We start from the raw sequence: 72,089 nt of genomic DNA, 5'->3' as shown, positions 1-72,089 counted from the left end.
GAACCAATGAGAATTTAAACACACTATAAATAATTAAATCCGTTCAAAACGTGAAGTTGACTGACATAAATCTTCAACTAATAAACAAAATAAACGTCCTTCTTACTGCGAAGGAGAGACAACTTATAATTTTATGAGGTCGTAGGTGTTGCTTGCATTATAGACGGTGAATAACTTGTTTATTCGTTTCCCTAAAAAAAACAAAAAAACTTGTTTATTTGTAGCCGGCAAATACATTATAGACCTAGCGAAAGTTCTTGGAATGTCAATTATTGTATGAAAGCAATAAATACAGATAAAGATGTGTGATGCACACTGTTTTTGGATCAATTTGCGTTTAATACCATTTGGATGGGAGTTCATTTTCCTTTGTTTCCGTTGGAGTGTGTGTGTATATATATATATATATATATATATATAAAATTTCCGTTGGAGTATATGAATACATATAAGGTCTCCAGCGGTCTTTTTCTAGGACTTTTTATGTAGAAGGAAGGGGAGAAAATCAACGAAGAGAAACTCATCCGGTACCCTCCTTTAGTTTTTTACTATATAAAAAGTCTTATAAAATCTAAGATAAATTAACAAAAATGTTTAAGGCATTAACACACTAAGATGAAAATAGTAAACAATGTAGATTTAAGGAGTTGGTAGAACGGAGTCTTGGATCTAATATAAGAGTGTTAGTATTAATGTATGATGTAATACACTTTTTTAACATACATTTTATTATTAGTTAAATTTATTAAAAATTATAAGTAAAACTCATTAAACAAGAAGCAAGTCTTACAAAATTGTATAATTTTTAATAAATTTTAATTAATAATAGAGAATGTATTGTATTTCACTTTAATATTTTGCATATTTGAGTCTTTACTATCCTTTTAATAAGAAGCAAATATAGGTACGATTTTTTTAAATCAAGAGTCATTTTCTACATTATATATATTAGAATATATACCATTCCTTTAGATACTAAAGGTGGTCTTGAATAACATAAAAGATTTGCAAAGATCTTTTTAGTAATTTGGGAGGAGATGACTCTTAAAATTGTGTGGATTATTTGGGGAAAAAAATGTTAGTCAAAATATTGTTGTGGTTTAGGAGTAAATGGGGATGGTGATTACTTGTAGATTCTAAAGTTGTTTGGTTCTCGCTTTTATCTTATAAGTAGGGAAATATATGATGTATTTTCGTAAAGGCTACATATAGACAACCTCTTTTTATTTCAGTACGTTTGGTGGAGGGATTTGTACTTGATAGAGAATGTTAATTGTGTTCAATTGTTTTGGTTTACTCAACATGTATATAGAAATGTAAAAAATGGGGAATATGTTGGTCATGATTTCGAGGTTATGGACCCGAAGCATTATTTTCCTCACTTGATAGGAATAATTGTGTGGTTATAATGAGATAGTGGTATGATAGTGAATCGTGTTGGTCATGGAGGTGAAGGGGAGTCTTTTTTATTTGAAATCATAGTGAAAGGCCGGATTTGTTATCCCATGTATGTTTTTCAAAAATGGAGGATTTATTAAAACAAGAGGTTGGATTAATTATTCAATCAAATGACATTGAGCATATTGTCCATCTCTTTTGGAGAAATAAGTGGACTATTTCTTTGCAAAACATGGGAAGATTGGTTGTTGGTAAGTCTAGTTAATGGTTTAGGTTCTCTCTCTTTGTGTTAAGGACTTAAGGTTCCCCAGATCAGTGTGAGAAAAATATTTTTTTGGTGCTATAAGGAAATCTGACACTACACTCTAACTCAAAATCTTAAGACTTAAGTTTATGGGTTTTCTTTTCATCTTATATGCTATTCAATTTTTTCACTTCTATCTGATGTGAGACTTCACCTCACACTTGTAACTCAACAAGTGTTTCATTCTTATGAAATTTCTTATATTATATTGACAAGTCATTTTAGATAGATTACCAACTCGAGTCAAAGGTATAAGTTATATCTTATATGTTTTGTTTTTTTGTTGAAAAATTAAGATAATTAGAGTAATAAGTTTTTTCTTAGTGACAACTCAGATTTAGAACGCAATTTAAACATTTGGTAATTCTAAGATATTACCTAATGATATTTGTACTAATTATATCCATTTCAACTCTCTTTTAACAAGAAAAAAACAGTTAATTATGGGGGTGTGGGAACTGCTTCGGAAGGGATATAACTTGATATGAATGACAATCAACTAAACCGACTTAAAATAATTTAAAATTTGATTCAATAATCTATTAATTAAATTTGATTGATGAATGAAATGTGTTGAATTTGATATATATATATATATATATATATATATATATATATATATATATATATATAATTGATTTAATTTTCTATATTTTATATATTCAGGGTGTGATAGTTTTTATTTATGTAGACTTTGGTTGTAATTATATTTTTATCATATATCATGACCTACAAAACTAATAGAATAAGTTTAATTTTTCTTTTTAAAAAAAGTTAAATAATCATTTTATCTAAAATCTACTAATAAATTGAAAATTTGAAATGTATAAGATTTAAAAAATTTGATTCTTTGTGCATGTTATTGGAGCTAATGATTTGTTCATCATCTTAAACCCAGTCGAGTTCAAATTAAAAAAATGTTTATTTTGAATTAAATATTAATAAGTCCTGTAAAACTGATCAACTCTACTCATTTTCAATCCTATACCTTGCTATGATAAACATCTACGTGCTGGTTGGTAGTTGTAGAGTTTTGGTAGTTGGTCTTCAATACAATGTGGTATATGCAGGGATTTTCTAATTTGATAGTTCATTACTCTGTTAATATACATATTGCTCAGGAATCATACTGGGGTCTTGTAAGAGGTCATTTTTTGTAATCTGTTGGTAAATGTTACATATGCATATGATTTCATATTATATAACCCTCGCAGGGTATTTGTTTGAAGTATAGCTGAGGTCATTTAAACATTTTGTAAATGAGTTTAGGTACCCCTGGTAGCTAGTTTTATAATTATATTTTTATTTTCTGAAAAAAAAAAACAAGAAATTGTGTCACATTTTTTCCCCATGCTGTCATGTACTTGGAATATGTGTAATAATATGTTTCCAAGGTGTTCCTTTTAACATTATTGGTATCTTAAACTTGATAGAGGTGAGATTGTAAACACAGTTTAAAGGAAAGAGGGGGTAGAGTTCACTATTTTTTTTCGGTGTATGGATATTGTAATTTGTCTTTATTTATTCTTTTATTTAATCTTGTAAAACTATTATATTTGGGTTAGAGTATCCCTTATACTCTTAGACTCTAAAATAAAGTTTTGCTTATAAGTTATAACAAAATTGTTAATGCTTTTTTTTTTCTGAAACAATAATCTGAAAGTTATTTTAAGTTTGTTTAATTCTAACAAAAGAGCGATCGTTTTTTTTAATTGTTTTTTCTTTTATGTGCTTGTGTTAATTACTTTAAGATGTTATTTGTAGGCAACTGTACCCAAATGTGATAAAGACTTCATGAAGCAAGTTCCAGCGAATAGAATTGGCTACTCAAGTTTCATAATTACAAAATGTTTGTTAGTGGGGATTTTTGTGTGGTTGTGAATTGCCAATGCGAAATTATTTTAACTCATACTAGCTTTTTGTCACGTTTCTCATATTATTGTTGTTGTATGGAGAAGTATTTAACTATAGTGTCCAAGATTTAATTTCCCATTCTTAATAATGTCCAAGCCAGACTTGGGTTATATTATTAATATTAATTGTTTTCTATTAGCATTCTTATAAATAATTGATATACCGAAAGTCATGTTTGTTATAAAATAATAGATTGAAAAATCACGTGCCTTTTCATCATCACTTCTATAACGAGCTTTCTGTTATAAAACAGAGTATAATACAAGCTTCATGGAGATTTGAGTTATAATAATAAGTTCAGAGGGAAAAACTAGCTAGTGTGGTTGTATCTGGCTAAAATAGAACGAAGCTAACTAAGATAAGGCATATGGGTCTAAATTCATGATCCCCCATTTGACATGAATCTTTTTTTCTTTCAAAATTTTGTTTTCATTTTTAAATAAAATTAAACTTTTTAACCCTCAACTGGAATACAGATACAAGAGGAGTGTTACCTTGTAAGCTAAATTAATTAAGGTTTCCCCCTGTGCCTGGTTTGGTTTCTATTATACAGAATTGATGAAACCATAGGAATTTCTGTTTGGCCCCACAGATTACACAAGGAGAATTAAATTCATGGAAATGGAAATTGATTTCTTTGTCTTACAGAGTTATGATACAATAAATATATTATTCGTTAAATTGATTCATTGATTAAATAGATGCATTGATTCTTTACCCTCTTGCATCAGCTCGACTGCATGTAGTATGGGCCTTGGTTCTGCCAAGTATATTCTAAAATATATATTGAAAAAAAAACAATAAATGTGTTACTCTCTGCCTCCTTAATTATAAAATATTTTTAATTAATTTATCAGAATTGATCCATCAGGGAGTGAAGTATAAAACAAAAATTATAATCAACTTTTTTTACTTTAAAGAAAAGAATGATATGGGATCTTTTAGTTTATATGTGTGACTTTTTTATTTTAAAAAATTAATAGCAAATGTTAGTATACCTAAAACACAAACTTTAATTACTTTATTCTTGGCTCTGTCTTACCATTCATATTTCTTAATAAAAATAGTTAATTTAATTAATCATATTAAATATGTCAATTAATTATTTTATGATTCTAAAATTAATTATATTTCTTTATTTATTTAATTTTTTCGTTAATGTTTAAAGAAAGAATAATTAAATAATGATATGTAAGAAAAAAATTAATTAATATATCTAAAAATTAGAAGAAAAAAATTATACTTGATAAATAATTATTTTTTTTAAAATCTTATAATTAAATACGGAGAGGCAAGTATTCATCAAATACTGATTTTATAACAATGAAGAAGGAGTATATATTTTTATCTTTCTCATAATTATATACTTTTTTTGTAATTTTTATAGTAAGAAATAATGTCTAGAAAATGCGTTGGTATGTCTGAGCTAAAAAGCTTCGGTCGTTGTAACTTGTGAGTAGGGCCTTGTTATTATTTCCCAGACGTGTCGCTTGAAGGTGCTCTTCCCAATCACCCATTAAACAGTTATCTGAAAGCAGCCAAGATCATTCCCGAAACATCATGGGACTCTGGAAGAAATAAGGAGAGCTAATTATAATTTTATTATGATTAATCTTATCTATATTTTGTACACTTGCATTATAATTTTGTCTATTGCTTGATGACGTGAAACAAGCATTATCATGTTGAAAGGGCCTTTAGCTAATATATTTGGACAGGAAATCCTAATTTAATATTTTGTCATAAAATTTGATCCACTTTCAAATGAAAAATGTTAATTATATAAAGAATAAATAATACCGATAGAGTGATAGTGTAAACTTTTTTACTATTATTTAATTATAAATTATTATAAATAATAAATTTGTTAATTTTTATAGTAATAATTTTAAAATTTATGTCAATACTAATTCTGATTCATTATTAGTGTAAAAAAATTATAATAATAACATGTGTCTATTAAACTTTTATTTTTGCAATCATACTCTTAAGTTTGTTTTTATGACAAATTAAGATATAAATATATGAAAAATAAGATAAATATAAATGTAACTGATTGAATAGTATAAATTACTACTAGCTATATAACTATTTTAATGTGTATCTTTTTTACTGTTTCAAATCATGGAAGCTGATTCCTAGTTTTAAAATCTCACACTTTTGCCTTTTTGTCCCTTTGTGAGTTTGATTAACAGAGAGTAAAGAAAAGTTATCATTATCTACCTATTTTCTTTTTCCTCTCACATTCACCCCATTTTTTTCCTTATCTATCAAACTTAACTATACTTTCTTTTATGCACCCAAAAAAATTATACTTTCTTTCTATACCTTTTTATTCGTATAATCTATCCACCCAAAATAGAGTGAGGGTTAATCAACACTCAAAAGTAAAGCACTCCTGTATTGACTTTGACGACCATCAAACATTAACGACGAAATCCATGTCACAATGAAAATGGCGAGTGACGAGTGGGACGTCATTGACAAGCAAAAGCGTAGAATATACACCTTAGATTAGTACAAGTTTTTTAAGTAACATCAATAGCTGTCTAATTTCTCGAACGAAAAATTATCCAATAATTGTTTTATATATTATTTTCATCACAGTCTTTATATTACTTTTTAAATTAAAAAAAATACACGTTAAAACATTTTTTTTACTTTTACTTTTCTGAGTTGCAAGTGTGAGCGAAGATATATATTATGGTGTATCAATATCAAAATCTAAAATTATCTCTAGTAATAAGTATTAGTATATCTACTGTGATTGAAATTTGTGAAAAATGAGATAAAATACAAGGGAAGAAATATGGTCTATAATTGTTGTCATATGTCCGAATTATTTAATTTATCACCTTATTTTGTCGGAAACGATTTAGGATAGCAAGAAACAATTTTCTGGACATGAACTTTTCAAACGTTAATTTTCTCACCACATGAGAAGAACAGCCAAAACTAATAAAACTACATAGAGAGTAGATATTAAATCTACTTTTTGTTTTATATAAAAGTTACGTTCGTAAGTTTCCAATAATGAACTGTCATTAGCGACCTATGTCTACAAGCGGGTACTATATGTAAAGGCGTGACGCACAGTACAAATTAGATCCTCTCCACTCATCATAGTAAGAAACAAGCACTCGTGACCATATAGAGAAAATAACAAAACTAGTTGGTTTTTGGGTCACACCCACTTACATGGAGGACCAGTTTTATCAATTATTAATTTTTATCAAAAAAATTAATTAATTACTTTTCCAATCACATTTTTTTATCTATAAAACCTGAAGTAAAAACCTTATTTTGATTTGCATAAGTAGTGGGGCACACGTACGAAATGACCAAACTCATAGTTCCCAAATTCACACAGTTCTAATGAAACTAAACAAAAAAGTAATTTGCTGAAAATTCGTCCTCAACAACCAAAAGCAGCCTCCACCATTCAAATACCATCCCCAACTCTAAAAAACATAGCACGATCTTATCATCACATCCTCCGAATACAAAAGTTTACCTTGCAAATAAATCAACACCAAACGCGCCCACAACACACACACAGAGACATTTTTCTTTCTTAGAAGCGTCCACCACACGGAACCTCGCAATTCCTTCACACCCACCATAATAATAATATCTTCATTGTTCTTTTCTTCTTTGTTACCATTAAAAACACACACACACACACACAACAACACTCTGAAACTAACAACAACAATAAAAGACCATGTCGGTGAAGGAGTGCGAGCACCACAAGGGGAAGAAGAGGAAGATCTTCCGGCAAGTGTTCTGGTGCTTAGTGGTGTTCCTTTTCATCGTGCTGGTCACAATTCTTTTGATATGGGCAATCCTTAGACCCACCAAACCCACCTTCACGCTCCAAGACGTCACCGTCTACGCCTTCAACGCCACCGTGGCGAACTTCCTCACTTCGAATTTTCAGGTCACGCTCATCTCGCGTAACCCGAACGACCGCATCGGTGTTTACTATGATCGCCTCGAAACCTTCGTGACCTACCGGAGCCAGCAGGTCACGTACCGAACCGCCATCCCTCCGACATATCAAGGCCATAAAGAGATCAATGTTTGGTCTCCGTTTGTTTATGGCACCAACATCCCCGTCGCGCCGTTCAATTTCCTCGGCCTCAGCCAGGACCAGAGTAACGGTAACGTCCTCGTCACCATCCGAGCCGAGGGTAGGGTTCGTTGGAAGGTCGGCACCTTCATCTCCGGCCGCTACCACCTCTACGTCCGCTGCCCGGCGTTCATCAGCTTTGGACCCCGCAGCAATGGAATCGTCGTCGGAGAGAACGCCATCAAGTTCCAGATTATCCAACGGTGCTCCGTTAGTGTCTAAACTTAATCTCAGACAAGAAAAATGTTAATAACATATTTTCTAATACACTCTTTTAAATATGTTTATTAGTGACGGAATTTAGTGATGTATTGCCTTTTCGTCACTAATTCTAAAGTTACAAAAACTTTAGTGATGAATTTTTCAAAAGTTACATATGAAATATTTCGTCACTAAAATTTATTGAAAATTAAATCTGGAAAATTCATGGTTATTTTTTTTATGTGATTTTATAGTTTTTAATAAATTTAAACTAATCATAAAAAATGTGTTAAAATGAGTGTAATAAAGAATATGTTATTGACACTTGTGGTATGTATACTCTACTCGATCCGATCCAGTGTATTTTTATAGGTACCAATTTCTTCTTCCACTGTTGTTATTGTACGTGTACCTTGTGTACGAATTGGTCGTTAGATGTTTCTATTTTACGTTTTGCTATAGAAATGTGAAGCAGACAAAAGAGTCTCAGATATAGCAAAATTACAAGATGCAAGATGGAGACTAAATGTAATTGAGCTACGATGGCAATAAAATTTCTTGTTTCAATTTGGATAACAAATGAGATGAGAGTGTGATGAAACGTCCACACGGTGTCATTATCTTTCGTTTTCTCAATAATATTCTTGTGCTATTCGCGTTTTTTGTGGCTTTGTTTTCTTTTACTACACACCTTTTGGACATTTCTTTATTCCTTTGGTTGCTTATATTATTGTATTGGTATATGTGTGTATATTCACAACCCATATTCCATCTCGCTTAATTTATCTGCACGAATTGGACCACTTTTAGTATTATTTACAATTAATTTTTTTTTCTTGAGGTTGGAGATTGAATATTCATTCGGCTGGAGATATACCTGCACAGAGTTTCAGGTTCCATTTGGTGTATAGTATATGTTATTTACGATAGAAAAGATTATGTTGTGGGATATCTAGAAGAAAAGTGGTAGCAATACCATAGGGAAAAGCCTCTTGCAAAAGTTAATCAAATTTTTCTCTAATGAGAACGGATTTAGTGGTAAAGGGTGAATTATTGAAGTGGTTGTGGGTGTCTTTTGGAGGAATATTATTGTGGGTGTGTGTATGGATCGATCCACACACGGCATGGTGGTGGTGGTCCTTTTCACACTCCCTCACCTACTTTGGCTACTAATAATATCACGAAAGAAAGCTTTCCTTCCATTAAGTGTATAAATGAGCTGTCCTTATCTTCATCCATATACGTTAATTAAATCAAAGTTAAGATGACCCAACTCAAGGACTTTTTTACTTGACTAATGTGATTGTTTTTCACAATTTATTAAAATAGAGTAACGTTTTAAAAAAATTAGAACAATTATATAAATCGTGAATATAGAATATGCTGCTTATTAAACCAAAAATCATATTTATTAAATGACTTAATTTATACACGTAAAACAAGATTTATGCACTTTTCAATGTATTACGTAAGTTAAATATGATCTACTTGACTTTTTTGACAAAAATATAAATAAGTATGTTGTTATTCTTAATTGAGACTTACATTAAGGTTTTGTGGGCTATTTAAGTAATTTAGAAAAGGAAATTGAACCATTTAAGTCATTCCCAACTCATACTCAGCATCATGTGGATCACTAGGCACTATATTTTCAAAGCCTGACCGGAAAGCAAACTGTCAAAATTTTCAATATAGGTTTAACTGGTTACATACATGCATATATAATTTTAATGTACATTTTTATTGTTAAATTAATCTAAGCTTACATATATAACACTTTCATTGCAGGTCAAAAGTTAACACTACGTCAAGCTTTATAATTCATGATAACTTTTAATTAACCCCAGTTTAACCCGATCGTTGTAGTTTTAACTCGTTTAATCCAGTTCAACCTTGAAAACACAGTTATTACATTTAACCAAAAAGCTAATTGGGAGGTTAATTGCTTCATTAATCGACAGACCTACCAGTCCAATCCAGACAACAATGTTAAAGATTAAAGGAACCTTCTTTTGATTTGTCAAAAATCACAATCATGCAGCATCGTGTGAATGTGAAGACGACTCACGATGCTCCTCATTTGACAAACTGTATGATATTCGCCAAGCACATCCAATTAATTCAGCTAACCCAGAAACAGGACAAGCGTAATCAGTCATAATCTTTTGGCCTCTAGCTAGTATGCACCTTTTTCAACCTAATATTTACTATATCTTAGAAGTTAGAAGATGAGATTTTTCTCTTGGCCTTTGTGTTTTTTTTTTTTTTTTGTATGCTCTGGGCTTATATAAAAATTGATTGACAAAGCAAAGTACATCATATATAAAGTATCAAATGAACAAGGCTTGAGAAGATATATATGGTAACTGAATTATAATGTCAAGTAAATTTATTATGTTTTTTGATACCATTTATAAGTTACTTGTAGCATGAATGCTATTATCTACCACATATATACTAATTTAAAAAAGATTAACCTCCTCATTTTGTCACAGATTTATTCTTCTAAAAATAACATTATCATTTAATTAAACAATATAAATTTAAAAGTTTACATGAATATACACTACTTATTTTGTTATTCAACAATTTAACTTAGTAGTTTGGGCCAACACTTATCTCTTTAGGTCTAGTTAGTTATTTAAATTATTAGGCCCAAGCTCAATATTAAAACGTATGAGGATTTTTCTTTGTCCACCTAGCAAAATTGTTAGTATATCCAATATTTAAATGAAGTGGTGAAAATGTTTTTCACTTGAAATTTTAAAAAGCACTCCCTCTCCCTCACTCTTCCTTCACGCGTATTGTTCATCATTTTCCTCCTCCTCTATGTTGTTTCTACAATTTTTGACCATTGGCAATCCATATAACTCATGGATTGGTAATCCATATGAGTTATACAAATTGTTAATATGTATAATTTGTTTATTTTTTATACTAATATTTAATTAAATAATAATTGAATAAATTTTTATAATTAAAAATAAATTAATATTTTTGTTGTAAAAATATTTGTTTAATAAATAAATATTGTTATATATTTTATATGTGTTTATATTTAATTAATTATATTTGTTTTTGAAATTTGTTTTTAATAAATAATTTAAGAATTTTTTTTAAAATGAATGTATAAATATTATTGTTATTTATTTATAAAATATAAGTTTATTTGTATTTTCTATTCAAGTAATTTTTTTATTGATATAGTTGTATATATATTATTACACTTATAGTATTAAATATTTATGTAAATAGTGTTTGGAATTATAAAATTAAAATTTCTTCATTTGTTTAAAATTATTTAAAGTTATTGAGATAGTAATTTGTTAAAAATTGAAATAGTCATTTATTAGAAATAAAAACCAAAATTGAACTTAGATTTTGGTCATTAATTTAAGTTTACTACAATTAGTGATGTCAACTCCATAAATTTGAAAAAATAATTTCTATATTCATTTATGAATATATAAAAGTAATAAAAGAGTTTATTTAAAAAAAATAAATATTTTTATTTACGAATTATTAAATAGTAATTGATTGAAGTATTATTTGAATGACAACATTAATTGTTATGATTGCTTAAATGTGCAAATTATGGTTACAACCAGAGGTTTGGGTCGGGCTTTAGGCAGGGTTATAGGAAGAGCCTTAGGGAGAGAAGTTAGTGGTGATGCAGATGAAGCCCCTCAGCGGCGAAGGCCCACAACATCTGCACATAGGCAATGGGAAGCTGCACCTATTGATGAGGATGTTGAGCGTTTGGATTATGCAGTTGACGAGATCCAAGAACAGCCTGAAGGGGCAACTACTGATGATGCAGTTACTCATGCCGAAGGTTTTCTAGGTAGGCCCCATGATACATCATTTTTTATGGACTATGTTCATCATGTGGCAGTGACAGTTTGGAATGAAGAGGTATTTATATTTTTAAATAAATAATATTTTTATAACTATTTCTTATTATTGTTGAAATGATTTAAATTTTTATTTTCAGGAACATTCTGAGTTGAAGTTGTCCTCCCATGGAAGGAAAGTAGAGAAATTTGGTAGGCCTGCTCCAAAGATTGAAGACTTAGTTGCTACCATAGGATTAAGTCCTCTGATTGCATGTTCCTTGGACACTAATGATCGGAGACTTATATCTGCTTTTGCGGAGAGGTGACATAAGGAAACTAGTAGTTTCCATCTTCCGGTAGGAGATGTGACTATCACCTTGGATGATGTGGCATAATTGCTACATCTGCCCATTACATGCGCCTTCCATAGCTTTGAGACTCTTCATGTGGACGAAGTCGTCAACCTGTTAGTTGAATTGCTTGAAGTTAGTTTAGAAGAAGCAAGAGCCAATACATTACAATGTCAAGTGGCATATGTTCGGCTATCCTGGTTGTGAGACATTTATTGTAGCAAATGTGATGCAGCATAGTGAACTATAGAAGCTCAAGTATATCTTTTGCATTTGGTAGGTTGCACACTATTTGCTAACAAGAGTGCTACACACGTGCATGTGGTATTCTTGGATGCATTTCGTGACCTTATCCAGATTAGAAGCTACGCATGGGGAGTCGCTGCACTCGTCCATATGTATGAGAATTAGAATGATGCGTCAAAGAGAAGCACCAGACAACTTGCAAGATATATCACACTTTTATAGGTATTTATAATTTATTTTAAATTTTATTTTTAGTTTTGTAGTTTATATTGAGTATTGTTTTTAATTTTTTTTATTTTTTAAATATGTGTAGTGTTAAATCTATGAGCATTTTCCTACTATTGCTTCTTCTATTGCAGCTGAAGATTATCATGAGAGGAAATCACGTACTTGTCATTGGAAGTCTGGGAAGGCATTACTAATGTCGATGTATCGTAAGCGTTTGGATAAATTGACGTATGATTCCTTATGGTGACCACCGTGCATTCAGAGTGTTTGAGCTGATCTCTTTATTTTCCAGACATATAAGATGGGGTCCGTCTATTGTCATACACCGACCAAAGAGGGTTGTGCGATAGTTTGGGTATATGCAGACCATTCCTCCACACCCTTGTTGCTCCATCTCGATGTATAGAAGATATTGATGATAGATAGGTCTAGTTTTCTGAATACCTTGCATCGGTGGGTCAGATATGTGTTGCACTTGGACAGTGTGTAGCAGACTACATGGAGTGGTTCTACATGATATCTCATCCCTTCATGAGTTTGACACAGCCTGGGGATCCTCCTAGACATCCACCCATGGTGCACGATGAGACATTTATTGAACCAAATCTTCCTCAACAATCGATAGCCGCAGCGGCTATGGCAAAACCACCTGCAGATGCACCTATTGATGTAGAGCAGCCTCGACATGTGCTGGTATAATATATTTTTAATTGTCACTATTACTCATTGTATGTGTCATGCATTAAGTGTAAACTTTTTTCCTTGTTTTCAATGTCCTAGGAGGCTTGCCAAGCAATAACATAAAGGTTGGAACGGTTGATCAACTTGAGGATAGTCACTGAAGGAACAAAAGCATACACTATCACTGAAGACTACCTAAGGATCACAAGAGGTGTGACTGCACAACAAAATGTATATGTTCGATCGAGACGAAGGCGGCGTATGGAAGACGCATGAAGACTTTTAGGAGTTTTTTAGGTTTTATATCAATTATGTATGCAATATGACTGAACAATGTTTGTTATTTAATGTTAATTGATAAGATTTTTATTTATTTTCATTTATGTTGTATGTGAATTTTAAATAACCCCAATTAGTCAAACAACCCTAATTAGTCACGTAACACTATACCCTAAGTCATGAAGTAACCATAAACCTTAATTAGTCGTGTAACACTACGCCCTAAGTCGTAAAGTAACCATGAACCCTAATTAGTCACGTAATCCTAAACCCTAGGTGTGAAGTAACCCTAAACCCTCATTAGTCAAGTAACCTTAAACCCTTGGTAGTCAAATAACTTTGTCATAAAAACACTAAAACATAAATAATTATATACCACTTGAAACTTAAGTAAAATAGATAATTATATGAATGTCCAATGAAACACACGTATATTATCGTATTGCATGACAATGTTCAATCTTCCCTTAAATCAATAAAGTCTACTTTCAACCTCATCAAATTTGTATACTATTGCATTCTATTAATATATGGTGTAAGCCACTGCTTTGCTTGATGATGACAATGTGTAGACCATAACAAAGCTACTGGCGATAAGGGACAACTGTCTCTTAGAAATACCTGTTACATAGGGACATACACATTTAAATTATCATAACACATTTTATTACATAAATTACACAAACAGGATGATCATGCTTTTACCTGAACAAAATGATTGTCATGCACATGACCGATACATATAACGCGATGTACTAAACAATCTCTTGGTGGTTGACTTCTAAGAGGAAAAAAACGTCATGTTTTGTTGGAGAGAAAGAGAAACAAGGATGGCATTATACCTTGATGCAATCACATATCCCATGTTGGTTATATTCATCCACTTATCCATGGTAACCTGCATGTAACAATTATAATTACATTTATTTAAAGCAAATTTAATCCATCAAAACGTAACAAAAAACTTATATACCATGGATAATCCATCAACAAATAGAGATCGCTTTAATTCCTCAAATCTGTCTATGCCACCAAGTAGGTTGATATACTCATCAGACCATTTTGCAAGTTCTTTATGCAAATGGTTGCAAACCAAAGACCATGAATCTTCACCCATACCCAATAAGACAGCAATTGCACGATATCCATAGTTACCATCAGCTTTGACATCAGCAATGTTTTCAATGTAATCATGAATGCATGGATGAAATTGATCCAACATTGGCATGGTCATTCTTGGTTTTGCTTGCTCAGATGATGATGCACTACGTTTGATTGAAGAATTACTATTTTGCACAAAATGTAATGCATCAACATACTCCAAGTAAGATGAATCACACTTTGTTGATCTTTGATGTTTGGTCATTGGTTTCTTCTGAGCACCTTTTGTTTTGACCTTTTCTGGAGGAACACACATAGAGTTTAGATCAGGATAGGCAATTTCCTGAATTTTACTCTTTAGAGTAACTTTTCCATAAGCATCAAGCTCTTCAAACTGATTGGAAATGATTTCCATCTCTTCGATTATGCTGACTTCGGGCTCAGATAACCCTTGGTTTGAAAAACTTAGCCTCCGCTAAAACATATGGATTACGCTAAGAGGTATGCTACCGACAACATATCAAGCTAACTCGCATGCACAAGGAAGACCTTGAGTAGTTCTCATTACACATCCACAACGAGAACTGTCAATACCAACATAAGTTACACGCTCAAACTCAGCAGCAATCTGGTTTAAAGCATATCTTGATACCATGCCAAGTAGTTTCTTGTATAAGGTAACTTTAAAAACTTGTTCAACCACATGTGTACTTGTCTCAAAAGATGCCTTAATTTCGGTGTTTTGCAGTGTGATCATGTTGTTCATGGCTTCCCAAACACTACATAGATCTCCAAGGCTATTTTGTAGTAGTCTTTTTAAGGCTCAATGAGCATACTTAACCTTGCATATGAAATACACAAACAAGTAAACAAAGACAATTATTTTTATCCATTAAATCTTAAACCTTAACAACAACAAAAATTTACAATTTTTATACATGTTAGTTGTTATGTTTCCTAAATGCATCACTTTATTTGTTCAGGCTTTAATAAATCTTTCTTTATGGGGAATCAATCATGTTTCCTTGATATAGTCAACAAACATTGGCCATGGTGAGCAAGCAATTTCAAACTTCATAAGGCACTCATCGAACTCTTGCTCAGAAGGACAATCCACCAAACTACCCTAGGCTTCCATGACATAATCCCATGTATTTTTTTGACCAACTAGTATTTTACATTTTGCATTCATATTTTTATCAATGTGAAACCAACACAACAAATTGGTAGACTCAGGGAATACAGTTTTTTTTTTGCATTCATCGATGTTAGATCTCTGTCAGTAACAATAACTCTAGGGAAAAGTAACAGAGAATGTCATCCCTGTTGGTGTCACACCAACAATGTCAAGTAACGGCAGCCTGTACCCATTTGTTTTATAGTTACTATTTATCAAGAATACTAAATTACAGGCATTAGATAATTTGACTGCATCAGGATGACTCCAAAATATATCACGTACAACATCTTCATCCTTCAATCTATGTCAATGAATATATTGATCTCATTCAAGAAGCTTCATTAGTTGTTGCTTTTCAGTATTATTGCCTCTTATGGAAATACATTTCTTGCATTTAATACTTGCTTGATTGTTGTATAACTATTGACATTGTGGTCCTTCAACGTTAGAAGAATATTTCTTGGTTTCACCATTGACTTTGGCATATCAGTAATAATAATCTTCTCATCCTTAGTCAATCGACCAATATATGGATGTCCAACTAATGACTTAGTTAATTCATGATTGTGACTCTCACACATTAATTTCACCATCCATCCTTCGCCTCCCACCATTAGTTTCACATGTAGCTTAAAGGGATACCCGCATTTTCTACTGCCAATAACTATTCTTACTAAATCTTTCTTCGTGACCCTATATTGACCACTATTTTCACAACCAATTAAAACAAATGAGGCTCTTCCTCTAATACCATAATCTGTGTTTGACCTCATAATCACCGCCACAAAACCAATTTCATAAGCAACAGATCGAGTCCAATGCAAAACATCATCACGAGTAATAAACACCTATAATGCAATCCATACAAGTTTAGTCTTAAAGGGACATTCATTTACTTACTTTAATAACAATAAATTATATTAATACCTGAGAAGTATTGAAGGCATCACAACAATCAACGTGTTGATGCACACCATGTTCCTCTTCATTTTCTTCATTCATATCAACTCATTCATACATTATGTTGTCATGCATCCACTGATCTTCGTCCATCTCTAACAAAACATTGAAAAAATTCAATGACAAACAAATGACTGCTAAAAGGTACGAATGAATTATCAAACTATATGTATTTAAATATATTTTAAATAATAATACTAATTAGTTTTAAAAAAAATAAAAAAAATGTTTAAAAAAGATAAATAAAAATAGAACTTATGAAAGGACGATTCGTAAGAACTATATGGATTGGCAATCCGTAAGGTTCTTACGAATTGGTAATCCATAAGAACCTTACAGATTATCAATCCGTAAATTTTATATTACTTATGGATTATCAATCATAAAATATATACACAAAAAATAGTAGATCAAAGACCTTACCTCCGCCGTTAACAGCCAAACCAACCACCACCACAACCACCACTTGCCGACGAACCACCGTAACACTTGCATCTTGACCAAAGCGGACACAACAACAAATGACCTCTCCTCTCACAAAAAATAATAAGCATAAAGCAAAAGCAACTGAATGAATGAGTGAAGAAGGCAAAAGGAAGAAGAAATAACTAGGGTTATTTCTGGAATTTCAAAAATATGTTGGATGCACAAAGCAAAAATCAACATATGATGTCGTATATCAAGGTTTTGTAGAAAGATGCTTGGTTTTAGGAAATGAGGACATATCTTTGTCCTAAAGCATCACTTTAGTCATGTCTCTTTACTTGTCATAATTAAAATGCATTAGTTAGTGAGATGCGTGTTGTTTTTTTATTGGATATCAAATTTCAAGCCTTGTACTAGTTATAATACTAGTCACGGTGTTTCATATCATAATCATAGTAATTTAAATTTCTAAATGACATACTATTTTTAGTCCTAGTTTCAAGGTCATAATGTTGGTTACACCTTGGAAAAATGTCTATAAATAACTTATCTCATGACCATTTCTCCTATTCTTTGAATTTATTAAGGGTGACAAAACGATTTGGACTCATCAAGTCAACCCGTTTTGATCTTTTTTTTGGCGGATTGGGTTAAGTTTTTCAACCCATCACCCTGCTTTGACTTTTCCCCTTTTGATTCATAAAAACAAATTAAGGGGTAGGTAAACTCACCAACCCATATTTTATAAAACAAAAAATATAATTAATATTTACTAATTATATAAATATATTATTATTCAAAATTTAAGGTTGTATATTTAATTTTTTTTAATAATTATTTATTATTTATAAAAGAAAATTTATTAAATCAATTAAAATATATTGATTATTTATTTATTTTGTAGTTTTTTTTTGGGTACATCAATTACCCCTTGAACATAAACAGGTTAGGTTTAAATTTCCAGCTCACTTTTCTTGTGTAGGGTAGGGTAGGTCAACCCATTTTTGATGGATTAATGACAAGGTGGGACAGGTTGATCCTTTTGGCTACCCTTTTTTTTTAACTCTCTTGCCATGCTTTTTCCAACCCTTAGAGCCTCTATATGTCACTATTTTGGGTGTTTTTCTCTTGATTTTTCAGCCTTCTCCTAGTATGCCACCTTTTTCCGTCATTCCCTTCTTGATATTTTCTTTTTCATCATGGTTTCTCTAAAGTAGAAGACACACCATTAATTATCTTAAAAATGCCTTGGGCCATAGGCCTCTCTGTTCCAGATACTGAACAAAATGACTTTATTTTAAACAATAACAGTCACAAGTCTATGGGAAATAAGGGAGTTGATACTGTTACCAACACTATTGTTAATGGTCCTTACCAAGTGGTTGAATTATTTTTTTTCCAAAAATGTCATTCCCACGAAAACACATTTTCGTTGTATAAGTGTGTACAAAATTCACAACGGAAACATGTTTCCATTGTAGTACAGGGAGTGGGAACAAAGTCTACAACGATTTTCGTTGTTGATTTTGTATGCATCCCCTATACTATAACAGAAACATGTTTCCATTGTAGATCTTGTACGAAATTCATTTTCGTTGTTGTATACAAAGTGCATACAAACATACTGAATGATTTCGTTGAGTATTTTGTACATGGAGTCGTGATTCCATTGAATATTTTTTTGCTTAAAAAAATGCAATGGAATGACGATTCTGTGTGTTCCTAGCACAAAAAATAGTGATTTCGTTGTATCCGAAAACACGAGAGGGGAAGGAGGAGGGGGAAAAGGGAGGGATGGTGGAGTTTGAATTATGGGGTAAAAAAGTGTTTTTCACAGGTTTGTAAAATTTGTAGGGGTCAATAACAAAGGTTGTAGGGACCAATAGCAATTCCCAAAATAAATAATGAAAAATACGGTTATCCCTGGAATTGGGCCCATTTTCACACAACAAATTACATTACTATTAGGCTTTGACACTTATTGTGTTAAGCATGTCTACTTGCTATAATGGAAAATGCATGATACAACAATGGGAATGCAGTAAATAAATAGTTATATGCTAGAGGGCTGACTTGGAGGCCCAGTCAAATGCTATTTATGATACGCCCATTCAAATTGTAGTCCAAGCCTCATCGATCCAATAATATATTAGTATTTTTGTTTTATTTTTTTACTCACGTTGTTCGAACCAAACCGAATGATACTTTTAAAGATGATCAAGTTTTTTTTTTCTTTTTAAACCTTATATTCTCAAAATTCAAATTCAAAATCAAACTTAGTTGTCGAGTGTCTTTTATATTGGTCAAGAAAAATGAAAAAAAATAGTATTATATTACAAATATATTTTTTAAAATATTAATTTGTAAATAAATATAGTTGATATAATTCTCATCATTGCTTCAATACCTTCAATGTTAAGAGAGTACTAGACTACTGCTACATTTTTCTTTAATCTCAAATCAATAAAAAATAATAATAATCATTTATACGTTAGAATCCTATCATAAATGAACTATAGTTTAATTTTAATGGTATTTTAAATTTTATAATGGCAAAAAATTTCAATAAATTTATTTCATTTTTTCAAATGTTAAAGATGAAACTATACTATCTACTTTATATCAAAATGATCTAATTCAATTAATTGAAAACAGTGCATGAATGTTATAAATCTTTTAATCTTGTGTTTGATAGTTATGAATAAAAAAATATTATCTATTCTATATTACCTATAAAATGAAAAATTACAAGTAAATGTATTTATTATTTATTGATTTACTTAAAAAGGTACAGTAGTACCTGGTAAAATATGAAGGCACATAGTTTTGCCTTCCATTAAATAATCGTTACGTATAGCTTACCCAACTTACCCTACCTTCAAGTCACTTGCTTACTAGACTCCATAATAAAACCCCATGCCTTGTCTGATACCCACATACATTTACTCAACCCACTTGGATCCCGACCCTGTAAGACGCGTAATTGGTTAGATACTTAGATGCTTCATACCAAGTTAGAATGGAGGCCCCTATGGACAATGATGACATGGCCTAGTTGGCAACTAGGCATTAGATATGGTACTAGATTCTCCTTCCTTTCCTTTCAAAATAGTTATTTTTCTAACAAAAAAAAAAATATAAATAGATAAAAAAATAATTATTTTATAAAATTAATCTTATATGATCATTAATTAATTTATTATTACTTTTATAATTTATCGTTAGTATTATAAAAGATATAAATTAAAAAATAATTAATATTACATTAAAAAATTAAAATAATAATTTTAGAACAATTTTTTCCATATACGACAATTAAATTGAATAAGTAACAAGAGACGCTCCATAACCGAAAAAGAAAGTACATGATCAGTTTTGTGTCCTAACACGAGACGTTAATTTAGTTTGTAAAAGTAATAAAATAACAAAAGCAATCTCTTAAAGTTTTTATACTATGATCTTAATTCTTAAGCTTAACTGTTAGTATTATTTTAGTCCTCGAAATTAAATTAATATCGTGCATTTTGAATTAAAACGAGTGACAAATTATATTTTTTTAGAACGTTTTAATTATTTTATTATTTTTAAAGACTAAATTGATAATGTTTCGTATTTCAGGGACAAAATTCATAATTTTTAAAAAATCAATTATGATATTTGTGAATGCAAAAATTATTCAATGCCCCCACACTATGTCCCTATCACTACCGGTACACGTCTTAGTTGAATTTTCAACCACGTTATCGCTCTTTGCTACCACATACGTAGCACCCGTCAACTCTAGTTGCTATATAACTATGCACTAGTTTGTTGAAAGTTTAAATTTATTTGTTAAAAAAATATTTATTATAATAATTAATTTTTTATTTTTAGTAAGTGAATTTATTTAAATTTTAAAAAATAATTTTAAAATAATCATTTTTATATAAGTACTTATTTAAGAAGCCGATAAGATTTATTTCTTAAAATAAATGAAAAAATATTTTTTTAATCATAAATAATTTAGACAAATACACTACAAATAAAAAAAATGTTTATTTTTATTAAAATCAAAATTTATTTAAACAAATAAATTTAAATAAACTGATGTATTTTGAAAAAAAAAATTATATCTACTTATTAAATAAGTGTTTTTAAAATATTTATTTTTAAATTACTTATTTTAATTTTAAACAAACTGAACGCTATAATATAAGTCTATAAGTAAATTATCTTCAACGTCAAGGGAAAATTGAACTAAGATAAAAAAAAAAAAAAACAAGCATACCATTTATCCTATCCTATATATGCGTAATTAAGTACTCCTCCTTCCATCACAAAATCTCGCTTCATTCATTGGCTTCTTCCACTCCTCACAATAACATCAACATGGCTGATAAGCAATCCCAACTAAACGGTGCGTATTACGGCCCCGCAATCCCTCCATCGGAGCTGCCACGTCACCACCACCGTGGCCGACGCTGCTGCTGTTGCCTCTTCAGCTTCTTCTGGAAGCTTCTCCTTGCCATCGTCGTCTTCCTCGTTGTCGTATTCCTCGTCTTCTGGGCTGTGGTCCAGCCACGCACCTTCAAGCTCCATGTCACCGACGCCAAACTCACCCAATTCAACCTCACCACCAACAACAATAATAACATTAACATGCTCCGCTACAATCTCGTTCTCAATCTCACTGCACGAAACCCTAACAAAAAACTCAACATCTACTACGACCAAGTGGAGGGCCACGTGTCCTACGAGGGGATGAGGTTCGCCTCAGCGGACCTGATCACATGGCGAAACTCCTTCCGCCAATACACAAAGAGCACGAACAACATGAGCGGGGTTTTCACGGGGCAGCACGGGTTGGTGTTCGATGGCGATCACGTGAAGGATTTCGAAAAAGATGAGAGAGGTGGGGTTTTTGATATTGATGTGAAGCTTTACTTTAACATTAGGTTTAGGCTTGGTGACTTCATAGGAAGTAGCTCAAGGGTTAGGGCGAAGTGCGAGCTTCAGGTTCCTTTGGTTTCGAGGGGAGTGTTTCTTCCCACCAGGTGCCATGTCAAATTCTGATGAGGGTCCCCGTTTCACGTGCATTGCATTTAATTTTGTCACTCATGTTTATTAAATTCGTTGGTTGGATTTTCATTTTTAATTTCTCCCCTTATAGATTGTTTAAATTTACATAGTATGGCTTTTTCTTCTTTCTTTTTTTTTTCTTTGTTTTTTTACGTGGAAGGCATGGTTGATGTATAATAAAAATAATGTTTGTGTGTAACTTTTTATTATTTGTTAATGGACCTCTATTATTTATAGCTACGTACCCTACTCAACGAAAGTGTAATTACGTGAAGTTTAAGTTGTTAGTTAAATCTTAATTGACAATTAAACATTATAAATCGTAAAAATAAAATAATCACGAGACCGTAGGATCTCTAGGAGAAGTATATAACTCTGCTTTAACATATAGGACGGCTGCGTGCGACAAAATATCATTTTGACTAAATAAGATAAAAGTAAAAGTTAAAATAAACACACATGGCTAAATTAATATATAATTTTTATGAAGAAAAAATTTATGATTCATTCTAACTCTATTCTGTTTTACTACTTCCACCTTAATTTAGATAACTTCAACTGCTACAAACTATCATTAATGTTAGGTGCGTGTGCATGGTAGCAATGGGAGTTTGGTTGGGGGATTCAAACTCCTCACAAAATGCATTAACGTTGATAATAAGTTTCTCATTCTTCCATTTTTTTTTTCTTCCAAAAAAATAGCTGCAAAACCCATTTTTACCCTCAACTTTCAACAATAAAGGAACAACCATATCTAAAAATTATTTTTATTATATTTTAGTAGAAATCAAAACATTAAACGTTAGACCAAAGAAGTTAAAAATCACAGTTATAGAAGGTTCTTCAATTTTAGGCATGATTTTTTTTATTATTATAGAAAATGTTTAAGTTAAAATCTCAATTACGTCTTTTATGTGGGTTGAAAAAATGGTGCTAGAGAATTGCGGCTTACAGAGGGTGTTAACGTTGCTTTTGTGGCTGAGGCTGCATGAAAGTGGAAGAATATCAAAACGAAGTAAAATGATTCCTAAATTTCAATTTTTGTGCGTAATTGTCAACTTTGTCCTTTATGTTTACCTTAACTTACAATTTTATACTCTTAGCTCAAAACCTTATATATGTTATTTGACATCCAATGAAATTAGTAAATACCGCAGTAGAAAATTAAATATACTAATTTAATAGGTGATATAATGTGAAAAAAAAGACAGCAAAATATTAGATATTAATAGAATTTGTGTAAATAAAACTATAGGGTGTCTATATTTGTTCTAAATTAAACTCTAGACAATTGATACGCATAATAGACTGAAGCGGATATGTACAAGCTAGTGGTAGATGAATTTTCTTTATAGATTATTAGTCTACGTGATGGAATGGGACAAACTAATCATTCTGTCTCATCCTTAAGACTTCACAATTGACCAAGCCGCCACTCATCTTCGTTTGTTTTGAAGCCACAGAATTACGACGAAAAGTCAAACATAACATGACATATAACATGTGTAGTCAAGCACATACAAGTCAGAACCACGTTAGTATTGATAGATATATCACATACAAGTTCACACGCAGGTCCTAACTCAATTTATTAAATAAAATCAAGAATTATTATAAATTCTTAAATATATATCTTAAATTCATAGGAGAAAATAAAAGAATTCAATCATTCTTTATCCTACCATATAAAGACACTTTCAAAACAAATATCCTACATCTAAAGACATGTCACCCTCTTTTGCCCACAAAACACATAAAGCATTATCCTAATTCCTACATACATAGACTCATCACCCCTTTTCATTACAAAACACAAAAACCACTTAATCGTTGTAAGTCAGTGAACTACAACACACATCATGGTCAAAAAGTAACCTTAATTTATAAGAATCCTAAAACTATTTAAATACAAGGATCTATAACAAGGAGTATGACCAAATAGTCAGTGGATACCCTCCAACAAAGAGTATCAGACATATTTAACAAGACACAAGTGGAGAAGGATGAAGACCCAAAGACAAAGGTACTATCAAGAATTTTAATTGTTGCTGAAGATCGAGATTAATTTGAAGGCCCATGCCAAATATTTTTTTAATTTCTATTTTTTTCGTTGCCATTTTGGCCCAAACTAATTTGAAGGCCCATGCTATTTCTTTTTTAATTTTCATTTTTTAATTTTAAATTAAATTAAATTGGTGCCTTTCTAGCTGCACCTCAGATACACTATATGTATTGAACTCATTTTCAATAAAGAAAACTTTTGGCATTTTGCGAATATTTTGAGAGTTTCTCTCTGGGTTCCCTGTTGAAAAAATCTCAGACTTATCAAGGTAATTCTCGTGGCGTCTATCCTGACTTATCTTCCCTCTTTGGAAGTGGCATCACCCAAACTCTGTCACCTGTATCAAGCGATCCGCTCCTAGTAAGGATTACATCATCTCGTATTAGAGCTTCGACTCTTATTACAGGCTCTATCCTATCCAATTTTTTTTCTCTTTGTAATTTTTCTTAGGTTCGTGTTTTATTCTGTTATTTGCATTCTTGCTCGCGTTCTTGTTTGCGTCTTGTTGAGTTCTTGTTTGCATTGTTGTTTGCGTTCTTGCTTGTGTTCTTGTTTTCCTTCTTGTTCTTGTTCTTATTTTTTTTCAGATTCTGTGTCAAAAATTCGATTTGAATTCTGTTTCAAATTCTATTACAAATTCTGTTTGGTAACAATTTGGCTTACTAGAAGAATTTAGGGGTTTAGGGTTTAGTAGGCTCTTGAATCTATTTTCCTATTGAACGAATTGCCTGATTGCCTCTTGAATTTGGACCGGTGGGATTGATTGATTGAAGAACAATCTATTATCCTAGACGAATTTTGAAAAAGAAAGCATTATTAAAAAAAAGTTGCAGAAAGTTTGAAAAAATAAGTGGGTGTTTGAGGCATTTTTTTGGCAAAAATTGTTATCCAAATCTATTATTCAAATCTATTATCCAAATTTGTTATTCAAATCTATTATTCAAAACTATTATCCAAATCTATTAATCAAATCTGTTGTTGAATCTGTGATAATTAAGTTGTTGTTTTTTGTTCTATTACCTTGGGTTCCAATTTGATTCATCCAGGAACTTAAGAGGGAGTGCGTGGTAAAAGGAAAGAGTGAAAACATCACACAAAAACCTATATTGAGAGCATCAAACACGAGTGTGCTTCCATCAAATAGAGAAACACATGAGTAGAGTGTGTTGAGGTCCTAAAACCTTTGTTTAAATTACTGCAAATTTTTCTATTCCTTAATTATGGAAGGAACTAGTGACAGTGGTGGTGAATATCATCAACTGGACGGAACTCAGCGTTTGTTACTGGACGTGATGACTACGCAGATGCAACATTTGCTAAACCGTAACAATGAAGAGTTCTATAGACAAATTGAAGGATTGGAGAACCAATTGAATCAGATTACAAAACATTATGGTGGGAACATAGGGGGCAATGATGAACCCAGACAAAATAGAATGGAGGGGCAAAACAGAATTGAGGGAGTAAAACTCAATGTACATCCTTTCAAAGACAGGAGTGATCTAGACGCCTACCTTGACTAGGAGATGAAAATTGAGCATGTATTCTCCTACAATGGTTATACTAAAAAGTAGAAGGTAAAGTTAACATCAGTTGTATTCTCAGACTATGCCCTTGTTTGGTGGAATAAAAATCAAAGAGAGATGATGAGAAAGGAAAGGCGAGAGATAGATACATGGACTGAGATGAGAAGGGTTATGCGAAAGAGGTATGTTCCAACTAGCTACAACAGAACCATGAGATAGAAACTCCAAAGGCTGTCCCAAGGAAGTTTGATTGTGGAGGAGTACTACAAAGAGATGGAGATGACACTAGTGAGGGCCAACATTGAAGAGGAAACTGAGGACACAATGGCTCATTTTTTGAGTGGCCTAAATCCTGACATTAGAGATGTTGTTGAATTACGGGAGTATATGAAATTGGATGACTTGTTGCATAAGGCAGTTCGGGTTGAACAACAGTTGAAAAGGAAAATTGCAGCAAGAAGGAACTCATCCAACACTTTCAACCAAAATTGGACCAACAGATCCAAGAAGGAGGGAGGCAACTCATCCAATCCATCAACACAGTCTCCATATGGAAAGTTAGCAGCGTCCAGTGCTGCAACCAAACATGATTTTGCCTCATCATCCAACACTGCTACTAGAAACATAAAATGCTTCAAATGCTTAGGCATAGGACCTATTGCTTCTGAATGTCCAACCTGGAGGACCATGATGGAGAAATTACCTGTGAATCTGAAATCAGTGAGGAAGAAGAAGTGGAAAAAGAGCTTGAGGAGGAAGCTATGCAGGGTGATATGCTAATGGTGAGAAGGCTCTTGGAAAGTCAGATGCGACCACTGGATGACACCCAAAGAGAAAATATTTCCCGCACCAGATGCACAATTAATGGTAAGCTTTGCTCTTTAATTGTTCATGGAGGAAGTTGTACCAATGTTGCTAGTTCCAGGTTAGTGTCTAAACTGAATTTGGATACTCAGCCCCATCCTAGGCCATACAGACTTCAGTGTCTTAGTGAAGATGAAGAGGTAAAAGTGACTCAGTAAGTTGAGGTGTGTCTCACCATTGGAAGATACAATGATAGAATGTTGTGTGATGTGGTTCCAATGGAGGCGACTCATATATTGTTAGGAAGACCATGGCAGTATGACACACAGTGCATGATGGCTTCACCAACAAGATTTCTTTCCAGCACCATGCCCGAAAAATTATTCTTAAACCTTTATCCCCTAGAGAAGTGTGTGATGACCAAATCAGTGTAGAAGCAAGCTTCATGATGAATCAAGATTGATTCAAGGAGTTTTGATGATAACAAAGATGATGACAAAAAGCTCAAAAGTCAAGAACACTTCATGATAACAAAGATGATGACATTCAAGAATGAGTTCAAGATTGAGTCAAGAACACTTCAAGGTTCAAGAGGAAATTGATTTCAAGAATCAAGAATCAAGTTTCAAGATTCAAGTTCCAAGAATCAAGATCAAGATTCTAGAATCAAGAAAAGACTCAATCAAGATAAGTATTAAAAAGATTTTTCAAAAACTGAGTAGCATATGAGTTTTTCTCAAAACCTTTTTACCAAAGAGTTTTTACTCTCTGGTAATCGATTACCAGATTATTGTAATCGATTACCAGTAGCAAAATGGTTTTCAAAAAGCTTTCAAACTGAATTTACAACGTTCCAATTAATTTCAAAATGCTGTAATCGATTACAAGTATTTGGTAATCGATTACCAGTGTCTTTGAACATTGAAATTCAAATTTAATTGTGAAGAGTCACATCCTTTCACAAAAAGCTTTGTGTAATCGATTACACTGATTTGCTAATCGATTACCAGTGAAACTTTTTGAACGAAAATCAAAAGATGTAACTCTTCCAATGGTTTTCAAGTTTTTCTGAAAGTTATATCTTTTCCAAATGGTTTTTAAGGTTTTTCTAAAGGTTATAACTCTTCTAAAAGTTTTCTTGACTAGACTTGAAGAGTCTATAAAAACAAGGCTTTGATTTGCAAACAACAACTTTTCAAGCATTTTTTTAGAACCATTTTTGAGAAACCTTTGATACTTCTTCTTTTTCTTCTTCTTCTTCCTTTTTCCAAAAGCTTTCCAAAGTTTTCTGGTTTTCCAAACCTTGAAAACTGTGCTATTCATCTTTTCATTCCCTTCTCCCTTTGCCAAAAAGAATTCGCCAAGGACTAACCGCCTGAATTCTTTTTGTGTCAAAGAACAAAGGACTAACCGCCTGAATTCTTTTGTGTCTCCCTTCTCCCTTGTCAAAGAATTCAATAAGATGCAGTCTGAGAATTCTTTTGATTCTTCCCTTTCCCATATACAAAAGATTTCAAAGTACTAACCGCCTGAGAATTCTTTTGTATCCCCATTCACAAAGATTCAAAGGTTTAACCGCTTGAGAACTTTGTCTTAACACATTGGAGGGTACATCCTTTGTGGTACAAGTAGAGGATACATATACTTGGGTTTGAATGAGAACAAGAGAGGGTACATCTCTTGTGGATCAGTTCTAGTAGAGGGTACATCCACTAAGTTGTTCAAAGAGAACATGGGAGGGACTGGATGTAGGCACTGGTTGTTGCCGAACCAGTATAAAAACTCTTGTGTGTTTGTTTCCTTCTTCCTTATTCTTTTAATTTCCGCTGTGCACTTTAAATCCCGCTTTTACTTTTTGGTTAAGTCTCATTTCTCTTCTTCATTTACTTAACAACATTGTAAAAGCCTAAGAAGGAGTAATTTTTAATTAGTAAAGGCTTAGGAATAATTAATTCAACCCCCCCTTCTTAATTATTCTGAGGCCACTTGATCCAACAATCATAATGAGAGAGCAAGAGAAAGAAAAGAGTGAAACACTATTAATTGTTATTCATGAGCTTTAAATGCATTAAAAATAGGAGAAAAAGTAGCAATGTACCTCTAATTTATGGTTTCTTTTGCGAGATTTGTAAATAATTTTTTCTTGTGTGAATTTATACAGTGGAAACTCCATTTTTGTTGACTAATGTTGGATTTAATTGGGTTTTTAGGCTAAAGAAGAGAAGATTTTGAAATGCTGCTAAAGGACTTACTTAGCGAGCCAAATTTGCTAAGCGAGGCTCATCCGCTTAGTGAGGAAGCATGCTCACTAAGAGAGAACAAAACCCTAAAGAATGTTGAACCAGAGAGCAGAACGATTAGTGCGCAGCCAGCCCACCTAGCAAGGACGTTGTTTCTTCTCGCTCTTAGCGCGTCCAAGCCCGCTTAGTGCACAACCACTTACTCTCGCTCAGTGAGACATGCTCGCTGAGCGCGCCTTCCTAAGATGAGAAGCCCAAAAGCCTTTAAAAGCACTGAGAATAAAGGGAAGTGAATAGATAGACAACTTAAGAAGGAAGGAAGAAGGCACCAAGGCTGAAGAGAAGACATTTTCTTCATACTTTTACCATTTTCTTTCATTCCAACATCATTTCACCTTTCTATTAAGCCCTCCTTGCTATTGGAGGGCTAAACACTTCATTGTTGGGGAGTTTTTCTACTGAGCACTCTTAATGTAAAGCTTCTAACTATATATTTAATGTTATTACTAGTGTTCTCTGCTTCTATCTGTGTTTATGTTACATATTTGTGGTTTGATCACCCATTTATATGTTTTGTTAGGTTTTGAGTATTGGAAAATGCTTAAAGTCCTTAGAACTTGGTAGAATAGCTAGAAGTCTGCATTTCTAGGAATAGTGTGCAGTAATCTAGTAAGTGTTGCATCTTGTGCGTAGTGCAGCCCGCTTAGAATGAGTTTGTTGAGGAATCAAAAACAAAACTAAGAGGGTTAGGCTCTTTCATGTGAGGAATTATGGTTTGAGTAATTTGACGGTGCAAGAACATTAGAGTAATATTGAATAGAGAAAAACCCATTTAGTTACAGCAAGAGAAAGTTCAGTAGAATACTCTCTGATGTTTTTATCTTGATATTTGTTTTGTTTTACAGTTTGGCGTTTGTTTTGTTATGCGTTTAAGTCTAGAAAAATTAATTAAAGAATTTGAAACACGAATGAGTTTCTCTACTTTATTTTACTGTGATTGAAAATGCTTACAAACTGAATATATGACATCTAAGTATAACAAATTCCCTGTGGACACGATACTCGGACTTACCGTTTTAATTACTACTTGTACAAATTGGTATACTTGTAAATCTAGCTTAAAAACACCAAAGAGGAATAGAAAAAAGAAGAATGATACATGTGAGGGAAAAAGTGATACACATGAGAGAAAATTTAATTGTTTAGCGAAGGCGATTGAAGTAAGGAAAGTGTTACTTGCTCGTGAGCTGCTCTATCTATTGTACTGCAAAGACAATAAAGTTTCTACTGATAATTCTAATGAGTTAACTATTTCTGTTTTTCCTAGTGTTGAACTCTTATTGCAAGAATTTAAAGATGTCTTTCCCAAGGACTGCCACCTTCAAGAGGCATAGAACATTAAATTGACCTCCTTCCAGGAGCTTCATTGCCTAACAGGTTTAACTTACAAAAGCAATCCCCACGAGACTAATGTTGTTGATTTATTTTTCAAAGGAGTGGTGCATCTCCACCGACTACCAAGAAGCATCATTTCAGACCGAGACACCAAGTTCCTAAGTCACTTTTGGAGAACACTATGGGGTAGGTTGGATTAAAGCTTTTCTTTTCCACCATACGTCATCCTCAAACCGATGGCCAAACTAAGCATAAGGATGCACAGACTAAAGTTGAGTATGTGAAAAGATTGAATGAACAAGTGAAGGTTCAAATTGCAAAGAAGAATGAAAGATATGCCATGTAAGCCAATAAGAATAGGAAGAAAGTGGTACCTGAACCAGGTGATTGGGTTTGGGTATAAATAAGGAAAGAGAGGTTCCCTAAACAAAGGAAGTCCAAACTTCAACCTAGAGGAGACGAACCTTTCCAAGATCAATGACAATGCTTACAAGATCAATATTCCAGGTGAGTATGGAGTAAGTTCTTCATTTAATGTTGCTAACATGACTCGCTTTGTTGTAGGTGATGATTCTGAACATTTAAGAGAAAATGCTTTCTAAGAAGGAGGGAATGACGAGAATCCTAAAACTGCCCAAATACAGGGACCTATGACCAGGAGAAGGACCAAACAGTCAGTGGATACCCTCCAAAAAATGGTATCAAACATACTTAACAAGGCACAAGTGGAAAAGGATGAAGGCCCAGAGGCAGAGGCACTACTAAGAATTTTAATAGTTGTTGAAGGCCTATGCCAAATATATATTTTTTTATTTCTATTTTTTTCGTTGTCATTTTGGCCTAAACTAATTTGAAGGCCCATGCTATTTCTTTTCTAATTTTCATTTTTTAATTTTAAATTAAATAAAATTGGTGCCTTTTCAGTTGCATCTCAGATACACTATATGTATTGAACTCGTTTTCAATAAAGAGAGTTTTTGGCATTTTGTGAGAGCATCTCTCTGGGTTCCTTATTTAACCAATCTTAGACTTATCAAGGTAATTCTTGTGACATTTATCCTAACTTATCTTCCTTCTCTGGAAGTGGCATTCCAAACTCTGTGACCTATATCAAGCGATCCGCTCCTAGTAAGGATTACATCACCCTAGTTGAACGTCACCAACTCCGAACCCTTGAAGCAACCTTGCCAACATGGTAAAGGATGTTGTAATTGCCTCTTTGAATCCTCCTCATTTGCATTATCATTTTCGCTGCCCTCGCAATCCTCATGTCATACAACATAATCCAACCTCGCTCTTTCAAGTTCCATGTCACCAATGTGATACTCACACAATTCAATTGCACCACCAACATTCTTGGCTACAACCTCATCCTCAAGTTCACCATGTGAAACCTGAATATAAAAATTCAACATTTACAATGACAATAGTGGAGGCTCATATGTCCTACGATGAAATCAAGCTCGCTTCCACGGGCGTGATCACGTGGCTCACATTGTTTTGTCAATTCTCAACGAGCATGAACCACATGAGCAGGGTTTTCTTGGGGCAACATGTGATGATCACTACAACATTTTGGGCTTTAGACCACACCAAAAAATCATGCTCAAATGTGAAAAAACTATGGTCTTAAGTTTAAGTCACGTTTTTTTTCACGCTCTAAGTGGTCGTGGTTGTAAGATTTAGATCACGGTTTTTTCACTTTAAACTACAGTGCTGAAAAAGCTGCTACCTTGTTAAGTGCACTTTCTTGTTTCGAGGGTCCAGTTCCTCCAAGAAGCAAAGGGGTAAGAATAAGAAGGAGTAATTTTCATTATGCATGCCTTATTACATTATGCTAGTATTTATACTAAGATGGACTAATAGAATTTGTAATTCTGTGATGACAAAGTGTAACAAAATTTGGAAAGAAAGGTGTAGTGGTGGACTAGTGGCAGACAAAAAGCAGACATGGGTGCCAGGTTAGCAAAGCTATTATATGTAGTCCTTTAGGTATGCAGGTGCATTGCTCCTTCTCTTGGGTTTGGTTACTGCATAATCTTGTTTGCTATCATCCCCTGGGCCTTCAAGAATCACCTTGTCCTCAAGGTGGTAACTAGCTTGTAGTTGCTCCCAATCTTCCCAAGTGGTATCTCCCGGAAGAAAACCATCCCATTGCATAAGGACTTGCAGTCTGGGCTTGCTGGATTCTAAGTTATATCTAGTTTCCACAATGGCTAGTGGTGACACTAATGGTTGATTATTGATTACAACCGATGGCAATGAGAGGGCTGGATTATTATCGGGCAGGGGTGGCTGATGAAATGGTTTAAGCATAGAATAATGAAACACTAGATGGATGCGGGTACCTACGGGTAATTGAAGCTTATAAGTAGCTGGCCCAATTTGATCTAGTACCTTAAAGGGCCCATAATATTTCTTGTTAAGCTTAAAGGATCCCCTTTGTTGGCCTATAATAGAGGACTGTCTCTGAGGCTGAAGTCGCACCATGACCAAATCTCCTATGTCAAAATGGACATCCCTACACTTCCTGTCAGGTGTGTGTTTCATTGCCAGTTGGGCCTTCTGAAGCTTCTTCTTTAGTTCAGCAAAAATAGATTCTCTATCTGATAAGAACTCATCCACTGTCTCCACTTTCGACGAGCCTGTAATATACCATGACAGGTTTGGTGGTTTCCTCCCAAATGTAATTTTGAACGGTGAAACACCTAAGCCTGAGTGTTGTGACGTGTTATAAGACCATTTTACCTAGTTAAGAAGCTTGCCCCAAGATGAAGGTTTCTTGTGGACGAGGGCATGCAGGTATTGTTCGATCATGCGATTCAAAACTTCCGTTTGTCCATCTATTTGTGGATGATAAGCTGAGCTCATCCGCAATTTCAAGTCACTCATCTGAAACAGGTCTTGCCAGAAAATTGCTTATGAATAATGGGTCTCTGTCGGAGACCAAGCTGCGTGGCATGCCATGAAGCTTTCTGACGATGTCCATGAACAGGATGACGATTGAGTAAGCTGAGTGCTGAGTTGGCAGCATGCCTAGGTGTATGCCTTTTGAAAATCGATCTACTACAACCAATATGGCAGTATTTCCGCGAATCGGAGGTAGGCCTGTGATGAAGTCTAAGGGAAAGTCCTCCCATGGCCGACAGGGTACCGATAATGGACATAAGAGACCGGCAGACTTCTTAGTCTCATACTTAGTGTGTTGGCAGTCGACACAGGTTGCTACAAAACATTTTACATCTTTTCTCAATCCAGGCCAATAAAAATTTTCAATGAGCTGTGCTAAAGTTTTCGCCACACCCATGTGGCCCTCGTCGGAGTAGAATGATACTTTGTTAAAAGTGTTTGGATGAAAGGGATGTTGTGCGATAACTAAATATGATCTATTTGAAAAGTTTAGGGGTGCAAATAAGCCTAGCCTATTTAAAAGTCTAACTTGACATGTTAGCCTACTTAAAATCCTATTTTATATTAAAGCTTTTATATAAGTCTAAGTTCTCTTTACATTGGATAATATGCTCACAAATCATTGAAAAAAACTCTATGTGCATCAAACTATAATCTATAAAAAAAAAATCAAAATTATCATTACTCAAACGCATGAAACAAAGATAGAAATAAACAAATTAAGTTAAGAGTCGAGTCTAACACGTTAATATGATATATGTTTATCATGTTTAAGATAACTTAATTAAAATAAAACCTATTTTATAATAAGTTCTTTAATTAAAACATAAATTTATCACTCAATAAATGTTTGACTCTTATTGTAGGTCAACATTCAAAATATTGTTAAAAGATAAATAAATATATGATCTATATACTATCTATAAAAGAGAACCCTCTGGAAATTCCTAAAATACCCTTGACTAAGATTGTGACAGCTGTCCATTTCCTTGGTTTTTTGGTCTTTTAGCCCTTTAATTTTCCACTCTTCTGATGCTTACAGGTGTTTCATTTTGTTGATTGTGGCATTTACACGTGTTTTATTTTTCATGTTGTGCATGTGCTGGCCTTTGCTTCTTTACGTGGTTTCTTGCATTTCATTCTTCATTCTTCAGTTTGCGTGTTTTTGCTTTTCATTTTTCCAGATACAGACCAACTTAATTTGGGTTCTGTTTGGTGCTGTTTTGATGTATGTTTTCTTACATTCGATGTTAGCTTATGGTTTTTTGGCTTTTCTTTTCTTACATGCATATTACCTTTCGGGTTTTTGGCTTTTGTTTCTGTGCTGTTTTCATGTTTGTTTTGTTACATGCATGTTATTTTTTCATTTTGTTGTGTTGGACGATGTTTGGTTTGCATGCTTGGTTATCGTGTTTTTCTGTTCGTGGTACTTCTGCTGTTCTGTTCTGGTGTTGTTTTCATGTGTGTTTTCTTACATGCATGTTAGCTTCTCATTTTTGTGTGTTGAACGAGGTTTTGGATTTTTTCTTAGCTTATCGTGTTTCTGTTTTGATGGTGGTTTTGTTGTTTTTTTTTTTGCAGTATTATGGCACGTTCTCCAGACAAGATAAAGAGCTTCGATGGCTCAAAAGAAACTCTTAAACTTAGTGTGAGGATCAGTGATCTATGGTTTATTAGCACGCCTAACAAATCTGAGCAAGATGAAATGGTGTTCGTGGACTCCGATGTATGCTTCAATTTTGTGTTTTTTTTTTAGGTTTATTACTTATTACTTATTGTTCAGTTCATTGTGTTGTAACCTTAATGCAATCCAGGGTGATGAGATCCACGCTGTTTGTAAACAAGACCAATTGAAGTAAAAAAAATGGACTTGAAAGAAAATTGTACTTATGTCATGCACAATTTTAAAGTTCTAAAATACAGGTTTGCTGGATTTGCGGATGTTGTGGCTGGCCAGTTTGAACCTGGACTATTGGTTGGTATGTTAACTTATATTTTTGCAATTGAGTTTATTTTGAAAGTTCTGTTCTTTTTGGAATTAAATAGCATTCCCTGATTTTCCTACTTGCTTTAGATGTTATTGGTGTTGTGGAGGAGGTTGTCTTTCGCCAAGTTTCAGGAAAAGGTAGAAGGGTAGTCCTTAAACTAAAGGACTTGAGGTAAAGTTCGATTCTTGGTGACAATTTGTGTGATATGCTTTGTCAAGTTGTGGCTATGATTACATTATTATTAATAACTGATTGTCTCATAACTATTTGTTTCTGATAGCCAGCAATCGCTATCTTGCACTTTGTGGGATGATTATTGCTTGCAGTTTTTGAAGTTCTTAGATGATTATGAAGGTGATGGCCCAATTATAGTTCTATTGAGCCATTGTAGGATCAAGGAAGCGCAGGGTATATCCTCATCTTAAATTTATTGATTTCTCTGTTTATGCTATTGCATGTTATGGTTCTGTTTTTTAAATGATTTAGGATCTTATCCCGCATCGATCAACAATTCTTTCAAGGCTTCAAAGTTAATTATTAACCAGCCCGTGATCGAGATTCAAGAATTCAATGAATAGTATTTTTTGTATGTGTTATGTAATATATGTTGATCATTTTTTGTCTTATTTTTGTTGTTCATTCTATATTTGTAGGCTTGCAGAGTTGGGCATTGAGGCCCGGTCAGGTTTTAAATCCCATGGTGAAGGGAGTACACAGCTTTCAGGTTCTATCCAATTATCATCAATAGAATCATTCTTTGGCAAGGCTGAGGCAAAGACTATTGCTGACATTAACACCATCTCTGAAGTAATGATCTTATATAGATTTTAATTCTTTGTCATGCATTATCTGAAGTTTTTTTATTTGATGTGTATGTTGTTTCACACAGGAAATTGTTTGTGTCACTGTTGGCACAATTACTAGGATTGTTCTGGACAATCATTCATGGTGTTATACAGCTTGCATTCAGTGCCATAAAAAAAGTGATGCAGAGATGGTGCCCTTTACATGTGCATGCGGCAAATACAATAAGGAAGTTGTGCTTAGGTCATTGTGATCTTTTAAAATGTTGTGTATTTTTCATACCTTCATCATTTTTTCACTATTGGTGCATATGGTAGCAGGTATAGGCTTGAGGTGATGATCAACCAGGGAAATGAAAGCACAAAATTCCTGCTTTAGGACCGTGAATGCAGTGAATTAATTGGTCAATCAGCTGATGTAGTTAATAAGCTTAAAATTGAAGTGTGTTTTTGGATTCAACCGTAACTGTTTATGTTTGATATGTTATTTTTTGTTTGTGTAATACAATTATTCTCTTTGAACAAGGACGGTGATGTTGATTTGAATGCTTCACCCCAAGCACTTGATAAGCTGCTGGGTTATGAACTTGCTTTCAAGATAAAGGTGCAACCCAAGTTCAGGAATTCTGTTGTTTTGAAGTGTTCAGATGACTCGAGCTTAATAAATGCTGTGATGGATATGCTAGCTGATGCTGAGGTAATGTTCAATGCAAGTTATTTGACATTAAATATTGTGAAAAGTATGTATTCTATTCATATTTATTTGTTTTCCATGGGTTGTGTTATCTTCAATGTATGTCTTATTCAGACATCTTCAAAAATGAATATCCCGGTTTCTGATTCCAATCATTCTGCTCAACATGAATCTGAGTTTTGATGACTGCTCTCATTTTTTAATATGATCTTTCTTGCAATTCTTGCATTTTGACACTTCATGGCTTTCAACTTAGCATTCAACTTATTCATTGTTATTTGTTTTATCCAACAATCCCTATCTGTGACAGCAGACCATGATCCACTGCTTGGACTCCCCTTGACGCCTACAAAGCAGCAGGCATTTCAAGATTGTGATGATGAAGCAGGGACCTCTCAAATTTCACCTGTACAGCTTTCATCCAACAAATTAAAAAAACATGGCGCAATTTAGTGCATTTGGTTGTTTTCAAGTTGTGTTGAACAATTTTTTTTTCCTTGCTATTTGTATATTGTACATTGGCTCCTACATTTAATTATGTTGTGGTGGTGTTGCTTTAGAACTCTGATAAGAACTTTTGTTTAAATTTTAATCTTATTTTGTATGCAAGTATTCTGGGATTTTAGTTCTGTGGTTTATCTGATGTCACCTTAACTATTGCACTATATTTCAAAATCCTTATTTGTTCAATTGTTAAAATAAATATCGACAGACCATGCTTATATTAATGGTTATAAAGCCATGTTTCAAGAAATCGACCTATGAAAATGTTATGAATTCAAATATATCGTGAGATATAGAACAAGTATGATTTGAAAATACAAATCAGAGATTGCCAGACAGAAAGTTCAGAAAACATGTTCTTCACAATCATGATAACTTAAAATTCAATTAAAGTTTTAAGGGCCATTATAGCATTTGATTTTAAGGTGTGCATCCTTAATTGTCTGAGCACAAAGTATTCGCGGGAAACAAATTAAAATATTAGAAATAATGACCACGAAATATTGATTACTAGCACAACTAAATCAGCATTCATATCTGATTAATTTTCTAACAGCAGAATATACACACCAAGAAAAAAGTATCAGCTTTGGAGTCTTGAGAAACATGATCTTGGATCATCAATGATATGTAATTAAGTGTTTCTTTATTATCAATCATCGTTTAGCATGATTTGTTATTTTAGATGCCATTTTTTGCTTGATTTTACTTTGGCAAATGCAGAATCGGATATTTGATAAATTTACCCCATCTTTCATCATATGTCTTAATATGATGTACAATTAATAAGACAAGTAAAAAAACAAATTCTTTTTAGGTTGACATCCTAATTCTATCATGCATAACATTTTCGATATCACATTTCTTATCGATGACGCCAAAGCATAGGTATAATAATGGTTATAAATGCATGTCTAATCATTTTAGTGCATTTAATTAGCTGTCAGCATTCATAATTTTAGTGTTTTTCCTTATGCTTACTTTTTATTACTTACTTTTCAAGTTTTAATGTGGTCGTCAAAACCATGGCTATAATCATGGCTATACATGCATGTCTAATCATTTTTATCAAAGTATGATCCATTTAACCAGCTGTCAACATTAATCATTTTAGTCAACAAGTCAAGTTATGTCTTGGTCCGAGTGGAATAACATTTCTTTTCTGCATGTCCATGGACTTTTGCAATTTTAATTTAGCATGTATTGTAAAATTCAAACAAGAAGTCAGTAAAAATTTTATAACTCAGTCAAGATTAACAACAACCATCAAGAACATGTATAACCATGAGCATGCAAATCATAGTGATACAGCACAAACCAGGATAAAAAAATAAAGGTATCAGGCAACACAGAGTTAATGATCAGGCTCAGAATATTGATTGTAAGTAATTCAAAATATTATCTTCCAAATTACAGTTAATAATTTTAATTAGTTTCTTGATTTAGTAATACAATATCCACAATTTTTTTCTCACAAAGACAAGCAACCTGTAAGGTGCATTCAATATCATGTGAATCCATTCCACATTAAATAAATTCCACTAAACTTAGATTTAATTCACTTTTTTAGTTAATATTCGTGATTCATCAGAGGATGTTCTGAATCAACACAAGGTACCAATTAAAATCGACTTTATCAAATTAATTTTCAACATTATAATGCTATAATCTAATCTAAATACAATTTTCATAGGTTGTGTTTCAGTTTCTTCACCAAAATTATATGTCCTCAGCTAATGACCCCGCAATTAATAAAGAAGGTAACAATTAATATTCATAAACACTATGTTATTAGCTTATTGTCGAATATCTTGCACTGTACAAAACTGCTTTTGTTTATCGTGTTTCAATTTACATGCTTTCCTAAAACATTTTCAATGACCAACCTCACTTTGCCATATGTCATTAAATTATTTCAGGATATTCTGATCTTGGTGACCAACTCATGCAGTGTAGTCACTGTAATGCAAATATGTGGTATAATGAAAGAGTCTCAAAAGATAAAAGAACTACAAATCCAAGATTCAGTTTATGTTGTGGAAATGGAAAAGTTGAACTTCCATTGTTACAGAATCCACCTAAATATCTCTACCAACTTTTGTATGATCATGGTACATCTGATAGTAATAATTACCAACAGAACATAAGGACATATAACATGATGTTTGCCTTTACTTCTGTTGGTATTAAGTTTGACAAATCAATTAATCATTCAAGAGGACCTCCTACAATAAGAATTCAAGGTCAACCATGTCATAGAATAGGTAGCATGTTACCAATGCCTGGGAAAGAACCAAAATTTGCACAATTGTATATCTTTGACACAGAAAATGAAGTGCAGAATAGGATTAATGCAATAAGGTAGTTAGTCTTTCATTGTTATTATTATAAATGCGCAACATTGATCAACAATCTTACATTTAAACAAAATTCAATTGTTTATTCTGCATTACTAATCTTGCAATCATCGTATATATAATTGTTTGCTTTGCTCAGCAGTCCACATAATCAAATTCAAGAACACATTGTTTCACAACTTAGTGAGATGCTGGATGAATACAACGTGCATGCAAAAACTTTCAGGATGGCGAGAGATAGATTGCAAGATGTTCAAGTGGATAATATCAAGTTGAAATTGATTGCTAATCGTGAGAAAGATGGTCGTACATATAATGTACCTACTGTTCCTGAAGTTGCAACACTAATAGTAGGCGATTTTGATGCAAATTCAAAAAGAGATATTATTATTGAAACTCAGCATGGACAACTACAAAGGATCCATGAATTACATTCTATCTATCTAGCTCTACAATACCCTTTCTTATTTCCTTACGGGGAAGATGGATATAGACTTGATATTCTACATAGTAGTCGATCAGATGGTAAGAAAAGGAAAAGAAATCGTCTTACAATGAGGGAGTGGTTTTCTTATAGGCTACAATGCAGATCAAATGAGTCTAAAACTTTGTTGAATTCTAGGAGACTATTCCAACAATTTGTTGTTGAGGGGTATACTATGGTTGAGTCAGAAAGACTTTCTTACATCAGAAACAACCAAAAAAAACTTCTTGTTGACAAGTTTTGTAGCTTACAACAGTCATTGAATGATGGAAGCAGGAAAGACCTAAATAAAGGTAAAAGAGTCATTTTGCCTTCAACTTTTGTTGGCAGTCTGTGCTATATGGATCAACTTTATTTTGATGGTATGGCCATATGTAGCCATGTGGGCTTCCCAAATCTGTTTATTACTTTAACCTGCAATCCAAACTGGCCTGAAATCCATAGATTGTTGAATCCGTTGAATCTGAAAGCAGCAGATAGGCCAGACATAATCTCCAGAGTCTTCAAACTAAAGTATGAACAAATGCTTATGGACTTGACAAAGAATCACATGCTAGGAAAAGTTATTGCATGTAAGTTGATTCTAAGTTTGGTGAATTTATATTATGTGTGACATTGTTATTTTACACTGTCAATATTAATCACACAATCATATCTAATAAGTTTAATTTCTATCTATTAGCAGACTTACTAATAAATTACAGATATGTATACAATAGAATTTCAAAAACGAGGCCTGCCTCATGTCCATTTGCTACTTTTTTTACATCTTGATAACAAATACCCATCCTCAGATGAAATTGATCAAATTATATCAGCAGAGATACCTTCACAGCAAGATGATCTAGAACTGTATTCATTAGTAAAAAAACCATATGGTTCATGGTCCATGTGGAACTCTGAATCCTGGATCTCCATGCATGAAAGAAGGCAAGTGTAGTCGTTTCTATCCTAAAATGTTCCAGCCGCATACTGTTTTAGATGCTGATGGTTTTCTAGTCTATCGTAGAAGAAACAATGGTCATGCAATTGAGAAAAATGGTGTTATAATTGATAACAGGTATATTGTACCTTACAATCCAAGATTGCTCAGAAAATACCAAGCACATATCAATATTGAATGGTGTAACCAACACACTTCTATCAAATATTTATTTAAGAACATCAACAAGGGATATGATAGAGTAACTGTTGTTTTGATTCATGAAGATAACGATCAAACTGAGAATGGTGGCACTCATAATGATGAGATCAAAGAATATCTAGATTACAAGTATTATTAAAACTTGATCTCTAATTTATCTGATCATCAGTGTTATAACAACTACTTCTATCTTCCTAACAGATACATATGTCCCTGTGAATCTACTTGGAGAATCTTTGGATTTCCAATACATGGCAGAAAACCTGTTGTTGAAAGATTACACTTCCATCTTCCAGGCCAACATAGTGTTCTCTACGAAGACCATGATGATATTGGTGATGTATTGTCTAAGCCAAGTATCTCTGATTCAAAGTTTATTTTATGGATGAACACCAACCAAAATTCTGTTGAAGGGAGAAATCTTACTTATGCAGAATTTGTTTCTAAGTTTGTATACAATCAGAAGAAAAGATGTTGGCAACTTAGGAAGAAAGGCTACACCATTGGCAGATTACTATGGGTTCCACCAATTACAGGGGAATTATTTTATTTGAGAATGATGCTTACTGTTTGTAAAGGACCTACCTCATTTGAGGATTTAAGAACAGTTGATAATGTCCAGTATTCTACATATAAAGAAGCATGTTTTGCTATGGGATTTTTACAAGATGATAAAGAATTTATTGAGGCAATGAAGGAAGCAAAAGACTGGGGTTCAACACATTATATAAGAAAGCTATTTGTGTTGTTACTTTTAACTGCAACAATGAGCAAACCTGAACAAGTTTGGGACCAAACTTGACATTGGATGGCTGATGACATTGTCTATAATTATAAAAAATCATCAACAAGTCCAGGTTAGTGCTAATTTCCCATCAGACAAATCAATATTGATACGACACATAATTTGACTTTTTTCCCTTTTGTGTATTAGCATTAAAGCTTGATGATAGAACTCTTCAAAATTTGGTCTTGCTTGAAATTGAAGAACTGCTGCAAGCAAATCAAAGATCGCTTAGAGACTATCCTTCAATGCCATATCCAGAGGATGCGAATTGTCCAGCTTATCTAGACAATAGCCTTATATTAGCTGAACTGAACTACAACAATGAAGAACTTAGATCAGAGTTTGAACATCTATTTTCTCACATGACAGGTACATTAACTACAGAGCAATTTACCCCTCTGAAAATTATTATGTGCATTTCCTTCTTCGCTTTTCTCATCTATAAATTAGTATTTTAACTTCATTCATTTTTATTTAAATCTAACACCACATATCAATGATTCCAGACGAACAAGCTTCAATTTACAACCAGATTGTTGAAGCTGTTAATAAAGATGAAGGTGGTATGTTTTTTCTCTATGGATATGGAGGTACAAGAAAAACATACATTTGGAAAACACTTGCAAGTTCACTGAGAGCTGACAATAAAATTGTAATAATGGTAGCCTCTAGCGGCATAGCTTCTCTGCTATTGCCTGGAGGTAGAACTACACATTCAAAATTTAAAATTCCAGTTCCAATTTTTGAAGACTCAACTTGCAATATCCATCAAGGAACTCAATTAGCTTAACTATTAAATCAGACAAGTCTGATCATTTGGGATGAAGCACCCATGGCTCACAAATTCTGTTTTGAGGCACTTGATCACAGTCTTAGAGATATCATCAAACACAACTCAAAGGACAATAAAATCTTTGGAGGTAAAGTCATGGTCTTTGGTGGAGATTTTCGGCAGATCCTGTCAGTCATTCCAAGAGGCAGCCGCTCTGATATTGTTAACGCAATAATTAATTCCTCTTATCTATGGGATCATTGTCAGATCTTGAGACTGACAAAAAACATGTGTTTACAAAACAACATGCAAGCAACAGATCAAGAAGAAATTGCAACTTTTGCACAGTGGAATATAGATATTGGTGATGGTATTATTGGAGATGAAAATGATGGCTATGCTACTATTGAAATTCCACAGGAACTATTAATCACAAAATATAATGATCCTATTCATAGTATAATTAACTCTACATTTCCAGATCTATCTCATCATCACAATGATCCTGAATACTTCCAAACCAAAGCAATATTAGCTTCTACAAATGAAACAGTACAACAAGTTAATGATTATATGCTTACAACGATACCGGGTAATCATATAGTAAATTATCTTATTCTATTTTTCATCTTTTAATCAACTTTCCTGGATTTTACATTTTTGGTTGATGAATTTGCTTTTTTATGTCTAAAATATTGATAGGTGAACAAATGGAATATCTAAGCTCTGATTCAGTTGACAAATCCGAAACCATTGAAAGTTGTCATTTCCGCTCACTGACAACTGAATTTCTGAATTCATTGACAACATCTGGCTTACCCAATCACTGTCTCAAACTCAAGATTGGAACACCAATAATGCTATTAAGGAACTTAGACCAAACTCAAGGGTTGTGTAACGGTACTAGGTTAATTATCACAAGACTAGCAAAACATGTTATTGCAGCTGACATAATTTCTGGGACAAATATCGGAGATCATGTTTATATCCCACGAATGTCTATGTCGCCTTCACAGTCACCATGGCCTTTTAAGCTATTGAGGAGACAATTTCCGATAATGCTTTCTTATGCCATGACAATTAATAAATCCCAAGGGCAATCACTATCTTCAGTTGGACTTTACTTGCCAAAACCAGTTTTTTCACATGACCAACTATATGTTACATTATCAAGAGTCAAGTCAAAGAAAGGACTTCGAATTTTAATACATGATCAGAACAAAAAAAAATTACTTCAACCACGAATGTGGTTTTCAAAGAGGTATTTACAAATATTAGAAGGTAAATCCAATTTATTTCCGATTGCAAATTTAATTCTAACCATAACTGTATTTGCTTCTTACTCATATGATCTTTGATATACAGTTAAAACATCATCAAATGAGCCAATCTATAATTCATTAATTTTAAAAAACCAGTCTTCCTTTATGGAGTGCATTTTCTTATTTGCTGCATTTTAAATTTTCATCCCTTTTCATGAACTCCAAATTAACCATTTCTTTCATGAATTGCACAAAAGAAAATAAAATGCTTATCTCAATTTAAATACTACCATTCAGCAAATGAATTCTATATGTTACTCTGGCTGTTTTCCTTGGATGATACACTTATTATTATTTTTTTAGTAGAACCATTTATCTTTTCTTAGATAATCAATTGGCCTTGCAAAATATTATCTATGCCTGATCATTATCGACTTCAGCATTAGACAGGTCATTCATCTGATGATGCAAATTGTATTTATAACAATAGAAAAAATTAACTTAGTCTTTGTTATATTCAGCAATAAAAATACCTCTTCACCTGCCTCCACCACCACAGTCTTTCACACTTATCATTCTGCCAATTCACGTCCAATCTTTGAACGGAACATTCAATGCTCCACAATTCCCAAACCACTTAACTTGCTGTCACTTACACCCCCCCCCCCCCCCCAAAAGCAATGACCCTTCCATCACCCACTACTTTACATCATCAGATCACAGTTCGTTTCTCTACCACCTTCATTTCAACTCTAACCAAATTATTCTCTCAAAGAGACTAGCACCATGGCTTCCGCTTCATCAACTACCTCAAGCAAGGTAAGCCTAAACCCAAACCTGACTGCATGTTCATTCATTTCCTTGCATTTGGTTACATTTTTCATCCATATCCCGAACCAAAATTCAACATATTGCCATCTATGTTTGTAAGTTTTCAAATTCCAATTTAGGACAAACATATTGAACAATTCTACGTTTGAATCCATCATTGTCTCACTCAACTTTCTTTCCTGTGGCAAAGCCCTAATTCAATTTTCCCTGCTTCTGCTTCATTTATTTGTGCCCATTGTCTTAGGTTTCTTGCATACTACGTTATCATCTATCTTACACTTTAGATATTAGTAACGTTTAAATCATATTTTTGTCCCTCACACTTTTTGCATTCATGTTGTGCTTTTATCGCAATGCATGTTCTATCTGGACATTTTGTTGATACTAATTCAAAAACCTGTTCCAGTGATTCTGATGTTCTATTGTTAAATAGATAGTAAGAAATTTAAATATTAATTTACTTTTCTTCATTGCTAACGAATCCTGAAAATTATTCAATAATTTTGAATGATGCTACTATATTGTCATTGTCAATGGACCCTAGGTAGCATGTCATCTAGAATAACATTTGACTCATGCATGTAGGAAAAAACAGCCTATGCATATCCTGTGCGATTATACCCCATCCTAAACAAAACAGAAACAATATTAAGTTAAATCTTTTTAAATGCCTATTAAATTTCGTAGCATTCTATTACCATTATTTCCAACTATTGTATTAAGATTCAAAGTAGTTCGGTTATATACATGATCTATTACATTGTTTATATGATGCTGACTCTGCCCTTTCAAACTTTCTTGCTTTTGGTCCTTAATTAGCGTTATGAAGTGTATTTTCTTATTTGTTCGATCATATCATCTCTGATATACATCATCTATTATATTCTCTTTATAATCCTGATTCTGCTCTTTCAAACTTTCTTGCTTTTGGCCTTTAATTCGAATCATGAAATGCATTTTCTTATCTGTTCGATCATATGATCTCTGATTAAGAACTTTTGTTGCTACTGTATTTGCTTTTGCTGCATTTTCTGATCTCTATTTTATTTTCTTCAGCCATCGTTTGATCTTTGACTTTCGCTACTCTGCATGAATTATGCATGTTCTGTATTCCTTATTTTCATGTCTTGCATCTAATTTCCTGGGTGTTATATTATATGCATCTTCTCTTATCTTATTTTAATTATCCTAAATTAGAACTGTTAAATCCAATTACTACTACATTGCAGCAACACCCCAATTTAGACCTGCAGCCAATTAAATTGGTCGATATACATGATTTTTAAATGCTAAGTCCATTTTTTTCTCATTGCACTGCAGTTGAGATTGTCTGCTATCAGACAACCATTGATATTGCAATTTAAAGCTGCCTTCCATTGTGACAAGGTTAAATCAAAACCTTCATTTCCATATTTTATCCTTTGTGCTTCTGATATTGTTTTTCCTTTTTTAAATACTTTTTTCCCATTGCAGGACGCCATAGAAATACCAGGCTTCTATTAGCGCCAATGGCTACCAAATTATCCTGAAATTGTTGAATTTAAGTATGATGGGGAAACCTACGAAATTCAAGTCAGACAACACAAAGGAAAACTTTACTTTGCTGATGGCCTAACAAGATTGAGGACAGAACTACAGATTTATGAATCTGTGACGATAAATTTCCTGGCCTGCGACCACCCCTCAAAATTTGACTTCCACTTCACTCCACCATTAGACCAACAGAAATGCAAAAGGCACCGTGCAACAGGAAAACACATCTGGACATATGAAATCACCCAATCAATGCTAGGCACACCTTATCCACTGGTAAAATATTCATATCCATTTATATCTTCTATACAAATATTAATTTCAATGCCTAACTCTTTTTTTCCCTACAGCAACTTCCAGCCTCTGTCACACAATGCCTAATCCACTGTGGTGATCATATGACAATTCTCAGAAGATTCGGACCTCCATTGCAATGGAATGTAGTTGTGCTCGACAAAGGCATTGGTGATAAGTATGTCACTCTCCCTTGGTATAAATTCCTTCAAGAAGGTGATTTTAGCCATGGAGACGAGCTCTCATTCTACTATAGGTGTGCTGAGAAGATCTGGGAAGTTGTCATCAGGCGTGCAATTGATTGGGATGATAGTGATATAGATTAGGAAAATCTACGGTGTTATTTTGCAAAACAATGTTTGTTTATGTTTATTTCGGACGTCTTTATATTTATCTTCAAATAATTTGACATTACAACTATTTAATATGAATGTTACTCCTTTTATCTTTTTACAATGTCTTTTTTTATTCTTCCATCGAAAATCAGTTAGACAAAAGACCCGTGCATGCGCACGGGTTACCGACTAGTTTTGATATAAATGATAATAATTTATACTTGCTTAAATATGTTGACTTATTAGATCTAAAAGATTTTTTAAATGAACTAAATATATAATATTTTTAATCAAATATGTTTTTAGAAAAATCTAAGCCTGACCTATTTCTGAAAAAACCTAACCTAACTTGAACTTGACGTAGATTAGACCGTACGTCCTATGGGGAGCCTGAACCTATTCTGTTCCGTACCTTCAATTAACACTAAAAAAATTAAAATTACTTGTTTTGAATTCTAAGATCCGAACCGAAATCCTAAGCCACTATCGCAACTTAACTCAAATACGAGAGTGAATGGATCAACTAATTTGAGAGAAAACAATAAAACAAAATATAATTATTTATATTTTTTATGGTACCACCCTAATTTTCTAGGATAAAATTAATTCTTTTATGTTATCCAAGCACATTAACTATGCAATAAACCTTTTAAAAAATAACCATGCAATAAAAATCCCACCCCACCTAATTGAAACACTGCTCGCGTACATGGCGTGTTCCCTCAAATTCCTTTTGTTTTCATCGAAACTGTGAAATTGAATAAAGAATTTGCAAGGTAAAATAATCCCAATTCTTGAAACAAAATCCAGACAAATAATCAAAATAGATAACTAGTACGATACAACATACACTTGAGAAGGAACAACAAAATTGTCAATATTTCTCCCTGTTCTCTCTTTTCCTTTCTCTTAATTATATAATTTATTGTATGAGATTAATTTCTCCAAATTTTAACCGGAGGATATATATTTGAACGTGTTTGTGCTGCTTCCAAAAAAAATAAAAATAAAAGAAGGTTTGTGTGAAGATGACTGAGTTACGCATGCCCAAATGTCAAACATGGCACGACAGACGCGCAAAGTGAAGTCAAAAGCGCGTTTGTTTTGACAAATAGTCCAACCCCTCCTTATCCTGCACATAAACATATACTATTATACACATACCTATCACTTCGCAGCCACGAAACAAAACGCACTTTACATCACCATAGTTTAATTACGCTCGTTCGAATTTTCTTGTCCGCGCCAGACATGGCTGATACCCAACCGCGACCAAACGACGCCGTTCCTTCGAAGGAGCGCCTCGGCACACGATGCTGTCACTGCCTCTGCCAAACATTCTGGATCCTTTTGGTTCTCATAATCACCATCGTCATGCTTGCGATTCTTGTCCTGTACATCATCATCACACCACGCTCCTTCAGGTTCATCATTTTTTTTAATCGGCAAATATTAATTATTAGTTGTATTGTAATTTTAGCGATAAACTTTGAACCTATTATATTTCTCTAATCGTTTTTTCTTTAATTTTTTAATTACAATCTTATAACTTTCATCTAGGTTCACCCTGATTGACGCGAACCTCACACAATTTGATTACACCGCCAACAACAGCACTCTCTACTACGACCTCGTTCTCAACATCACCGCGCACAACCCCAACAAGAGGCTCAAGATCTACTACGACGTCGTTCGGGCCCACGCGCTTTACCGGCGCGTGGAGTTCTCCGCCGCCGACGTCAACATGCCCTGGAACGGCTACCTTCAGGACAAGAAGGGCACGAACTTCTTCGGCGCTGTTTTCTCGGGACAACGTGTGATGGGGCTGAATAGAGACCAAATCGCGGAAGATAAAAAAGATGGGATGTTCCCTATTGACCTTAAGATTCATTTTACTATGAGGTTCAGGCTTGATGATTTTCAGTTAGGTCACTACTATCCCAGAGGCACGTGTGAGCTCAAGGTACCTTTGACTTCTAATAATGGAAATAAGGTGGCTTCTTTTCACCCTGCCATGTGCGAAATCGACTTCTGAATCTCTAAGTACATATTTTGATCTTGTCTACTGAATTCGTGAATGTAAATTTGTAATTCATGATACTATATTTTAGTGGCAGATGATTTTTTTTAGAATAATAGTATAAAATTGTGTTAATTTTAAGGTTAAATATATTTTTTATCTTTAAGAAATATCTTATTTTTATTTTTGCTATCTAATAAATTTTATTTAGCTATAAATTCTTAATAAAACAATAATTTTGGTTTTAATTATTGATACTTTTTTAATCCTTCATAAATCAATGAATTTTGTATTTAATATCAATAAATTTTTGTCATTTATTATTAGTCAAGATTAAAATAAAATTTATTAATTTATCAAGGGAATAAACATAAATTTTGTTAATTTATCTGGGATAAAACAAAATATCAAAGACTAAAACAAAATTATATTGTTTTATTTGGGATTTAACACCGAATAAAAATTTATTAGGAATTAAACTCAAAAATTAAATATTTATTAAAAAAATATATATTTAAGCCATAATTTATAATGAGTTTTTAAAGTGTATGATTAAATTAAAGAGTTTAATGCCTATACATAATCAGTGTAAAATATTTTTTTTATATTGTTCATACATAATCTTTTTATAGTGTCAATACATAATATTTTTCTCTTTTAAATGGTTAAGAGTAACATGCATAAATAAGTGATACTCTAAAGTAAATAAAAATTTATATTAAGAAATTCTTTATATGAAAAACGTTTTTTCATAAAAGTCATAATTCCTGAAAATCATAAATCCTAAATCCTGTGAATTATGATTCTTAAGTACAAATAAAATCGATTTAATTTCTCATAGATATTATTTGAAATATTTATAAAAGTTTAATGAGTCAAAAAATACATGATATTTATATTAGATAGTTAATTATCTATCATATTAAATAATCTAATAAAAATAATCTGACATTTTTACCATAATAAAAAAATAATTAGGAAAAATTAGATTTCCATCTCTTCTCATGAAAAAAAATTTGTAAAAAATCTAGCTATAAACATTCTCAGAAACATACTTTCTAGAGAATGTTATTATTTTTTTTTTAAAAAAAAAAGATACGTACTAAACTAAACATGAGAAACCAAAATTTTCAATCTAAGATCATGAAACTAAAAATTTCTCCTCTAAAATGCTCCCCAATGAAGAATTAAATTAATTTGAACTAATTATATATCATTTTAGTATATAATTATTTTTTAAAGGAATTTTTACTGAAGATAATTATGCTAAATTAGATCATTATGAACAACAATTTTTTTTCTTTTAGTATTTAACATAATTACATACCAAAAACTCAAATTCTAAATCTCTCCTCTAACATTCACTTTTAGTTGACCCATGTGCTCCATAGTGTTTTATTTTTCTTATGAATCACAAGGGCGATCCCCAAGCCCTAGGAAAACTTGATTAAAAACCAACGAGGGGAAATAGTATGAGAAATATGTTGATACCACTAGAGAAATAAAAGATGAAAAAAAATCAAAGATCCTCTAACAACAATTTAAGGATTGACCGTAATTTGCCAATAAGTCTCTAACTTGATTTGCTTCGTAGAGTATGAGACCATTGAAAACTCCCTCTAATCTGAGTGAACTGAAGAATCCTTTGAACCATACCAAAAGCCACATACGATTCAGGAAAACCATGAATTAAAAAATTAATCGTCACCTGAGAATCATATTCCAGTGTGAAAACTTTGAATCCTTGGCTCCCAAGCAATATCAATACCAATAAAGATTTCCCCAAGTTCAGCCAGAGTAATGGAACAAGCACCAATATGAGATGCATATCTGAAAATCACAGAACCATAATGATCCCCCTAAAGGCACACCTGCAACTGAGGCTTACATTAAGGTTTTGTGGGCTATTTAAGTAATTTAGAAAAAGGAAATTGAACCATTTAAGTCATTCTCTCAACTCATACTTAGCATCATGTGGATCACTAGGCACTAACTATATATAGACACTATTAGAAAAATATCATACTACATCGGTTAATTAGGTCAATCTACATCGGTTTACGATCGTCATTGTAGGCGGTGTCGTAAAAAGGGTAGGCTATTCTACATCGGTTCTAGAAAAACCGTCGTAGAATGTCATAGTTATTCTACATCGGTTCTTGAAAGACCGTCTTAGAATGGATATCATTTTAAGACGGTCACGTGGTAAGAACTGCCTTAAAATGGTACACATTCTACGATGGTTATCGTAGAACTGATGTAGAATGTATTGTATTATACGACGGTCTTGAGTGATCGTCTTAGAATGGATATCATTCTACAACGGTCTTTCTAGAACCAATGTAAAATGAAATTCTTTTGGGTGTAATTATTTCTCTCTTATTCTTCTTTCCTTCTACTATTTAACATAGAAAGATAGCTCCACACAAACTTATGACTCTTCATAGTCATAAGTTGAAAATGGGAGGTGAGAGCATCCACAGATTATAGTAAGACTTGATATTTACATCATGAAATTTACAACGTTCTAACATAACATGTCAATAGTTTAGTAACAAGGGTAGCATCTATGCACCAAAATGAAATTTACATCATGAAATTTACAAAGGTGAAACTAACCTCTAGTTGAGATATGTGATGTTAGCATAATTGATGGGAGCCTCCAAGCTTAAAATAAGAAATCCAGGTATTCTCACAGCTTCCTTGTATTAATCAATATTTCTATATATATATGTTCCTGGAATCTTCCCCAACATTGTTATTTTTGGCCTCGTAATTACAGGACCAAATTAAACTTTAAAATATAATTAAGTTACTCATTTATATAATTAAGCGTTAATTTTAAGGAACCCTAATTGTATTAGTATAAACAATTGGTGTTTTAAGTCAGAGGATAAAAAAAGAAGCTGCAATAATGAATTCTTATAAATGCTCCACAGGAGTATATAGCTGACAAATTGATTTGAGATATTTCTTTTTATTTTTTTATTCACTTTTAATTACAAAAAAATATCATATTATTTTTTCATTTTTTGTTTTAAAAAATCATATAAGCAAATAGTAAAAATATCATATTATATTGAATTCTTGAACCATGAACACACACTCACACAACAACCTTTTCAAAATATGACATCATCCCTCCTAGTAAGTTGAATACTTGAATTTATATCAAGATACTCGAATAATTTCTAACGTCAGGAGAATTGCCAAAGCTGCACCTAAAGCTAGATCAAGAAATTTTGGCTGAAAGAAATAGAAGAGTAATCAGACAGACAGTAGTATTGGTGATCAACATAAAATTTGTATCCAAACTAGCAGTGACTCCTGCAGTGCACAGGTGTAAAGAAAAAAAGGATAAATGTTTTTAACTGGGTTATGGAATGATCATTCTTTTTATTTCATATTCTCAACCTTAAAATGATAACACTAAAATACTATATGTAAAAGAATTATTTAAACTAACAAAAGAAGGTATTAGCTACTTTGAATTCTTAGGAATGATTGTGGACAATGATGGCTTCAATATTTGCTCAACAAGAGTCTCAATGAATGATGAATTGGAGTCTGATTAAAGGCCAATTAGTATGAAATAGAGCCTAATATTATAAAATGTGAACCTAACTATGCCATTAATCTATGATTGATTAACAAATAACAATACAACAAAGTTTAATATTTACATGATTGGGTAGGGTTATTGTTATTTTTTCAAGAAATTATTAAGTGAAAAATTAAATATGATTTTTTTTGGTAAAATTATCGAGAACTGCAGGCCCAAGAGGAGAAGCAGCAAACCAACCCATCTAAGGGACTTCGTGTAACTGCCTCAATTTGTTATACAATTCCACTACTTTGCCTGAAATTAGTTTCAACAACCTGTAGTTTGAATTTTGATAGTCTGTTAGTTTGTTATTCTTTTTTGTGGGAAAAATTATCTTGTATCCGCGTATAAATATGTTATGAATGTCAATGAATAAAAGTGAGAGAATTATCACTTAGCTCCTTTCGTAGCAATAGAATACAATATTGTAGAATCCCTATCAGCTTAACAAGTAAAAACTAACAATCAATCAAAGAAGAGCAAATCAGTTTAACAAAAAAAAAAAACAAATTATATATATATATATATATATATATATATATATATATATATATATATATAATAGTTTTGAGTAATATTACTCTTCTAATAATATTTTTTATGAATCGTTGTATTGTTTTATACAGAAAGCATTAAGTGAAAAATTAAATATATTAAATATCTTGACAATATAAAATGCAGTAATACTTATAATTTGAGAATTTAGAATGCATTAATATCTTGACAATTCCCTCTTCTTAATACCAATGGTTGGGAACCTTATCCATTGATTTATATAGAAAGTAAGAAATTGTGTTTATTATTAAATAATACAACTCCACCAAAACCAATTTCAAAACCCAGCTTAAAGCAACCAGTATTAATTCTCGTAGCTGAATTTTGGATTCCCTTGAAACCAATATTCCTGTGATATGAAAAATGGTGAGCGTGAACTACACGTCTAAACCTACTGGGAGTAGTACTACTCCTCCACGAGGATAGCAATGAATTGGCACACGATGGTTCCACCGAATAGAATAATATAACCGCTGCTAGGGAAAAAGAACATCTTCAATATATAGCAAAATTAACTACTTGCTTTATGAAGTTTTAGTTACCACATAAATAAATGTAAATCAGAAAGTACAATAAGGATTGGTGACAATAGTTGTTTTATTTGCGAAAATAAGAAGAAAAAATATCTTACTATGAGAGTGAGAGAAGCAGGGAAGTGAAACAGGAAACCGCACACTAAGATGAAGATCCATTCAGATAACTATACTCTTCTATTTGTCCACCCAGTATTACTCTCTCTGTTGCTCCCTTATCATCTTCCCTTTAATATAAAAATATTCAAGCCTGGGTGCCAGTAAAGGCCTTCATCTGAATATGACTGTGATTAGTGTCTGTAGAGGAAGCCGCAGTGGGGAACCTTTGATGCTGCTAGTGACGTCAAGGAGGCGGTGAAAGCCCTTGGGGATGAAGGCGTCGACGTAGACAGAGAGCTCGCTCTGGGCGGCGAAGAACACGACGTCAGCGGGGAACAATCGAGGGAGCGCGATGAGAAGGAGGCAAAGGAGGGCGGAGAGTTGGGAGAGCAAGGCGGAGACGGAGAGGCATTCTAGAGGGATTGGGGGTTAGGGTTCCTTTGTTGGTTGTGCTGCACATGGACTATATATAAGGGCTTTTATTTTAATTGAGATGACGACGGTCTTTCATTAAAACGCGCTGTTATAGTTATCACCAACACACATTCTAAGACGGTTTTTCAATAACCGTCTTAGAATGTGTCTTTTTAGTAAAATAATTACAAAAATGTCACCGGTTCATTTTTTAAGATGGTTCCAAAAGAACCGTCGTAGATTTGTTATCGTAAAAACACACATTTTTAGTAGTGAGATTGTGATTTGTGCAAAGCAATATTTTCAAAGCCTGACCTGCAGAAAGCAAACTGTCAAAATTTTCAATATAGGTTTAACAGGTTACATTGTTTGATCGTACTATATAATTAATATTCAAATAGTAATACATGTATATATAATTTTCATGTACATTTTATTGTTAAATTAATCTAAGCTTACATATATAACACTTTCATTGCGGGACAAAAGTTAGCACTACGTCAAGCTTTATAATTCATGATAACTTTTAATTAACCCCAGTTTAACCCGATTCAACTCTAGTTTTAACTTGTTTAATCTAGTTCAACCTAGAAAACACAGTTATTACATTCAACAAAAAAGTTAATTGGGAGGTTAATTGCTTCATTAACTGATAGACCTATCAGTCCAATCCAGACAACAATGTTAAAGATTAAAGGAACATTCTTTTGATTTGTCAAAAATCATAATCATGCAGCCTCGTGTAAATGTGAAGACGACTCACGACGCTCCATATTTGACATATGATTCCTTGACTTGAAAATTGAAATCTTTTTTAAGTATGTCAAGTTTGTATAGAAAGGTGTTTGGTTTTAGAAAATGAGGACACATCTTTGTCCTAAAGCATCATTTTAATCATGTCTCTTTGCTTGTTAGAATTAAAATGCATTAGTTAGTGAGATGTGTGTGTTTTTTTTATTTGATATCAAATTTAAAGCCTTGTACTGGTTATAATACCAATCATAGTAATTTAAATTTCTAACCGATGTGCTATTTTTACCTTAGTTTTAAGGTCATAATTCCAGTTATACCCTTGGAAAAATGTCTATAGATAACTTATTTCATGACCATTTCTCTTTTTTTTTTTCTTGGATTTTTTAAGGGTGGTAAAATGGCTTGAACTCCCCAAGTCAACCGGCTTTGGTCCTTTATTTGGCGGATTGAGTTAAATTTTTCAACCCATCACCTGGCTTTGACTTACCCCGTTTTGATCCACAAAAATGAATTGAGTAGTAAATAGAGTTGTCAACCCATTTTTTATAAAACAAAAATACAATTAATATTTATTTAATTTATTTATTATCTAAATATATTATTATTCAAAATTTAAGGTTGTATATTTAATTTTTTTAATAAGAATTTATTATTTAATATTTATAAAAGAAAATTAATTAAATCGATTACAATATATTGATTTTTTTTATTTATTTTGTAGTTTTTTTTGTTTTTGGCACAAAATCTATCAATAAGACCATATGAAGGGTTTAAATTTCCAACTTACTTTTCTTGTGTGTAATAGGGTAGATCAACCCACTTTTGGCCGATGACAAGGGGAGACAGGTTGATCCTTTTGGTTACCCTTCTCATTTTCTACTCTCTTGTCATGCTTTTCCCTATGTCACTTTTTTGAGTGTTTTCCTCTTGATTTTTCAGCTTTCTTCTAGTATGTCACCTTTTTCCTTCATTCCCTTCCTTGATATTTTCTTTTTCATCATGGTTTTTCTAAAGTAGAAGACACACCATTAGTTATCTTAAAAGTACTTTGGGCCATAGGCCTCATTGTTTCAAATACTAAACAAAATGACTTTATTTTAAATAATAATAGTCACAAGTCTATAAGAAACAAGGGAGTTTTTATTGTCACCAACACCATTGTTAGTTCTTACCAAGTGGTCAATTTTTCCCCCCAAAAGTACTCTTCTCACATAAATATGTCTTCCTGGCATAACTGCATAACTGTGTACAAAATCTACAACGAAAATGTGTTTTCATTGTAGTACAGGGGTGCATACCAAATTAACAAACCAATTTTCGTTATTGATTTTGTAAGCAATCCCCTTACCATAACAAAAACATTGTAGGCACCCCTTGTGCCTTGAGTTCTCCGCTGCCAAGGTCAAAATGCCCTGGGACGGCTACCTTTAGGATAAGAAGGCCACAAACTTCTTCACACTACTAAAAAAACCATTTTTAACGGCGTGGTACCTACTACGATTATTTATTAACCGCCTTTGTTTATATAATGGTGGCAATTTCGTAATTATTTCAAACATTACAAACACGATTCTCTTGAGACCGTCTTTGAATTGGTTATTATTTTTAATTTATTTTCTCTCTTTCTTTTATTCTGCAAGGCCATCTCTCCCACTCTCACGTTCCTTCTTCGTCGCCTCGACTTCTTCGTTGTGACATTGAGAGAGTTGAGGGAGCTGGCGGCACTTTGACTTCTTCGCAGCGTCACTTTGTCTCTCTTTTTCTTCTCACACTCACGCCTCACACAATTCCTAAATCCCTAGCTAGTACAACCTCACTCACTTTCTCTCTTTCTCTCTCTTTCTCTCAGATTCCTACAATGTCTGTGCACCGGCGCCGAACAACCATAAGATATACACCGTTTTCGGAATCGACCTCAACGACACGTGCCGTCGGGAATCAGCAACTTTGTGGTAAATAAAAATCATACACGTGCTTGGGCTTCTCTTGTTGTTGTTTCGATCGGTTTCGCGCAACAATGTACTTAGACTTTGCTTTTGTGTTATTCTAAGGATATAAAATTACTCATTCTCTTCTCCACAAACGAATATATTTTTTAGATCTGGTTTTTCCGATCTGTCATTCATCATTTTGTGTTCTGTGTTTTTATCTTTTGGTTGTCATTTAACGTTTTTTTTTGCGATGCGCCATTTAGGTTGAAGCGCAAGGGCACTGGTGTTGTCGGATGGAAACAATCGAAGAAAGCTACTAAGGTTCCTAACAAGTGAAAGAGACCTCCAAGCGCTTTTTTCATTTTCATGTACAAATTTTCGTTTGCTTTTGATACCAAATTTGTTTTCGTTTCGTTTCGTTTTTTTTTTTTTGTGTTCTCGCGATTGAAGTTTTTGTGATTGTTTGGTTTAGGTCAAAGTTCAGAGAGCAGTTCAAGAAGGAGCATCCTAATTTATTGATGATATCCACATTTTTGTAACCTAGTTTGCATTAATTTAATGTTTCAGAGGAAAAGGTCTCTTCGTTGCTACGACCGAAAAGAAGAAACAAGAGTATGAGAAAACTATTTTGGCTTACAATAAGAAATTGGTGAATACTTTTTACCTTATACTACTTACTCTTATTTTATAGTATAATGTAATATACTGCAATAATTGATTGAACTTGTTATTTTGATGTGTTAGGAGGGGAAGAATCTAGAGGAATACGAGTCTGACAAGTTAAAGTCTGAAGTCAATGGTGATGAGGTAGATGGATATTAACCTGTTATTATGATTTGGGTCTTGTTTAACTAATTTCGATTTTGACCCACCAAACTAGTTTGTTCTATGTTACTTAAATTGAAGCGATTGAAGAGCTTGCTAAGGCATGATTGAGGAACCATGCGAGAGTTGAAGTTTGAGCAGAAAAAAAAATCAAAATTGATGAAAGATATAATTACAGCTATTAGCAGCTATAGTATTATTAGTGACCTTGATTCGTAACAAGGGGGTTAAAAAACCTTCTTTGCCACCTAATTGTATGTTGTTCATCCAATCTTTTTGAGATAATTCTGCAATTTGCCCACAACTCTTTTAATCAACACAAATTGTCTAACCCACAACTCTCTTATGTGTTTCTAACCAACCCTGAGTGCTCCAGCAACTTTTAGGCCAACCCACTAGCCTTTTCTGCTCTATTCTTTTCTTTCCTTCGTTAGCATGTCTATTTGTTTTCCTCGATTTTTTATTCCTATGTTGTGTTCAGATAAACAATTCAAAGTTGCATGTAACTTGGGAGGTTTCATTATTGACTAGGTAGCTTGGGACTATGTTTATTTACTATTAACTAAGAATGTCCTTAATTTTGAGATCGAATTTTTATTTTTTAAGCATATTTAAGTGTATAGTTTAAATTATCTTATTTGTATTAATAAACTTCATTATAGTGGCTAACCTACTAACCATTATCTCGCTATAGTGGTTTTGACATTGGCCACTGTGCACCGCTGTCTTGGATTGATTGACATGCATAAAGATGAATGAAGCCAACTACTTAAAATTGTATTTGAGAAGCAGGAAACTGCAAAGGACTGACTTAAATACTTAATTGTTATAAGTGTAAATGTATGTAAAATTGAAACAAGTAATATGAATTTTGTATCAGCAAAAAATGTTGTAACATGAAATTTCTTTTTATGTAGACATAGAGCTGTAATTAGTTCTTAAAATTAAAAAGTCATGGATAAAATTCGATACAATTGCATGTGCCAGTATATAGCTGCTAGTGACACGAGATGAATAATTTACCTCTTGTTTGATCTACTAGAATTAGGTTATTTACTAAATGTTTGTGCAAGTTAGCAAATTCTTTTTAAACTTAAGATATCAAACAGAGAATGGTGTTATCCTGTTAGGTATAATTAAGGATCAACACAAAGAAGATGGAGCGAGGTGTAGTTATCTTTGTTTATTTCAATTACATATATAACCTTGCATCTATTCTTGTAGAATTTTGGTGGCAAATGATAGTGAGCAAAATTGCCCAATGTTTCTCTTTATTACTAGGTATAAAATTTAGTTTCTTGCATGTATCTTTCTATATGATTTTGGTTGTTACTGCAATTCTATGCTTAAAAATAATTATTATTTCTCATTATCATTTTTTTTTTTCTGAATCTTACACACAGTAGATCTTGAGTTTCCTAATACAACTGAAAGCTACAAACTATATTCCGAGGTTTGTGAATGACCATGTAATATCTCATTACTTGTTGCTTTTCATTTACGATGACTGTTCTTCATGACAGATAATGATTGCTAGTGATATCAAGGAATGCGTGTGTCAATTGCAAGTAATAAAAATATTTTACATTAAAACTTACTATCATATATAAATAAATAAAAAGTCACTAAAAATAAAATTAAAATTAAATAAAAATATTTGATAAATGATAATATTAAATATAACGAAATTGATTAAGCTATTTAATCTCTCACCAATTATTTATACGCTAGCTTAATGGTTCTTTTTTTTTTTTGCAAAGGAAAATGTTTACAAACATAAAAATGGGACAATAAAAATGCATTCCTTCAAATTTGAGAGAGAAACTTTAAGATAAATGCAAACAAAAAAAAAAAGAAAAATAAAGATAATTATATATGATATAAATTATGCAGGATATTAAATTTTTTATATTTAAATAATGCAACTGCTTTGCATATGTATGCATCCTCATTTTTCACATTTGTCCTAACCTTGCATAATTGCTATCTGCTAATTGGAATCCAGGACAAGTATATATGTAAAAATATTTGTCTTGAATAAGCAATACAATTAAGTTTGAATTTTTTTATAAGCTAAATAAAATTTATTAGAAAAGATACTTACTAGCTAGTCTAATAAAGTAAAACATTACCTCTCTCCTCCTTTAGACAAACCAATTCCATGAAAGAGTTTTAATAATCTAAATAGGAATATGGATACAAAAATACGTGTTTTAAAAGCTAATAAATAAAGTAAAGATAATGATAATTTTACAAATTTATAGGTAATGATAACATTAATATTATATTAAAAAACTAAAATAAATCTTGTTTAAAATATTAATAGAAAAAATAATTAATGTTATATTGAAAAACTACCCAACACGAGAGTTATTTTAAGATAAAATTATTTTTTAAATATGATACTTATTTTAATAATTTTAATGAGACTTGATGAAATTAAATTAATAATAAAAAATAAATTAGAGACCCCTTTCAAATATGAAATTGAAATTATATTTAATTTTTTTTAACAATTTGTTCTTGTCTGGGGGATCGATTTAAGGTTATTAACCCTTTGCGTCATGCGTTACTTCCATGAAGTATAATTTGTTCCTGTACTTTTCTTCTCTCAATAATTTTTTTTAACACAAAAGGGAAAAAAAGAGAGGAAAAACTAAAACAAGCATATTCATTCAAGTAATTTTAGACTAATCATCTTGATTAAATTAGGTAGGATAATTGAAGAATGCAAAGTATATAATAAACATGATTGATTCAATTCTTTCAAACACTTTACTATTACATTTCTTCTTTGTTGTATTATTTTTATGGGGTCCTCTGATTAGTAAGTATATAATAAGTCATATGCACATTTTTTTTTCTGTTATATTACATTTTCCTCTGGTCTTTATATATTTCTTTTCTTATTGTCAAATGTTAGTTTGTTGTGATTTTTATTTAAATTTTTTATTCGTTTCTTATATTCCTTGCAGACAGTATTCAATTTTCAGCTAATCAAATGTCTTATTTCACGTCCAGGTATTAGGTAGTCATCTTGTTCTCTAAATATTACAAATATTGACATATATGGGTTGGATGTTGTTGCTTTCACTACTAGAATTAGAGGCTTTTAAGTCGGTTATATAGCCCATTTTACGATGGTTTTGAACCGTCGTAAAAATGAGCATTGTAAAAAGCATAAAATATACAATGATGGTTTTCAAAACTGTTTTATATGTCAGATTTTCAATGACGGTAATGAAAACAACCGTTGCAGAAAGTGCTGGAATTCTAAGATGGTTATAAAATGACATCATTTTATTTGCTGGTTTACGACGGTCGCTACATAAACCGTCTTAGTAAGTATACTGGATAAATGATTTTCTACGACGATTATAATATAATCATCTTAGAAAATTATACATACTAAGACGTTTGTTCAATTAACCGTCGTAGTATGTTGCATATACTAGGACGATCATTCCAAGAACCATCTTAGTATGTGTTCAATTTTTTATTTTTTGTATTTTTTTTTCTTTTCGCTATTCTATGATATCTTTAAATAAGACATTGATGACAATAAAAAATATCATCATCAATTTCAATAATTATAAAATCATTTTCACCAATTATAAAAGTATTATCAAATTAAGATAAAGACATCAAATACTAAATATAAAAGCTCACAAGTCAAATCATTTGCTTAGATCTTATTTTCACATACTAAAACATGCATTGACCAAAGAAACAAAGCAAAGGAAAACAATAGAAGAAACAAAAAAGAAAGGAAGAAAAAAGAAACAAAAAATGCGAAAAAGCCAAAAGGAATAGAAACAATATAATACTAACATTTTTCAGAATCTCTAACTAATGCGAAAAAGCCAAAACAGAAATAAAACATATTTATAATAAAAAAATAATTATAGAATAATATTGATTACTCTGAAATCAATATATATATATATATATATACACACACAAAAGTCGTCCAGGCGTTGTCTCACATTTATCGACATGTGAATCAAATATTTAAAATAATATAGTCACGACTAATTGATGAGATTAGTCAATTGCGCGTGATAATATAATACTATATCGTTATATTATAACTTAACTAATATTGAAAATAATGTACTAGTATATAGGTTGAACGTGGACAATTTATGTGTTTGCAAGTAAAACTTAATGGTTTTTAATTATTTATCACAAACACATTTTCTTCATATTTTGGAGATTATGTGTTGATAGCTGTCTAGTATTTTTTTAAGCTTGTGGAATGTGTAGCTTAAATGTTTTTTGATATAATTTAAATTTATCACTGTAAACCATGAAAATCGTAAAAAAAATTGGAAATAATTTATATTTTTAAGATACTGATTTTCAATAATGATTCTATTAACAAATAAATTAATAGAGATGATAACTATAAATAATATATTTAAATATATAAATTACATTTCAAATTTATAATAAATTAATTTAAATTGTTTAATAAATATGTTTTTAATCATTAGAAAATTCTATGAAAATCTATTGAATTCAAATTAAGAATAAAGATGAAGATCAAAGAAAATAAGTTGAAATGAATAAACAATTTAAAAACTTAAACATATAGACAAAGATAAAAGAAGTGTAATTTGGAATGGTTAAAAATATCAAAAGTGTCTACTTGAAAGACAAAGGCGGCAAATCCATGGGCAAGATATGCAAGTTACGCAAAGGGTGAATGCAACAATAAATTCCTTTATTATAAAAAGAGGTGGGAATTGGAATAACCACTTACCCTATGATGCAACATTATAAATAACTTTTTTAAATCCAATGAAATAAAATGAAAACATTTATGAGTTGAAACTGTGATAAATCTAAAATAATAACATTTCGTTAAAGAATTGAAACTGTGATAAATTTAAATTAATTTCATAAAAAATCAATTTTTTTATAACACTAATAATAGAGTGCTAACAACATATTTATTGTAAGTTATAACACACTCTAACTTTATTATTGGCTTAACATTTATTATTGGTTTAACATTTCAATTGCACGTAACCAAAATTCAAAGTAAAAAATATAAAACACTTGGATATATCCATACATGGGATAGTAATAGAAGATATTACTCCTAGCTGATGAGAAAATGACCTGCTACCTGATATAGAATGCCAATCAAGCGGATATTGAACTTGAGCTTCCATTCTGATGGATCTCGAACAACAATATTTAAGGCAAATACTCCCTATCTCGAACACAAGTAACTGGGACTTGAACATTTGCCCAACCAATTATATAATAAAAAAATTGTGTTATAAGTTTAAAAATAGATTTTCCTACCTAAACAACCAACAATATTAGAATCTACAAGATTGACTTAAACATGTGCATTCTGATTAGAAAATAGAAATCTTTAGCAAGACAGAGAGATATTTTAGAACTCCAAATTATTTGATGAAATACAAAAAGAGGAAGCCACATATTTGACAGTGGCTGATAACCAAAAAAAAAATCAGGTTTATGCCAGAATAATAATACATGTCCCTAATATATGGACCTCTTCCATTGCTAGGATAACTACTTATGGTTCAGTGATTCAGTCAGCTTCACAAGGAACTCATACAATTATGCATATATTTAAGATCACTTAGTGGTTGATTGAATTAAGTGATCATCATTAACCGGCTTTTAGATGATAATTGAAATGTTTGAATATAGCCATATGGCATTGTAGTATTATAAGAGTCAAATCTGATTAAAATTAAAGCCAACATGATATAGACAGTCAGCAATGTTCTCATGTAAAAGGCTAAAAGCCAAATGAATAGTTAAATTTGTATTAGAATCCGAATTTTCAGTAACTGTGAAGGGAGCAAAAATCAATTAACATAGCCAATATATTCTGATTTCTGTGTGCTAAAAGCTTTTTTTTCTTTTAATTACTTTGTGCTGAAAAGTCAATACAAAAGTAAGTGGAACAGTAGAGTATAAACTAAAGTATGCTTTGAATGCATCTGGGAAGGTTGAATAATGACATGGAAATCAAATCTATTTACAACTGGTCATAAATCATCAAATGAAAATTTAGTAGTTCAAGGTGAAGGCATACCCTGCAATAAAAAGGGAAGGCATTTAAAAGTTCAAATAAGCTATACTAGCCTCTGGTGGTTGAAAAGGCATACCCTGCAATAATAAATGATTTAGTAATTCACAATTTGTTGTCATAACATCACCAATAATTAGCATATTTTGTGAAGAATCAGAAGACTAACTCTCTAATGAATTTATCTAAGGGGAACAACTCTACAATATGATATTCATGTCTCAGACTCAGACTGATATGCTATTGATTACCTAGAGCATATTACTAACCATTTTAAGTAATTAGAAACAAAATATTAAATGTATTTATGTAGTGATACTGTAGATAAAAGAACTCCTGTAAAGTCTTCTTTGTCGTCTTGTCCAACAGTTCAAAATAACTATAGTTGTTAAAGTTTGATGAAAAGACCAATGAGCAATGGTGAAACATAGTATCCAGATTTGGGCAAGTTTCACGTTTCACAAGAATACAAATCTAGGTCAGATACATGGATTAAATAATATCATTGTGTTCATGTCATAGAAAATAAAGCATACTAAATTCAGGTACCAGGAAAGAACATACCTGTGTGTCGTTGTCAAGAACACTTGCCATAGTAGCAAATTGACATTCACCTCTATTAACTTCATTATAATCAGAATCCTTTAATATGGCTTCATCCAAAAAACCCAAAAAAGGACACAGTAAATGTTAATGTGTTCCTTATCCTCGGAATATATAACAACATATAAATCCAAAGCTTTAACTTCACCCGCACAAAAATATTTTGAAGCCTGATCAGTGCTTGGGTAGATTTTGCATGATTGGGTTGTAACCTCATTTGGCTTCATTATTAAAAATTTCTCCTGAACCATGTTTACAAGCAAACAAGAAAAAACATGATAGAAGACCAATGAAAGTATAGAACAAAAAGGGGCAAAAAACAAACTTCTGGCATACATTTAAGTCCACACATTTAGGGCAACATATGCAAAACAATTTCATCTCACCGATTATTAAAAAAAAAATGAATAAAAAAATTAGGGTAAACAGAGGATTGGGCATTGTGTATACCTTGGTGGCGAAAACAAGGTTGCATTCGGTCTTGCAGATGCAGCAAAGGCGATCGTCGCAGATGAAACGTAGACGAGCAACGCACGTGGAACACACCTCCCGGTGCAAGCAGGGCCCGTACACAACCCATTCCAAAGGCTCAACACAAATGACACAACAGTCGTCCATCTCTTCTCCTCTCTCTTTCTCTCTCCTTTCGATTCTTGATTATGGATCACAGAAAGTGCAAACCCTAATTCCAGTGCCTGGATCACGACACGAGGTTAGGTTATTGCAATAAGGAGATAGAGAGAGATTAGGATTCTAGGATTTGAAATCTTAAAATTATTTTGATTTCAATATTGGACTGTGGCTTTGCACTGGGTCAGATAACTAAGGAGAGAGAGAGATATGTATATGTCAACATGTGAGGTAGAGATGGTGGGGCCGAAGGACAAGGTTTTGGTGAGAGGGTGGAAGATAAGGGGCCAGGGGAGGGCCAGGGAGAGGTTGTGGGTGGTGGCGGCGAGGAGGATGAGGCGGTTGGAGGAGGAGATGGACTGTGTGAGGGTTAAGGAGAGAAGATGGATGAGGTTTCACGTTTTCCCCTTAATATAAAATGGGAAATTATGTAAAGACAACGATGGTTCTTAAAAACCGTATTTGAAAGGTATTTTTTAAGGGCGGTTTTTAGAAAACCGACATTAAAAGCTTCCGCATTTTTTACCAAGGCGGTTTTACAAAACCGTCCTTGCTTTAATGTTGTAAATTCTCACTTTTGTAGTAGTGTTTGGATTTTGTTCCTTTTATTGTACTTGTTTATTTTTGTCTTAGAGGGCATAATCATTGTAAAAATAATAGCTTTGTACATAATTTATTTTGTACTACAGCCCTACTCTATCTAGTACTATGTAGTCTCTTCACAGTGACATGAACCAATAAGGTTTTTCTCTTTAATAATGAGATCCCTGTGTGACAAAATATTTGAACCTAAAGAATAAATTAAACCTTTCAAAAATAAAAAGTGATTGAGGAATAATTTCTGAAATAAGAACCAAAATTTCAAATAAGAGTGTCGTGACCACTATATTTTCACAAGGGAGCCTAATGGAACTGATTGGCTGAATAACTTGCGAAATCTTTTATATGTAAATCATCATTAAAAGGTTTCAATTAGGCTTCAGGCATAAATTCAAATTAAATAATTTTGTGTTGTTTCAATGATTCAATTAATGATTGAGTTTGTGTTTTGATTTTTGCAGAAGAAAGGGGACCCAAAGTAACTGGATGAGGCTTAGAGATGAACTCATTTAAAGCATCTACCTGCCAGCCTAAGAGACTAGACCCAAGGCCTTAGCTTTAGGTCAGTTAGATGATATGTTTGCATCATGTTATCCGTAGCTTGTGCAGAAAAAAACTTGTTAATTTCTTTGTAGCTATCTGCATATATATACAAGTACCCAATTCAAATCTCAAATCTATATATAAGAGTGTACACAATTGGTTGTTCTTCAGTTCTTGTATGTAAGAGATGCATAAATTGATCAATATAAATGTTATTGTACTTGTACATGTTCCTTAATCTGAAGGCCAATGGAGGAAGTTCAATCTTTTTAATATTTTTTTTTTATTTTTTTAACAAATAAATTCTATGACGGTTCTTAAGAGAACCGTCTTAGAATGTCTCGTCTTAGAATGTCTACATTCTAAGATGGTCATCTTTGAAAAACCATCTTAAATACCTAAATTTATATTGTTTTTCTTTTTAAAAAAATATTCTGCGACGGTTCTTGAAAAATTGTTTTAGAAAAGCACACATTCTAAGACAATTCTCAAGAAAATAACCGTCTTAGAATGTACAACTTCTTTAAAATGGTTCTTCAAGAAGGTTGAAAACCGTCTTAGAATGTACAGTTACAAAGACGATTGAAAACCGTCGTTAAAAGCGCCTTAGAATCGATGTAAAATCCTCTTTTTGTAGTAATGTAGGCACCATTTTCATGGGACAAAATGTGACGGTGCTAAAACCAAATCAGGTTTCGAAGTTCCACATAGATAGTAAGGATGGTGTTTTCCCTATTGATGTTAATATTAGGATTTGTCTTAGGTTCAAGATTGGGAATTTTATCTTTTGACACTTCAATGCGAGAGTCCCATGCGAGCTCGATGTTCCTTTGACCGATGATCATTCTACTAAAAAAGCAGTGGCTAAGACTGCGTTTGACCCCACTAAGTGTGAAGTCAATTTCTGAGACTGGCTAGTGGGGTGGGAATGGGTCTATTATGTTGTTATTATGATAATGATTTCTATGTGCATTGTTTTGTGAATTCCGGATTCATGTTAGTTGTAGATACTTTTTGGATGATGATAAATTGATAATGAAAAATTGTGTTGGTTTTAGATGTTTTTTTTAACTTGAATAATTACTTTTTATTTTAAGTAAAGTTTATAATGTTTTATTAAAACTAGAATAACATCCAACAAAAAAATTAAAATAAAAATAAATATTTTAAAACATTAAGTTAGTATAATAAACGTTTTTATTTTATTTTTTTTAATAATTATGAAAGCATCACTATAAAAATGTCATGAAATATATAAACAATCAGATCGACTATTGTCACTTGTGAGTTGTGATATAGTCTTCTTTTTTTAACAATCATTTGAGGTGAATATTGATGATATGATATATATTTTTTGCTCACAACAAAGTATTCTCACGACCCAAAATTATGATACTAATTTATCAAAAAGGTGAAGTATCAGTTAAGGTATAATATAGTATATTCATGTATTAATAAATATATTCCTAGTTAATATTATTGTCATTCTAGTTAATTTATATTATCAAAATAAGGAAATAAAAGTATTAAAATAAATAATTTAAATATTATATATTATTATATGCAATTATAAATAATTGCGGTTTGGTTTAGTTTTGTACATCAATCAACTGCAAATCGAATTGAATCGTGCAATTTAACTATAAATCATTCAATTGAATAAAAAATATTGATTTTTGATTTATTTTTTTTGTGTGTGGTTTTCGGTTTGAATTTGAAGACTTCTTCGACAGAGTTATTACATACTGAAAAATTATGTGTACGATGGGCAAAGCAAAAGCAGAACCCAATAGTTCTGGTTTGTAAAAAAAAAAAAAAAAAAAAAAAAAAAAAAAAAAAAAATGGAGAGAGAGATAAAGTCTTTATTAGGATTGAATTGGATATACTTCTGACATTTGTAAATTTAAATGATGGCTGAACAAATATTTTATATTATTATTATTATTATTGATAATTGATAAGAGAAAAAGAGAGAATAAAAGGTGTTGATATAATAGATAATAATAGTATAGTTTTTTTATTCACAGGGATTCAACATTTATTAAAAAATTTATAATACTCATAACCAATTAGACTAGATTTTTTTTATATAATAATAGTATAGTATGATAGAAAGAATGAAATATACAAAAATAATAAATATTAATAAGGTGTTTAAAAAAAAAGAGTTTTTATATATCATTACAAATTATATAATTTTTTTATACTACTTACATAGTTGAATCTCAATAAATCAGGACTCATTAGAAATTTTAAGGTGAGAGAGTAATGAGTAAATTACTAAATGGAATCTGATAAAGAACCATTTATTTATAAAGTTTTATTTTTAACAGTTAAATCTAAACTTTGGACACATATGAACTCATATATAATATCTTAAATCATATCATGACATGTCTCGAATCAATTAAAGTACAAGATAACTCAGGATAACTTTTAATAATTAAATTTAAAAAAATTCTAATAATTACTTCAAATTTTTTTTTTCAAAAAGATCTGTCAACTTGAAAATTATCAAAAGTCCCTCCTTTGTTAAGAATCTTCAATTATTTCCGGGAGAAAAGGGTTCTCTTAGTTAATGATCTCACGTTGATTTTCTTTTTCTTTTTAAGAGTATGGCCTTTCGGGCCTCATGTCAAGCAAAAAAACAAGGCTGTTGCTAGGTGCATCCAGCAATTATATGAAGTTACACAATTGGCCTTTATAATAAAATTAATAAATTAAAATTTTTAAATGAAAAAGCCTTTCTGTTTCAAAATTTCTTCCGCGAGCCAAACTTTCTTCTTCCTCCTTCGTTTTCTTCTTCTTCTTCCGCGACCCAAAGCTTCTTCACCTTCGAGTTCTTCTTCTTCCGCGACCAGAGCTCCACGCGTGCAGTAGTCTTCTCTCCGCGTCCAGGTCTTCTTCTCCACGCGCGTCGTCCTCCACTGCCGGCATTTGAAGCTTTGAAGCATTCGCCTTACGCCCTATAGGTTAGTGTTCTAACCTCATTTTTCTCCTTTAATAGCTTTTGATGGCCATAGGGTAGAAGACATGCTTGGTCTGGTTTGGTTTTTGATGGTTTTGGTTGCACGAGGTTGAAGACGAGCCTTCTTCCGCGGAAGGTTCGTTTCTTCCGCGCGTGTCTGGGTGCCGTTGGAGGTCGGGCGAAAGATCGTTTCTTCCGCGAACTCCGCGAAAGAAAGGTTCTTCCGTGGGAGTGCTTTTCCTTCCTGCAGAAGAACCTTCTTCCGCGAGTACCTGTTTTATAGAATTTTGGATTTTTTTTTTAAATTATTCCAGAACCATCTTTTGTTCATATTATTATTTAGTTTGTGTTATTTATATATGCATTTGTATGTGTAAATTGATATTATATTTGGTGTGATTTAAATATGCATGTATATGTGTAAATTGAATTACAATTTGGTGTGATTTGAGTTGGATGATTAATGAAGCTAAGTTGTGGGCAGTGTGGTTGTCAATTAGCTAATGGTATTCAGCTAAGGCACTGTGGTTGTCAATTAGCTAACAATTACAACTCAAATATGAATCATAGAAACAAATTTTAGTTGCTTTTGATACATGTTGATATGAAAATTTGATCAAACATGAATCATGGATGTCAAGCTAAACATGCACTGAGTTATGTTGATCAAACATGAATCATCGAAGTTGAATTATTGTTACCGGCTTAAGATCGAGTAGTGATTCTTTAAAAATAAGAACTAGAGAAAGCGGTAGTGTGCTTTTAAAATTTAAAGAGAATGGCAACTATATTGGTTGGCACGAGTGTCTTATAGACAATGAGCGCGGGTCAACCAATGTTAAAACAAGTCTAAAACAAAATTTGCATGATCCATAAAAATTAGCTAGCACACCACACCACATAAAAACATCCAACCAACTTGACTAGCTTGTACTTGTAAGAATATAAAATAGCTTTAAATAGTATAAAAGATACTCCAGAAAAGCACATCTTCTAATCATCCTTTTCTTTGGTACATGGCAGCATGGAGTTGTGAATCTAATACCTACCAGGCTACCACAAGTGGCTCAAACTCCCCATCAATCCAATCCTACTAAAAGTATTTAAAAAATGTAATAATTTACCCTCTCTAACCATGTTTTATATACTACAATCATAGATTGTGCAAGAAGAGGATAAAGTATACCCTGTGGAAAAAAAATTCTCTTAAATTATATAAATGAAATTATGTAATCCAAAACTATTAGTCAAACAACCTCTCCCAACATGCCTACCATCTAAATTCATAATATTGAAACTGAAAGACCACACTCATTTCTTCCTTCTTCATAAAAGAACCACCAAGCACTAATTCACCAAAATCATGAAAAGTTGCAACATCCCACTTAAGTAAAGCTCACTCGATCATCGTGACTGCTCCGACTAGGTATTCTGAATTGCTCCGATTGCCACTTATTAGTCAGCAAATTGTATGGCTAAAAGTTAGAAAAGTAATCCATAGACTATGATTACATGCTATTGCTAGCTAGTGAGAGAAATAATTACTCATTTTGAAATTACCACCTATGACTATGTTCTAAACACTAATTCACCTAATTGATATATTCAACAAAATGCTGTGAGAAATTACCATCTTAATTAAGCAATTGACATTTTGAAATCTGGAATCTTAGTTAATGCTGATTAAACCTAATTGATATAGTATTCAAGCAACCGCTGTGAGAAACTATATTCAAAATGACTATTAGAATTCTATTGACTATTAGAAATTATATTTGGTGTGATTTATATATGCATTTGTTATATATGCATTTTTATGTCAATTATTTGGATAAATTATGTTGAACTAAATATATAATATGTGGATTTGGGTAAATTATGTGGATTTGGATAAATTATGTGGATTAGTTAGGATTCGAAAGCTTTGTTACACAAATTATTTGAGTGTTTAATTTGACGAATAAAAGTAAATGTTCTTTATGATTTCAGATCATGGTTAGAACATGAGGCCTACGTCGTGTGGTAGGCACAGGTAGAGCCAGAGACCTTAGTCAGGATGTGGCTGAGGATGTTCCTCGCCGTCGTAGGCCCACTGCCTCAGCACGTAGGCAACGGGTTACCCAGATGGCTGAGGATGTGGCTGAGGATGTTCCTCAGTTGCCTGAGGATGTTCCTCAGTTGACTGAGGATGTCCCTGATGCGTCTGATGGTAGCCCAGAGAGGACAGGAGCTACCGATGCTGCTGAGTCTGATGGAGTGGCTAGTGATGGGACAGCTGCTGATGATGAGGGGTTCCCCGGTGGGCCACACGATCCATCTGTTTTGATAGGATTTGCTGATCATGTGGCACACAGCATATGGCGTGGACAAGTACGTACATATTTTATTCCAATAATTAGAAAGTAATTTCTTTTATTTTGAAATACACAAATTTATAAATTGTTATTCAATTTAGGAGCGACCCGATCTCAAGTTGGTCTCCCATGGTAGGAAAGTAGATAAATTTGGGAGACCGGCTGCTGAGATCGAAGGTATGATTGCGGTCACCGGATTGGATCCATTGATCAGGTGTTCTATGATCACCACTGATCCTGGACTCATATCCGCCTTTGTTGAGAGGTGGCATAGGGAGACGAGCAGCTTCCACCTCCCAGTAGGGGAGGTGACGATCACTCTAGACGACGTTTCGTTGCTCCTGCACATCCCGATTACTGGCGTGTTGTATTCATTCGGGCCGCTGGCTACAGCTGACGCAGTTGCGCTATTGACAGAGCTACTTGAGGTCACCCCAGTCGAGGCTACAGCTGAGACACGTCAGGCAGGTGGGCCTCATGTTCGGTTGTCCTGGCTTCGGGACATGTACCAGAGTAGGTGTCGGGCCAGGCAGTGGGTTGCTGCAGCTCGAGCGTACCT

At 32.6% G+C, this 72,089-nt stretch overlaps 3 protein-coding genes and 2 pseudogenes across 3 annotated transcripts; all 5 read left to right on the top strand.

Moving 5' to 3' along the window:
* Positions 1-6,931: 6,931 nt before the first annotated feature.
* LOC100788592 (NDR1/HIN1-like protein 1) lies at positions 6,932-8,529 on the top strand. The gene has a single exon (XM_003535761.5). It carries the CDS (start codon positions 7,341-7,343, stop codon positions 7,968-7,970), a length of 630 nt encoding a protein of 209 aa, XP_003535809.1. The 5' UTR covers positions 6,932-7,340; the 3' UTR covers positions 7,971-8,529.
* Positions 8,530-21,426: 12,897 nt separating this feature from the next.
* Positions 21,427-22,493, top strand: LOC100788062 (NDR1/HIN1-like protein 10). Its single transcript, XM_003535760.5, has one exon. The coding sequence runs from the start codon at positions 21,605-21,607 to the stop codon at positions 22,286-22,288; it is 684 nt and encodes a 227-aa protein (XP_003535808.1). The 5' UTR covers positions 21,427-21,604; the 3' UTR covers positions 22,289-22,493.
* Positions 22,494-33,459: 10,966 nt separating this feature from the next.
* LOC100819440 (uncharacterized) lies at positions 33,460-44,049 on the top strand (annotated as a pseudogene).
* Positions 44,050-48,160: 4,111 nt separating this feature from the next.
* LOC100787531 (NDR1/HIN1-like protein 10) lies at positions 48,161-49,187 on the top strand. The gene is made up of 2 exons (XM_003535759.5): positions 48,161-48,443; positions 48,580-49,187. The coding sequence occupies exons 1-2, from the start codon at positions 48,271-48,273 to the stop codon at positions 49,052-49,054; spliced, it is 648 nt and encodes a 215-aa protein (XP_003535807.1). The 5' UTR covers positions 48,161-48,270; the 3' UTR covers positions 49,055-49,187.
* Positions 49,188-53,878: 4,691 nt separating this feature from the next.
* On the top strand, positions 53,879-57,750 carry LOC121172944 (uncharacterized; annotated as a pseudogene).
* The last annotated feature ends 14,339 nt before the right edge of the window (positions 57,751-72,089 follow it).

This window comes from Glycine max, chromosome 10, assembly GCF_000004515.6.
Source record: "Glycine max cultivar Williams 82 chromosome 10, Glycine_max_v4.0, whole genome shotgun sequence".
Taxonomy (NCBI): domain Eukaryota; kingdom Viridiplantae; phylum Streptophyta; class Magnoliopsida; order Fabales; family Fabaceae; genus Glycine; species Glycine max.
The sequence above is the reverse complement of the archived record's forward strand: the minus strand, read 5'-3'. Positions and strand labels throughout refer to the sequence as shown.

Bases quoted from the DNA above. Each gene is read 5' to 3' on its own strand.
- LOC100788592 (XM_003535761.5), top strand. From the start codon at position 7,341: ATGTCGGTGAAGGAGTGCGAGCACCACAAGGGGAAGAAGAGGAAGATC.
- LOC100788062 (XM_003535760.5), top strand. From the start codon at position 21,605: ATGGCTGATAAGCAATCCCAACTAAACGGTGCGTATTACGGCCCCGCA.
- LOC100787531 (XM_003535759.5), top strand. From the start codon at position 48,271: ATGGCTGATACCCAACCGCGACCAAACGACGCCGTTCCTTCGAAGGAG. The intron at 48,444-48,579 runs GTTCATCATTTT...ACTTTCATCTAG, and splicing joins ATCACACCACGCTCCTTCAG to GTTCACCCTGATTGACGCGA.